The sequence below is a fragment of the Takifugu flavidus genome, chromosome 7 (genome assembly GCF_003711565.1).
Source record: "Takifugu flavidus isolate HTHZ2018 chromosome 7, ASM371156v2, whole genome shotgun sequence".
Taxonomy (NCBI): Eukaryota; Metazoa; Chordata; class Actinopteri; order Tetraodontiformes; family Tetraodontidae; genus Takifugu; species Takifugu flavidus.
Window position 1 is genome coordinate 5071380 of NC_079526.1, and position 62500 is coordinate 5133879.

At 44.7% G+C, this 62500-nt stretch overlaps 3 protein-coding genes and 3 long non-coding RNA genes across 7 annotated transcripts; 5 read left to right on the forward strand and 1 right to left on the reverse strand.

The window, feature by feature from the left end:
* Nucleotides 1-526: 526 nt before the first annotated feature.
* Nucleotides 527-1313, forward strand: LOC130529187 (uncharacterized). The gene is made up of 2 exons (XR_008951498.1): nt 527-645; nt 1064-1313. It is a non-coding gene; the product is annotated as an uncharacterized LOC130529187 (long non-coding RNA).
* Nucleotides 1314-11954: 10641 nt separating this feature from the next.
* Nucleotides 11955-14329, forward strand: LOC130529188 (uncharacterized). Its single transcript, XR_008951499.1, has 3 exons — nt 11955-12113; nt 12816-12900; nt 14080-14329. It is a non-coding gene; the product is annotated as an uncharacterized LOC130529188 (long non-coding RNA).
* Nucleotides 14330-36327: 21998 nt separating this feature from the next.
* Nucleotides 36328-38393, forward strand: jun (Jun proto-oncogene, AP-1 transcription factor subunit). Its single transcript, XM_057039130.1, has one exon. It carries the CDS (start codon nt 36692-36694, stop codon nt 37673-37675), a length of 984 nt encoding a protein of 327 aa, XP_056895110.1. The 5' UTR covers nt 36328-36691; the 3' UTR covers nt 37676-38393.
* Nucleotides 38394-40848: 2455 nt separating this feature from the next.
* On the forward strand, nt 40849-43075 carry si:dkey-86e18.1 (uncharacterized protein LOC557342 homolog). Its single transcript, XM_057039133.1, has 5 exons — nt 40849-41046; nt 41241-41281; nt 41364-41438; nt 41526-41715; nt 42478-43075. The coding sequence occupies exons 1-5, from the start codon at nt 40980-40982 to the stop codon at nt 42999-43001; spliced, it is 897 nt and encodes a 298-aa protein (XP_056895113.1). The 5' UTR covers nt 40849-40979; the 3' UTR covers nt 43002-43075.
* A 145-nt stretch (nt 43076-43220) lies between these two features.
* faslg (Fas ligand (TNF superfamily, member 6)) lies at nt 43221-46280 on the forward strand. 2 transcript variants are annotated; one of them, XM_057039139.1, is made up of 5 exons: nt 43221-44409; nt 44485-44718; nt 45227-45269; nt 45344-45406; nt 45577-46280. In XM_057039139.1, the coding sequence occupies exons 2-5, from the start codon at nt 44605-44607 to the stop codon at nt 45993-45995; spliced, it is 639 nt and encodes a 212-aa protein (XP_056895119.1). In that variant the 5' UTR covers nt 43221-44409; nt 44485-44604; the 3' UTR covers nt 45996-46280. The 2 variants fall into 2 exon arrangements, with proteins under 2 accessions (XP_056895119.1, XP_056895118.1); XM_057039138.1 differs by having other exon boundaries at nt 43221-44718.
* A 5244-nt stretch (nt 46281-51524) lies between these two features.
* Nucleotides 51525-52893, reverse strand: LOC130529190 (uncharacterized). The gene is made up of 3 exons (XR_008951501.1): nt 52500-52893; nt 52332-52396; nt 51525-51887 (listed from the first exon to the last, which is right to left on the reverse strand). It is a non-coding gene; the product is annotated as an uncharacterized LOC130529190 (long non-coding RNA).
* Between the last annotated feature and the right edge of the window lie 9607 nt (nt 52894-62500).

The following is a 62500-nucleotide window of genomic DNA, read 5'->3' on the forward strand; positions in this document are numbered from 1 at the left end:
TCTGTACAGGAAGAAGCACATGGAAGGCTTGCTGCAACTCAAAACTTTGGCGCAGGACCATCCCGCAATCCTGAAAGATAGACTTCAACAAGTGTGTGTCAAAATTTGCTCTGAGGTACTGAGTTATGCTTTCTTTCTCCCTCTCGCCATTTGCATCTTTGTTTACAGATGTTAAAGCTTATTCTTACTCTTCAGATTTCTTCCAACCGCTCTGCTGTCAGCTGCGAAGCCATGGAGACCATGGGTGTTCTCTATGAACACCTGCCGCCAGACATGAACAGACTTGTGGATCTAACAGGCGTTCCTCTGCTGGCACGGTTCGCCTCCCTACAGGGTTTACGGGAGAGAGCCACCATCACCCTAGGAAAAATGGTTGACCATTGCAACCCAAACAAAGTTCTAGATTTTCTACTGTCCAAAGGCATGAGGTAAGGTGGGCATCAGTTTAAAAGAATTTATGTAGAAGCTTGAAATTTAAACGTTACCTTTGCGTTTCCACAGCCACCGTTGCGGTGCCGTCCGGGATGGCACAGCTTATCTTCTTACTCTGCTGGCAAAAAAAATGGGCATAACAAAGATCCTGAAGTCAAAAAGCTTTATCATTGTCATCACCAAAATGTGTTTGGACAGTTCTCCTAAAACCAGGTGAGTTTCATTTTGTTGTCACCATCCACAGCAGGTACAGTTAAACAGAAACAACAACAAATTATTTTTCTGTCATGGTCACTGGATTAGGAGAGCTCTTATTTGCCTTTGTTGCGATTGCCTTGGTTTTCAAGTAACTAGTTATCACAGGTGCTCAAACTTTTTGTTTTAAGTCTAGTCAGTTTTTTAAAGCTACATTAAAGCCGATGTAAAATATTTAGACCAAGCATCTGTGGAAACAGCCAGCCATGCAGGGACAGATTATCAGCCGATCATGTCAAATAAAGAATGACACTTTAAAAAAATCCTAAAACCAAGTTTAGAAACAAACTTGTTGGTTAGATCATGATTGTGCCTCATCCACTTTGAACAGATAAAACACATTTGATACACATTTTCTTGATTGCTGTTTTTACAGGGCTCATGGATATGCCCTCCTTAATGACTTGGATGATGAAGCCGGCACAGAGAAAATTTTGGCTTTAATAGATGAAAAGAACCGTAACAGGATTAAGAGCAACCTCAGGAAGGCCAGAAAACAATAAGGAGGCTTTGGCTGACACTATGGCATTTACACCAATTAAAGCCACCTAAATACAAAAATGCTGCCTCTTGGGAGAAATTTAATCAAACCTGACCCCCAACAAATAAAATCTGTTGTTAGTTTACCCACTTGTCTCGCCCTCACCTATCCGCAACATTTCTCTGACAATGAAAATCTAAGCGACTGTAAACAGTAGTCACTCATATTTCATACTGAACAAACCTAAGCCAGTGGTATGGCAAAGACCCTGTCCAAATGATCATTGCAACATCCTACAAGGAATCAGAAGCACCACCATGAAGAAGTTGGAATAGTTTGGAGTGGTTAAAAGCAATCTGCCCAGGCAAGGTGTAGCGATTCAAGAAGAACTGTTTCAGGAGTTGTCGCCCAAACTGCCCCTATCATGACTAGAGAAGGTGTGCAAAGGCTGTGGCACACGCAAAACAAGGGCAGGGGATGGCATAGGAAGGAGTAGTATCGGGGCTGCCTTTAGTATCAGGGTTGCCTTTGATACTCCTCTAAAATCAATATCCTCCAAAGACAAATGAACCAATCTGTACCGCTAGCCTCACATCCAGCAGACTGTCCTGGGCACCTTATGTGACAAGAGCTCAAAGACGGACAGTAACATTCTAAACACATAGCGACACAGAAGGCAGAAATTGATCCAAGACTTGTTTTTTTTTCTGGTGTGAAACTCTGGCTCCTCATTACCCCTACATCATAGGTGTCAAACTTTGGCCCGTGGGCCAAATTTGGCCCGCAATGTAATTATATTTGGCCCGAGAAGCCATACCAATTGACTATTAGAGCTGGCCTGCCGGTATTATCGCTTAAAGCGCATGTGAATTTGTGAAAAATGTCAGTCTTATGTCAATGCAACTATATCACAGGAAGAAATCAGTGGCCCCCGAGAGTCAGTTGTCATTGCACTCCAGTCGTCACCCTTACAGATAAAATACAATGAAAACCAGCATCCGTTCAGAGGGACACGTGCTGCCACGTTTACAACAGCAGATTCTGCACCACAGAATTTTACAGAAACTTTTGTTGGCAACAAGCAGAAAGAGGAATCATGCAGCATTCAGAATCTCCCTCCGAAGTATTCAGAGAACTGTGAAGAGTTGATGAGTCTTTTATCTGTTAAAACAGTCCTGATTTCTGCTCTAGAGAATCTTTCATCAAAAGACTTCAGCAAAGCTCGAACCCTGACCAAGCTATTCAACTTCGCGGAGCTTCACTTTATCTACTTTGGTCCTATGCAAAAAAGTTTGGTCACCAATTTAAGGATCAAAGTACGGTTTTTGATCCTACTACATGAAAACAAATATGAAAGATCTAGGTTATAAAAGGTTAAGTCAAACCGTATATTTTACTAAACCTACATATATATATATATAAATAAAATCTGTACATTTTATCAAACCTTTTTATGTCAAAAACCTTACATATGTGTGTGTGTGTGTGTGTGTATATATACATATATACACACACATATATATAAGGTTTTTGATCCTACTACATGAAAACAAATATGAAAGAGCTAGGTTATAAAAGGTTAAGTCAAACTGTATATTGTACCAAACCTACATATATACTGTATATATATATAATCTGTACATTTTACCAAACCTACGTATATATATTTAGTCTGTATCTACTACAACCGAAGAAAATATTAATTTTGTTGCTAAAACCTGAAACTAACTATAACTTATCATGGATAACTTATTGCAAGCGATCAATAAAAGAATGGTAGGTCAAAACTGTTTTTTTTTACATTTTGAAGAACAGGTGAAGAGAAATCTGTACGTTTCTCCACATAATACCTATGTACATATACATATGTATATAGTTAGAACATTGATCATGTTTCGGTTATATTCTTTGTAATTACAGGCATTCAATGTCATCAGGAGTAAGTGCGGTAGCCTGGAAAAGCTTGAGCAAACAGAACTATCATTAATTAATACTCCTTGGCCTTCAGTACCACAACTTACCTCAAAACCTAAAGTGAAATTATCCTATTTACCTGTACTGCATTGTCACGGAAAGACAGGTCAGTTTTTTGACACACATCACAAAAGAGAAAGTTTTTTTATTCTATCCAAATTCCCCTTTCTCCAAATTTATTTTCATTTGATTTTTACTTAGGAAAGTGTTTTCCATAGTACAGAAAGAGTGCTTGTAAAAATAAAAATAGTAATGTTCTAATAATAGGTTGTTCCCTAGGTTAGCTTGACCAATCAGGATTTAGTCAATCACAACTCACACACATGACAGCACAAATCATATAGGTTAAAAAATGTTCTCTTTTTGCGCTTATAAGCTTTTTAAACAGCAGATTTGTCATCTTGAGTTTGGGTTTGAGTCCCAAAAATAAGTGGACCATATTTAGGTCATCAACAATGGTCTTTGATTAGTCATTTTGGCAATTAAAGTAATATTTGCATTCAATATTAAATGACAACCAAAAGTAACTGATTATTACTGATGTTTCTCCAGAAAAAAAGCGTGTGGCTGGTATCAGACTCCAGAACGTCACACCCACGTTTGAGAGAGTCTTTGGCAAGATTCAGTCTTACTTCAATGCAACTATGTCAGACGAAGAAATCACTGGCCCTCGAGAGACAGTTGTCGTTGCACCTCAGCCGCCACCTTTCCAGATGAAAGGCAATCAACAAAAGCATGTTGGAAAATCAATGGCTAAAGTGGCACCAAGGGCCTCTGCACCTCAACATGGGAGAGGGACACGTGCTGCTACGTTTACAACAGCAGATTCTGCACCACAGAATTTTACAGGAAGTCGTGTTGGCAACAAGCCGAAAGTGGATTCATGCAGGATTCAAAATCTCCCTCGGAAGTATTCAGAGAACTGTGAAGAGTTGATGACTCCTTCATCTGCTAAAACACTCCTGATATCTTCTCTAGAGAATTTTTCATCAAAAGATTGGTAAGTTTGACAGCACACCACAATATATCAATATTTTTCCCCTGTAAATTTTGTTGAATGCCAAGCTGAAAACTGATGCACTTTGGTTTATATATAAATCGTATAAATCTTTAACTGGATATGTATCAAGATGTTCAACACCTCTGTACAGGAAGAAGCACATGGAAGGCTTGCTGCAACTCAAAACTTTGGCGCAGGACCATCCCGCAATCCTGAAAGATAGACTTCAACAAGTGTGTGTCAAAATTTGCTCTGAGGTACTGAGTTATGCTTTCTTTCTCCCTCTCGCCATTTGCATCTTTGTTTACAGATGTTAAAGCTTATTCTTACTCTTCAGATTTCTTCCAACCGCTCTGCTGTCAGCTGCGAAGCCATGGAGACCATGGGTGTTCTCTATGAACACCTGCCGCCAGACATGAACAGACTTGTGGATCTAACAGGCGTTCCTCTGCTGGCACGGTTCGCCTCCCTACAGGGTTTACGGGAGAGAGCCACCATCACCCTAGAAAAAATGGTTGACCATTGCAACCCAAACAAAGTTCTAGATTTTCTACTGTCCAAAGGCATGAGGTAAGGTGGGCATCAGTTTAAAAGAATTTATGTAGAAGCTTGAAATTTAAACGTTACCTTTGCGTTTCCACAGCCACCGTTGCGGTGCCGTCCGGGATGGCACAGCTTATCTTCTTACTCTGCTGGCAAAAAAAATGGGCATAACAAAGATCTTGAAGTCAAAAAGCTTTATCATTGTCATCACCAAAATGTGTTTGGACAGTTCTCCTAAAACCAGGTGAGTTTCATTTTGTTGTCACCATCCACAGCAGGTACAGTTAAACAGAAACAACAACAAATTATTTTTCTGTCATGGTCACTGGATTAGGAGAGCTCTTATTTGCCTTTGTTGCGATTGCCTTGGTTTTCAAGTAACTAGTTATCACAGGTGCTCAAACTTTTTGTTTTAAGTCTAGTCAGTTTTTTAAAGCTACATTAAAGCCGATGTAAAATATTTAGACCAAGCATCTGTGGAAACAGCCAGCCATGCAGGGACAGATTATCAGCCGATCATGTCAAATAATGAATGACACTTTAAAAAAATCCTAAAACCAAGTTTAGAAACAAACTTGTTGGTTAGATCATGATTGTGCCTCATCCACTTTGAACAGATAAAACACATTTGATACACATTTTCTTGATTGCTGTTTTTACAGGGCTCATGGATATGCCCTCCTTAATGACTTGGATGATGAAGCCGGCACAGAGAAAATTTTGGCTTTAATAGATGAAAAGAACCGTAACAGGATTAAGAGCAACCTCAGGAAGGCCAGAAAACAATAAGGAGGCTTTGGCTGACACTATGGCATTTACACCAATTAAAGCCACCTAAATACAAAAATGCTGCCTCTTGGGAGAAATTTAATCAAACCTGACCCCCAACAAATAAAATCTGTTGTTAGTTTACCCACTTGTCTCGCCCTCACCTATCCGCAACATTTCTCTGACAATGAAAATCTAAGCGACTGTAAACAGTAGTCACTCATATTTCATACTGAACAAACCTAAGCCAGTGGTATGGCAAAGACCCTGTCCAAATGATCATTGCAACATCCTACAAGGAATCAGAAGCACCACCATGAAGAAGTTGGAATAGTTTGGAGTGGTTAAAAGCAATCTGCCCAGGCAAGGTGTAGCGATTCAAGAAGAACTGTTTCAGGAGTTGTCGCCCAAACTGCCCCTATCATGACTAGAGAAGGTGTGCAAAGGCTGTGGCACACGCAAAACAAGGGCAGGGGATGGCATAGGAAGGAGTAGTATCGGGGCTGCCTTTAGTATCAGGGTTGCCTTAGATTTGCTACATTCTCCTGCAAACCTAAACCCTGATGTTGGTCAGCTAGGCATGTGCCCTGGGAGGGTGCAGTGGAGAAGGCCTAGCTGCGGAAGAAAATGAGTGACGCTGAGCTTGCATCCAATGCACAAAAAGGTTGCAAAGTGAAGGAATGCCCAGGAAAAGAAGGATGAAAAGGAGTGCAGTGTAAGGCTCACTGCCAAGCAGTCAAAGACCTCTCGAGGGCTGCTGAAAAGAGGAGTCACTAGTTATGAATCAAGAGGTACGACTCCATCAGGGCTCTCAAATGGGTTAATGACACGTAAGGGGTGAAGCTGGGTGCCGGGCTTCACTGCTGTACCCTCTAGAGGAGTCATTGGCCTATCCGTGAAACATCTAAGGAGGGCAGCCACTTGCAGTAACAAAAACACACACTCAGCTGAGATTTATTGACGATGAGAATGTCTCATAGTGGAGCAGCAACATTCAAAACTGTAACAATGCCAAAAATGAAAGTGCATTGCGGTTTAGTGATTATTGTGTTTAATGTCAATTTTCTCGGACTGACCAAGAACAATTCAGGCTTACAGCTGACGAGATCACTGCTAATCCATGTTAAGTATGATAATGTCCTACAAAACGTCACAAGCTTTAGCCGACTTAAAATGCATGGCATTTTTGAGATATTTTGAAAGAATAATGTTTGTTCTATTTTTACTAACCATTTGGGACTGATCTTGTTTACGTCAGAGTATGTAATTCTATGAGGATTCTGGAGAACTTTCTTGTGGCTGGACCAATTTGATCAGAAATTTGCATCTAAAATTTTAAGACATTTTGATATTTACATCGAGCTGTGGATTGTCTTGTGCACAATTAGGAACAATTCTAGCAACTTTGTTCGGCTCTGAGCTGTTTAGCTCTTCACGTTCAAAGAATATAAATTACTTTGGATTTATGTGCTGCTATGTGCCTCTTTATGTTAAAAAAAACACCCACCTTATCACATATTCAGTTTTCTAAAGCTGTCAAGATGTTTGTGTTAAAAGCATCATATGTCTGGTTTTGAATCACAGGTGTTTGTCTTGGATCAAATTGTCAAGAAGCAAATTGCTTTCTAATAACATCACAAATGGAAAGTTCACATGATGGTGGCCAGAGCTCACCACGCTGCATCGCCACTGACTCAAAGTTCAGCCACATGAGCCTGCAGTCAGGCACTCCACATGCAAGCCTTAGCGCCAGACTGTTTTCATTGCAAAGGAAAACATGTCACTAAATTTGTGCTTCTTTGGCCCCTAATCATCACGACAGACAGGGGAAAGAGTGAGGCGGTGTGCAATGAATTAAATGGAAGTCACTAGAGTAACTAGTTTGCATCGAAAACACCTCGAAAAAAAGCATTCTGTAGTATTTGTACTGCAATTCTTCCACAGTGGGGTGAAAATACCCAACGGCCTTGATGTAAATCGGTGTTTTCCCGCTAAACATTGTTTCATAGATGGTGAAAGCATTCAGGGAAAAGGAAGGCAGTATTCAAACCAGCATCATGTGGCTGTGGCCCTTGAATTTCCAAAACAGGAAAGGTCAGTGTTGTGGCTCCAGGGGCTTTAACACAATCCTTTCTGGGAGCCCTCTGCTCTGCTCCTCTACCTGAGACTGCACTTGGTGCTCAGGTCTAGTATTACACTCCGTATTGTATATCATCACGCTAAGCCTGACTTAGTTTTTGCTATAATATATATAGTACCAGCTATTCTTCTGGGATTTTGTTCTTCCATTGCTTGTGTTCCAAAGTTGCTATAAGATATAACTTAGTGACCTATTTTATCCTAAGTGGTCATGTTATCTTCACAAATATGTTGCACCACATGCCAAAATCAACGCAGAAATTCACAGTATGTTTGCTTGTTATATGGTATTAGTATTTTTATTTTTGTTTTTATTTTTTTCCCCATGCAAAACAACAGTAAAAGAAGCCTAAACAGCCTTTGGTCTCTCTCTTGGACCAGACCTCAGGGCCTCACGGGGCCCAAAGGAATAAAACACTCCCCATATATCTCAACACCTGCAGCGCACAAAAAGCCCTCTGTGAGGGAAACAGCCAAAAGTCTGAAGCATTCATATTTGACAAGGAAAGAGTGACTATAGAGGCAAAATCACAGTTGCCATTTTATGCTAGAGTGAATTAAATCCCAATGACTAGTATATGCAGCAAACATATGGTGACTTTGACTGCAGGTGATTAACCTGGTACACACACATGCACACACACACACACACACACACACTCGACCCACAGCTGTGCTCTCAGAACAGAGAATAAAATAATATTGACATTGGAGGGGCTGAAAAAGACACAACATAGCTAATAATAGATATAATCATCAGACAATTATCTCCAGTAATAACAACAGATAATGCCCCTCTGTCTGAGTGTGTGTTTGTTGTTTTGTGTAAAGGGATCCTCCCTGGAAAGAGGGGCAGTGCCGCCTCTCCAGCCGCCAAACCCAACCAGGTCTCACCTCCTGTGGTTGTGGAAGCATTTTTGATTGCAGCCTGTCAGGTCTAGGTAAGCCTGAGCTCTATGGGCGCATTTTCTTCTGGGCCTGAGAGACCTAAACGAAAACAGCATCAACAGGGCAGGGACGCTTGCCTAAACCACTGCATGGCAAAATCTAATAACATTCAGTTCAGTGAGTTTATTTGAGATTATTGTCAGAACAATAATTTTTTTAACTGTCTCCTCCTGCAGACTTAGGTCCATTTACCTAATGAAAACAAACCAGCAGTCGCTTTGTCTCTGCTGGTTGATGGAGGACACAAAGCTGAGGACACAGCAGAAAACACCGGCTGACAGAAGCTGTAGGAAAAGACGGGTGGGAAATAAAATGATGTTCCGTTTTGCCTCTTAACTGAAAAAAATATGCACCCTGATTGTGGCTGCCCTGAGAAACTAGACTACAGAAGACTTTTTGTCAATAAACTACACCTGCTATTGTTTATTTTCCAAATTTTGATATCCTCACATTCCACACGGATGGAATAACAGTATTGGAGTGCACCGTGGGGAAAAGTGCTGAGGGCAGAGGGGAGAGGACACCCTGGCCATGATCAAGCACCGTAGATGAGGGCTGCAGGGGGAGATGATCTGATCTGTTCCAGTAAGAAGCCCACAGAACAGAGTGATGACTCACCTGCCGTCAGACTGCATCACCCACAGCGTGAGGTCACCAGGTTTGAGCTCACCCCCAACGGACTTGCACGCAGCAGCGCACACACGCCCACTTAGGAGAGGCATTACTGCCGAAACATTGCTGATCCATCTGGCGCATCCATCAACCTCATCGGGATCAATTATTCAAGATCAAAAATAACCGACAGCTTCTCATTTACATGTTTATATTTGTAATTGAAGTGAAACAGAAGTGGCGCCCTTGACCTCAAGAGAAACTCATACGCTATATGCGGTAATATCTTCGCCACACGTGCGAAAGCACCTGCACATGTTCTCCCACCTTTGTGAGGACTTTCATAGACACGATACATGCTCCAGCTCCTTAACACCTGTGTCTGTAGTCCCTAAACTGGAGTCGTCCTTAATTGTCCTTGAGCTCTGGTACGAATACTAAAGAGCTCTCATTTCATTTTGACCTCCAAATGGAGAGAGAGGTTGGACAGTTAAAAAAAAATCAGCTTAAATCTTTCAGCGGACACATGCTTTTGGCCACCATGTAGATTATAGAAGAAAAACTTCTTCGTGTGTCATTTATAACTGTCTTTTACTATAAACTCCATTTAAATCAATAAGATGAATTATTAATCGGGGTTTGTGCCCATCCGTTGGAGTTAGAACATAGCGCAGAGTGTTTCCACTACACAAGATGTGGCCCAAGTGGGACTCTAGTCCTGGGAGACAAGTATTGGGTTACACAGGAGAGAAGAACCTTCTGTCAATTTACAATAGGTGAGGAGAAGACGACAGCTGAACAAACACAGGATCTGCCAGATGTTTCTCAGAATTATTTATCTTTTAGAGATGGTAGAGAAGAGAAGACCGCTGCCTTTTGACAAATGTCAGAGAATTCCAGCTTGCTCCCATTTCTGGAGCTACTGGTGTGAACACACTGACCCAAAAATCTGCAGCACAAACCAGCCGGAACTAAGGCAAACAACAGATCCCCGACCGGGACATTTAACCTAACGTCTGAACGTTCTCCAGGGAGCGCAAACCAACATGTGCGCATGGAAAGTATTTAAAGTTCTTTCACACCGCTCACATTTTTCACTTGTCTGCCGTGATGCTTTAGGCCACTGTGCTCCGAGAAGGGTCATAAAGTCCACTAATGACCTGTGTCGTTATGGCTGCACGGTGATTGGTGAGTAAAACCCCCGAGACTAAACTGGGCTTTCAGTGCCACCACGTCCTGCCTCTGTGTTGGCTGCGTCAGCTGGGTGGGAGCAAGTTTTATACTGAGAAAACTGCGACGCTGTAAAGTTCACATCTGCACATCTGTCAGCCGTCACTCTTGGGCCAAAAGGAAAGGAAACATTTTTTATTTTATTGGTCATACGCACAGATTCTGTCAACATCCGTTACTTCATGCCCCTTTTTTCCCCCTCGAAAATAGCTCAGTTTGCTGGAGTAACTGGACTATTTCTGAGTAGGATACTGTATAAAATGCAAGAACATCACACTGTAGCATTACTGCTGTAACTTGTCACAGCAGGATCCACGGATTAGCTTCACGTGTCATTTCTGATTTTTACAAGGTTATAAATGTTAATCCAGAACAGCTATACCTGTTTTTGAATACCATGAGATGAGTTTGCCTGTGTCTTTCAGGGTTTAGTTATGAAAAAAAAACTGTTTACAGCTAATTCTTTCTATAGACTGTACCTTAGCTGTCTCTTCAGAAGGTCCTCCTCAGTTGGTATTGATGGAATTTGAAGCATCGGGAGAAGAGAAGGAATCTGAGACATTTCCAAGAGAATTTATATGTCCACAGTGTTGTAGAAAACAGTGATATTTCATATGCAGCTAGGCTGAGAGGGAATTATTCTTGGATAAAAGAAATGTAAGTTTGGATATGTTTATTCAGGTTATTTATTAAAATTATCAAAGAATTGTGTGACCAACAGTGCAAAAAATGCCATTTAATCCAAAACCTGGTCTTCTAAGAAAGACACCTCAACAAATCCCCCCTGACTGAGCTGTAAGTGACACTCTGGCTGGTTTCTTGGTGCAGACGGTGTATTTGTGGGTGAGTGGGTGTGAGACAGGTGGCCTAAAAGTCCAGCAGCGGGAGGAAGAGAATTACCCCGGTGTAACTGTCACACCATAGCTTTATTTTTTAAGTTTACAGAAATACGTGAGATGATGGGAAGTGCTGGGTTTGAGAACAGTAAGTGATTTCACACATCAATGTCATTTCTGGGGGGCAGCTGGGTTTCTTTCCAGGAAGTCACATGACCTGCTCAGCTCAGCGATCTCCCGACTGTCATGTGACCAGTGCCTGGTTGCTTGCTCATTCTCTTCCCGCTTCCTGCTTATTTTTGACAGCATCCCTTCTTCCCTCCCCGCTGATTTAATTCTGTTTTTCATTTAGACATTGAATTTCCCCTCAGCGCCTTTTGTCAGAGGGGGTTAACTCCTCTCCTCATCACTCAGGCTCCTCCTCCTCCTTCTTGGGGTCTTAATCCACAGTCTGTCCCCGCTGGCTCTTTGAATTATTCAGCAGAACGCTGCTGCTCTGCAGTGCGGCTCTGAAGTAAAGAGCAGCCTGACAGTACGATGGCAGCAGGGGAGCGAGCAGCAAGAGCGGCTGAGTGACGGCAGCAGATGTCTGTGTGGGAGCTTCCCAGGAAACCCCATACTCATCTTCCACAGCCTCCTCCACTTCCAGTTTGGCAGCCATAATCACATAACCCGGTTTATAACGAGCTGTCACAGCATGCCAACTGAAAATAGGCGTGATCCTCGGCAGCAGGAGGACGCATTCTGAGTCCGTCCTGGGTGGCCATCGTGACACGGCAGATCTGCACGAGGCCAATGGCTGGTTTAAACGCTACCCCGACTTGGCTAGAACGGAGCTACGCCCCCTCATAGCATTGTAACGGCGCTCTAACATGGAATGACAGATGCACAGATCGTAAGCCATATTCTTTATTTTTAATGTCAGATGTCCAAATACTCCCCCTTCCCCCACTTGACAGGCAGAAATAGGCAGATTTCTGACCTTTGGTGGAAGCCAGTCTCGGGGTTTCTCCTATTCACACTGCCTCAGCAGTATTGTTCTTCTCATGTAACTCTTGGCAAGAGGGCCAAAGCGCCTTTCCTTTTTCCCTTATTATTTTTAACAGCTGCCCATTGTTTCGGATCTCTCAACAATGAGTGTCTGTGATGATAAAGAAAAATAATCTCTTCTGCCATCTGACATCTACTGACAGGTACAGATGTAGCTACTTGATGTGAGAGTAGGACTGAACTGAAGCACTGGATCAAATATGATCCTTAACCAGGAACGAACTTCAGGAAATTCCAGCAGCTGTTTTACCGTCAGCCACCCCAACGCCATGTGGGATAGTCAATGCTTCATTACTTTTTACAGTAATGTTGTACTTTCTAGGTTCTCATACACGGCTTCAGGGGAAACCCTTTAGTGAGCGCAATGCAAATGTTGAGAGGGGAACCATTGAAGAAAGCCCCCTGACCCCTCAGTGGCTGATTAGCAAAGAGGAACCAAATCAGAGCAGTGGCAAGACAGAGTGTCAGAAACCAGAGGCTGAGGAACGCCTGACCTTTACTTTCATCTGCACTTTCTGGCAGTCCCACTTCTGACATCTGCTTTCAGGGAGCGTCTCACGCTGCCGATGTGATGACGATGACGATGGTGACGAAATAGCCGAGACAGCGATCGCAACAGGAAGACAGCGCAAGTGAGAAACAAAGAAAAGCCAAAATCATCACAATGGCACACCTAAATATGGTGATTTTATGGTCCCCCTGATTCAGCTTTAAAGATAGCGCGTATCATAACACCCCAGACTGTGACTATTTCTGTACTCCACCATGGGTTGAGTGAAAGTGTGCGTGTGTGTTTGTACGCGCTTGTGTGTGTGAGAGAGCAAGAGGGAGAGAGAGAGATGCAGAGTCACTCAGTCTGACATGGGTCTGGGGGGGATTCCTGTTCAGTCCTTTGTGAATTATTTCGGGGGGGCGGGGGGTGGGGGTCACTACAGGGTTGAAGGAACAATCAACTGCCCTTGATGATGTGTTCAATGTCTGTTGTTTATAGTTCATGACTGCACCAATTTTTCTTTCTTTTTTCCAAATGTCTTGTTAATTAAAGAAAACACACGTGGAGCTTTCAACCTGCAGATTTTAGTTTTCCCAAGTTGATTAAACCTGATGTGACTTCAGTCTCGATTCAACTATTGACTTCAGCCCAGATTAAAGTAATCAACGGTCCTCCCCAAGTCACAGGAACGCATCAAGTCTCAGCCCGGCAGCACGTAGTCTAAACTCTCTTCTAATTAATGTCTTGAGGCTACAGACTTTATCGGCCACTGTGGATATGAAACTGACTGTATAAGGAATGAGGAATAAAAGCATTTCACTCAACATACATTTGGTTTTACACTGACTTTTCAACTGAGACACTTATAGATCCAGTAAATTCTTTAATAACTGTGTGACCTTTGGATGTGACAGCTAGGTTTGTTCTTTTCATTCACAAACCATAAATTGAAATGTACTGTAATACAGTTCAGGTCCAAAGAATCCCATAATTTCTCAAACTGTCGTTAGACCCGAAGTAATGGTAATGTTCGACGTTTCCCTATTTGTAGTAAGGATGCCATATCTCCGATTCTCATAACAGATGATCCACAGTAATTTACACTCAGTGACTGAATTTCTAATGTGCTCATCTTCAGAAAGACCATAACATTTAGAACTGGATTTAGCCAAACTCAGTACAAATGATGTGGTAAACAGACTTTAGCCGCACCCAGCGCAACCTGTGCTATTCTCTGGCCACATCCTTTACCCTGCACTTTGTTTCTGTATCCAAACATCTGTTTTTCATCTGTATCTCCCCTTCATCTCCTCTGCAGATGCTTTGACCTCCGCCAGCGCTCCAACCTTTCCTACATTGATCTCTGTCTCCCTCCGTCTCAGCGCTGAAACCCCAGATACACATGTTGCATGTCCACAGTCCCCAGGACCTGGAGACACTGCAGGGAGGTGGGAGGCTGCTCTTCACAACCTGACACTCCTAGACCGTGACAGCTGAGACCACGGTTTGTGTGTGTGTGTGTGTGTGTGTGTGTGTGTGTGTGTGTGTGTGTGTGTGTGTGTGTGTGTGTGTGTCCAATTGTGCAATTTGACTTTGAATAAATAAACTGTATGTATGCTGAGTGGAGAAATTGTTTATTTAAAATGAAGGGTGAATGCTGGTGTGCGAGAAAGCATGTGTGTGTGTGTGTGTGTGTGTGTGTGTGTGCATGAGAGAGGGAGGAGAAGAGGACAAAAAGACCAGATAAATAAACATGGAAAAAATTGCCATTGTTGCCTGTGAAAATGGCAACCGTCCCCTCCCTCTTCCCACTCGCGTTGTACTGTGTTTCTGTCCATCTGTCAGGTTGACACGCGCAGAAACAGAAAAGTGCCACATACACACACATTAATACACACAAAGAAGCCCTGCTGTCAATCACTCTGCAGTAAGATGCAGGAAACACAGGCTATTTTGTCCACTGGCTCTCGTCCCTCAGACTGTGGCCTGGCTGGCGCAGAGAGAGCGCTGTGTGTCACACGCTACGGATACAGAATCCCCTCTGTCGCTCGCAAATAAATAACCTCTCTCTCTCCCGAGAGCCTCCATTTTGCCCCACCACAAACCCAGTGTGGATGTCTGCATGCGCAGCACATGGGAGCCCATATTTATACACATTTACCAGAAACAGAAGAAATCTTGGCAAACAGTGTCAAGGCTATATGGACTGATCCAGAAAATATTCTGACAGCCAGCTACGTAAAGAATATCCCCCAGAGATGCTGTTTTTAATGAATTTGCAATAATTATTAGATGTGTGTGTACAGATGTGTGTTTCAGCTGAGCCAATATCTATATCCCTCACAACAAAATAAGGTAAACACATTATATGGCTGTAGGCCGCCACAGAAATTCCCATTATGGAGTATAATCGGAACGCTGGGTTCCCTTTTATCTTTATTTTGAAGTTTTCTTGGGTGAATTTTAAATCGTTTCGCATGCCATTAAATCTGTCAATTTCAAGTTTAATTCTGAAGGAACGTCCAATGAAGTGGCCGAAGTGGTCAAACGTGGAACTGTAATGGAATTGGAGCCACCTGGGAGTGCGGGTGTGCTTCTTGGCGATGTCTCCGCCACTCGGCCGCCGCCTCGGTATCCTCTCTGTTCCTCACTTCTTCAACTGACCTTTTCTCTGAAGTGTGTGCCGTCTGAGGTCATTTATTTGGAACAGGGACAGTGAGAAAGAAAGGGGGCTCCTTCAGACATTACATCACAAATCAAAACAGGTTTATACACACAAACCAACAAACAGGCGTGTGCTTGTGCGGGAAGGCTGAAGTACAAACCTCATCGCGTTAATGTTGTTGTTGCGTTTACCTTCCAGACACACACAGGTAAAGATGCTGAAGATGATGGAGCAACACACCTACAGGCAGCGTCTTCATAACCTCTTTCTGTAATGTGAAATCACCAAAAAAATAAATATTCCCTGTGCGTAGTCACTCTACGGACCAGGAGACAAATTTTATTTATTTAGTCATCCCAAAACCAGCAAAGCGTTCTTTATCCTCCGTGAATCAATTATGAATCGTCTGCGTCATCTGTGGCATCACGTGGACCTGGCCGAGACGTTCACGTTGAGCAGCGTCCCTCCATCGGCCCACGCTGGGTTCTCTCCCTATCACCTCCGTAAGTCCGCCACGCAGAGGGGAACTACAGCGGTCAGGCTGGCACTGACCTTCGACTCAATGCTTCCAACTCAGGCCAAACCCATAATGAGGCTCTTCCTTCCAGAGGCTTCTCTGCAGTCTCCCCCCAAGTGACCGCAGGAAATGGAATTTTCTAAAAGGATCAAAACAAGTTGAGAGTTGTAAATGGTTTGACTTTCCAGTGAAGACAATGTGCCAGATTCCAGCGCCTTGAGGGACAGAACCGTATCACAATGAACCCTCTGTACGCCTAAAACGTGTGCAGACACACTCCCAGTTGTTCACATACACACACGCGCGCACACGCACACACACAAACACACACACGCACACACACAAACACACACACGCACACACACACACCAGCATTGTGGGTTAGTTCTTGGTAAAGAAAAAGACACAATGGATCTGTATTTTCTCAACACGTCTGAATGATAATAATATTCTGCTTCCCAACAATGACTACAGGAAGACAATCACCTGCTGACCACCATGTGGGTCTTCCTGTGCCCCCCCCCCCACACACACACACACACACACACACACATGAGCAGAACACCCTGTATTTAGGAGTCAATTTTATTTTGGAGATCAAGGAAAAGGCTCCGGTGATCGTTGCGGTTTTCCACTGGAATCTTTTTCATACCTGTGTGTCAGGGCTTAGTTCAGAGCATGCCTCTGCATATCCTGAGCCTGAAATACTCCAAGAGTGCACGTGTACGAGACGTGGACCTCTGAGCCTAAAGACAGCTGTAAATTAGCTAGCACTCTGGTTTGTGTGTGTGTGTGTGTGTGTGTGTGTGTGTGTGTGTGTTGCGGGGGGGTGGTCAGGCAGACCATTAGCAAGCCATCCTCAGCTCTAATTGCCTCCTTCCAGCACCTAGTTTGACAGCTCTGTAATCTACAATGACTCAAAGCACTCACCAAGGTAGGTGTGCTTCTGTATGGGTGGGGACAATTTTGCGCGCACGTGCACTTACGGCTAACTTGTGCACTTGTGTATGAGTGTGTGGGAGGAGTGAGTTTGTGTCGACATGGCAAGTTACGGATTAACCGTGAGCCTTCCCTGAACCATCAGTCTTTATTTAAAACGCACTCGCCCCTCGTGCGTTTAAACAGTACATAACTGTGATGACATGCGGCCATTTGCTGTAAGGTTTATAAAACTGTACTCAGATTTAAATGGGCACACAGTCTGTCTGTGTGTATGCAGATACAGCCAGTACAATGTTAGGGTTGATTGTTCCCACAGGCAGGCCCAGAATTGTCTTATCTCAGAGCCTTGGTCTGGATATCTAGAGTAAACCACTGCGTCTGCACAAAGAGCCAAAATTGATGGAGCAGTCCAAATTCTTCCTGTTAAACATTAGTCCCAGGAATCCCCCTGTGTGTGTGTGTGTGTGTGTGTGTGTGTGTGTGTGTGTGTGTGTGTGTGTGTGTGTGTGTGTGTGTGTGTGTGTGTGAGGAGATTTCCAAGAAAGAAGCACCTCTTCAAGGAAACAAAGGTCCCTACAGAGTTTCATTTTGAGGTGGATTATAGGATATGTACCAACGGTCAAGGAGGCAAAAGGATAAAGTCAAGTGACAGTGACAGTCTCCCGCACACATACACACACACACACAGACACACACACACACACATGCACACACAATCAGTCACAGATCAAGAACACCTTGTTTGAATCTTTCTACTCCAGTGTGAACTAACTCGAGCCGAACAGCAGATGCGAATCACAAGAAACCCAGTGCAGTTCAGTTTACGATGTCCACACACACTCTCGTCCTTCACTTTCCCAGGACTCTTTCAAAACATTGTTTTCCATTCTTGATGGTAAGTCGCGCCTGTGTGAAGCAAACCGCCTGTTTCGCCTAGAAAACTTCAGCCTTGCGGGTCTGTTTTATTTTCACTGCGTCCTAGCAACGGCACTGTTTCTGCTTACTTCTTTCTCCACCCTGTGGCCCTAAATGCTCCAAGCTTCTGCTCCACGTGAGTTACAGTGTGTGTGTGTGTGTGTGTGTGTGTGTGTGTGTGTGTGTGTGTGTGTGTGTGTGTGCGTGTGTGTGTGTGTGTGTCTGTGTGTGTGTGTGTGTGTGTGTATCACACATCTGTTTTGCATTGTGGAGGATCCTTCAGCACTGACTTTGCTACAGCGATGGGGCAGGACACACTGGAGGTTGTGGTGGGGAGAGTCAGGATGGAGAAAGAGGAAAGAGATACTTGGTGGGGGGGGGGTAGAAATGACAGTGCTGCAAAAGTGTTGGAACATCTGTGGCACATGCAGACAGAATGTGACTGCTTGGTCAGGGAAGGAAAAGTTAAGTGGGGGAAGAGTTTTAAATATTATGGAACTATAAAAGTTGTTCCAGTGTTCCAGGGCTTTGCCTCCTGCAGGGCTGGGAGAGCACTTGGGTGGGGTTGGCACTCACTGTTTTGCTAGGCTGGACAATAATGTGGTATGTTACAGTAGGTGAGGCTGAGAGAGAGAGAGAGAGAGAGAGAGAGAGAGAGAGAGAGAGAGAGAGAGAGAGGATGGCTGTAGCTTAGCAGGGATAAAGACGTCAGCAGGCCGTGCAGCGAGTTCACTGGGTTTGTTTGGCTACCGTGCCTGCACGACACCTTCATGTTCTTGTGTTTCGCTCTTCTCCGTCCATCCTTTATATTGTACACTCCCGTGGTCCCGTGCCCTCGCCGCCACAGCCCTCTCACAGATAATTATGGGCCTTCACTCTGTGGTTATTTATTGAAGGCAGAACCGGCGGAATCGGGGCTGAGAAGCAAGTGAGACGTGAGAGAAAAGGCTGCAGTCAGTTTTCCACTGCAGTGAAACATTTGGCGTGTGTGTGTGTGTGTGTGTGTGTGTGTGTGTGTGTGTGTGTGTGTGTGTGTGTGTGTGTGTGTGTGTGTGTGCCTGTGTGTGTGCGTGCCTGTGTGTGATATAGAGAGAGAACTGTAGGTCTGGTTTTAACCCAGAATATCAGCTATATCTACTTGAACGTTCAAGGTTCTGCCATAAAAACATTATGAAACAACTCTGTGCATGTGTGTGTGTGCGCACGTGCCCAGCATTCTCTGCCTGTGTATGATTTTCAACCCAAAAGGAGAAAAAAGCTGTCTTTCCGAGAGTCTTTTCAATCAAACTAAAGTGGAGAAGGAGCGCCAAGAGAGCACTTTAGCCTTCAGATGAAGAGTGATGAGAATAGACCCATAATTACTCGTGAATCCTCTCGGTCTGCAACCTTCAGCCAAAGACGCAGACTGTGTGTGCATGCGTTTGTGCTTCTGCGTCTCATTCATCTGTCTACCAACCTCTGAGTCACATCTAAAATCCCGTCACCCTGACAGATGTCACGTGTTATTTACGGGTAAACGCCTTCTCGTACATGTAGACAAGCTCAACGTCTCTAGGGTGGATGGCTTCAGCGCCACGAGAGGGAAGGGCGCCGCTCCTACTCAGAGTTTCCTGAAGTGGCTGCTTGTGTGAAACGCGAGCGGCTGCGTCGCCATTCTAGCCTCCGTCTCCGCCACATTAAAACAATGAAACCAGTGGAGGTGTGCTGTGCTTTTTGTAGCGATATTTGACTTTTTTTTGACGATATGTCACGAAATACCAAAGAGTGATGTTCTTTTGGGGGGTTAGCACGTTCAGGATCGTTGATGGGTTATCAAATGAATGTGATTATTTTGAGGCCATCAGGCTGTCCCAGCGAGATGATATAACTGTTGTTGTCTGTCTTGTTCATGTGTACCGAGATGATATTTTCACTAACAATAGTACTCCATTTTGTCTATATAGGAACACATTTTTGTTTATTTAATGTTTAAAGACATAATTCCTATTCCTAGTTGTTATAAAGACCACAACTTCACCATAAATCAGACCCCAAATCCTTCCCTGGTGGCCACAAGCGACTCAAAACCACGGAGAGCCTGTGTTCCACTGACTTCCCTTCTCCATCACCTGAACCGGCCGGCTCTGCATCCAACTGCTCCTGTCAGTCGCTTCAAGGCCGGATATACTCTGCTGTTGTTTTCAGACATCTTCAATGTACTTCTGCACAGCACACGCACATGGTTCCTGATCATTTCCAGGTGGAGGCCAAAACAACACTCTGGTGATTGTCCTTTTTTGAACCATACACACACACACACACCACACACACACACACCACACACACACACACACACACACACACGTATGCACGCTGTGGCCAGGAATATCAGAGACAGTTGGTGTTTTTTCAGCACTTAGCGAGGCCAGTACTCTCTTACCACAACAACATCCAATCACCTGCCAGCTCCTGACCTGTGACCTCTGCAGAGCTGGGGATCCAGGGGGATATAATGCATACCAGTGTGGGGCAGGGTGGTCCACAAGCCACAGAGTTGAAAGGCTTTGGTTTGCCCCCAGGCAGAGACATTAACAAAGCCTGTAACCTCTCTGGAAACTCAAGTGATTAGAGGAGGGTGCATATGAGTGTGTGTGTGTAGAGGCAGGTTTGTGTGTGTGTGTGTGTGTGGGTGGGTGGGTGTGCAGGGGGGGAGTGTCTTATAGTGACACTACATTAGCCAAGTACATGGATTTCTATATTACTATCTCCACATTACACATGTGGTCAGATGAAACTCTCTTAGGGATTTTCCCTCCCCTCATCTCTGCATCACCTTCCCCTTCTCATCATCCATTCTCAGCCCCCCCTCCAGCTTACATCCTTTTTCACTTTTCTGTCTCTCTTTCACGCCACTTTAATTATCCCAGCATTAGGACAAATCATATCTAAAAGCACCTGTTTTTGAGAGATTGGGAGAGTTCTGATGTGATTTCTACCACATCAGCATGAAACTGTAAAGCCCCACAATGTACCGAACTGTCTCCAATTTCAAGAAATTATTTATTCCTCTTCCCTGAATGTATCCATTTACCATCTTCTACCCTCCCCTCCCCTCCCCTCCCACCTCTCCTCTCCTCTCCTCTCCTCTCCTCTCCTCTCTCTCCTCTCCTCTCCTCTCCTCTCCTCCTCTCCTCTCCTCTCCTCTCTCTCTCTCCTCTCCTCTCTACTTTCTTCTATTTCCACTTCAGTCATTTAAGACAAAAGCTATGGAGGATAGCCAATTTATGAAATGGGACTTGGACTGTAAGCAATTACCATCAAATGAGCCTTTATATTTCATTATGGACAGAGCCAAGGACACACACACACACACACACACACACACACACACACACACACTCAAGCACTCAGGCTTTATGCTTTGTAAGAGTGGTAAAGTAGTACATCAGTTGACGAGCACGTAAATACATTAGTCGCTAAATAACTCTGATAACGTGTTGATGGGAAAACATAACGCGCATGTGTGTGTATATGCGCACGTGCGCTTGTGTGCATGAGCTCGTATTTGATGGGAATTAGGCTCAGAGACCCAGAGGGAAAACGATGATTAAATTTTGCAGCGCGCTCATGACTCAGTACTTTATGTGTTCTCCGAACCACTAAGTGGAATAAATAAGTGAGTCTCAAAGTGAGCCCGTGCACGTGTTGTGTATGCACCTTTGCAGATCGGCATTGGCACCATTCAATTTCATCTCTTGTTTCATTTTCTTTCAATAAACACAGTGAATAAACGTGATAAAGACGTTCCCAGCACAACCATAAATGTGTGAGATGGAAAGTCACTACTACTGTTTCCAGTCAGTCAAACAAAACCTTTTTTAAGGCAAATGAGTTCGACTGTTGGCACGGAGACGACATTTTCTTTGATGTGTGCGTGCGTTTTTAAGTACCAGTCTAGACTTTCTGTGCTCCTGCTGTGGATATTTAAATCAGGCTAAATGGAACAATTAATGCGAATGAAAACAGTCTAACCTCCTGAGACTGTTCAGAGATATATTCATATAAATCCTCTGTCCAGTCAAACCAGTAAAGTTTAGGGAGAGCCCGACTGTGTCAGTACGGTGCAGCAGCTGTCCGTCTGATGGACTCCACGCCCGGCTCCATGTCCTCGGCCCAGCGTGTCAGAGGACTAACAATGGATAACTGGATATAAGTGAAGGATTAAGCAGCTGGACATCACACAGCACGGCGTGTCTGGCAACATGAGATGGATGTCAGCACCTGGAGAAGTGATGCACCAAGAGAGGCACCACAAGTGGGGGAGAAACCACAGGGAGTAAAACACACTTCTGAGGGTCGGCTAGTTAAAGGAGGTCAGTCCATCTTTACTTTTGCGATACTGTTGAACCAAACTGTCAAGCCTGATCCATTCAACAGTCTTTGTCAACTTACAATGAAAGGAGGAAAAAGACCACACAGCTTTAGAAAGTGACTCAACACTGATGCCAGGAGAGGTAGAAAAGGCTGTAAGAGAAAAAGGCCAGAGGAGAAAGGGGAGAGAATGCTGCCTTTTCTGACAGCAGGATGTCAGGTCGTCAAACTCAAGGTCACACCTCTGTGTCATCGTCTGGGCTGGAGCGGTCAAGTTCAGCGCCCTGACATTCAGCAGTGTCACCCAGGAGGATAAACTGTGTCTAATTCTGGCTTTGTCCCCGCTGACCTGTCTGTGGGGCTCCTGTGGCGACGCACAGACAGGAATTACGGCGCTCTATAAAATAATCTATAAAATTCGAAATATCTATAAAATCTTGTGTTATTTTATCGACTTTCATGTTGAGATATCATGTATGGGAAAGATTTGTGGCCTTCTGGATTTCCTGGCTCAGTTAAAGTGGGAGCCTCCGCAGAAGGCCTTGTTTTGTAGATGGAACGCATGATAACCTGTATAAACTGCAAATGTGCATGCCCAGATATAGACAGAGATCATGTCGGGTGTTTGCATAGGCAATCTTCTGTGTGTCTATGTGCTGGTATGCGCACTTACCTCTCGACCTGTTCTGTCAACCACCAAGCCAGAACAAGTCAGATAAGTGCAAAAAGGAATTATTTACAGCCTTATTATTGACATGTGACTGCTGAGTTGCGCAACAGCAGAGACAGCTGATGGCTCCCTGCGCTCTGATGAGGGAACAGCGAGGACGGCGTTATTATGTCTGCCGAACCTGAAGCAAATCACAAAGGAGAAACAACTCCAAGTATCATTTCATCAGCAATATGAAACGAGAGATGCAGAAGGGGAAAACCTCTGCGCCGGCAGATGAGCTTGGCTGTAAACCGAAAACTGCAACCGTGTAAGCAGTAATGCTCTGGGCGCTGAGTGATTTCTGGAGTGTGTATTTAAGGCACATCTGAAGGCTTCCTTCTTGTTATGAGTTCTTTGGTTGCAGAGAACGTACACGTTGTTGTTGTTGTTGTTAAATAAACACTGTCAGAACAGACTCATCCCCTTGCATACTTGAGTCTACTTTTTGTAATGTGCATGTGTGTCGGCGAGTCCATTGGAAGTCTGTGTTACAGCAAAGAGCAGCTGTTACAGTCAGATTATGGACGCAGATGCTGCTTACGACATCTATACGTTCTTCGTGTTCCCTACGCTAGCGTGTTAGCCTCTCGGCATGTCTGTGGCAGCAGAAGAGAGGAGACACCTCTGTAAATGTTTGCTGTATGAGAATTTGGGAAAGACGTGATTGGAGAGCAGTAAACTCAAAACATCTGGACAGAGACGCAACATCTGCTGCCTTAAGGGAGACAGACGGAGCAAGCGGGGCCACGAGAGAAACACCGAAGCCAAAGGAAACGATCGAGAGGGATGAAAACCGCGCGGAAAAGCCGCTGCTACGTTTGAGAAGTAACTGATACGAATCGGTCGATCGTGACATAAAGCTCAGTCGTGCTGAAGTAAATTCAGAGCGTGTTTTTCTCACAGGCTTTGCTCAGTCTTTTTTCCCTTCAGGAGCTTAGCAGCTTGAAATTGATGACGAGGGTGGGCCACATAGAGGGCGGAAACAAAGCCAATGAGGAGCAGATGTTTAACGCACACATAGCATCAACATAATGCATTCACCAGCCCCTTTATATACCCCCTCCCGCACTACCCTAACCCTTACCCTTAAAAATGTATTCCACACATAAAAGCAACAAATGCAGTACAGATTATAAAGCAGTAATCAAAGTCATCTGTGAGACCAAGAAACACAAGGCTGGAGGAAGAACACATATGAGGAACTAAAGACAAATGTGTTTTCAGACTTTTGTGGTCCCTGCATCCCATATCCAGGATACAGGAACAAAAAATGCATCCACAGTGATGGACAAAAGAAAACCTTCTGTCTTGTACAGATGAATCAGTCACCAGTTTCCAACTTCTTTGGAAAAGTAGCATTTGAGTGTGCTTGAGTACTGACGAGGCAAAGCCATGAAAATCCTGGAGCAGTTTGGATCCAGATATGTGCAGAGTTGTAAAGTGAAAGGCCAAATTATATAGTGTAATGATCGGTCGGCACAAGAGTATGCGGAACAAAACAGGGTACCAGGCTAGAAAATACTGGCCTGTGATGATGACGACGCCGGACCCTGGAAGCAGCTTCACGCCTCCATGGCGGCTGGATCAGAGGACACACTGGCTAACTCCTTTAGAACATTTCCGTGTTCACCTGTAGAGGTAGATGTCAATGAAGCCTGGTCAGCGGGGGCATTGTTATCTTCTTAATGTCTCAGGTGACAAACCAGAGGATAAACTAGTTTCATAAACAGGAGGTTAAGCCGCTCCAATGCGTTGGAGACGTCGACCATTAAGACCTTATTGAATCAGTGAACCTTTTCAAGAACAAACATTTACCACTCCAGTTCAGAGAAGCATGGCCTCTTCAACCACCTGGTCTGATGGTGTAGGAACACCTCTGCAATGTGTTATAATGACCTTTAAAACTGGCCTATCTTAAACTTAAGACTACAATCTAATCAGAAGATCCCACATGTCCAGATGCGATTTCACATTATAGAGATCAGACGTCATGAAACCAAAAGGAAAGGTTACAGAAATGAAACTTCTTCAAGATGCTTTCTTCTCTCGCTTTCCTAAACATGTGCACCAGTGTGCTCGACCCAAAACTGCGTAACCTTCAGAGGAAACAGCTGCATGGACCTGTGTGGGTTGAAAGGGACAGAGTTTACAGATAACCTCTGACTTCTCTGACAGGAAGCTTGGAAAGAACCTCAGGAAGTTGCTCTCGGCTCCAGCACATGAAAAAAAGAAAAGAAGTAAAAACAAGTTTGCGCGTTCGGCGGCGAGCAAAATAAACACAGCTTTCAGGTGCACAAGCACAATAACTGGAGGGCACGCGTCGTTCTTTCTCCAAAGACGGAAAAGTGCGAAAGGGGGCCCGACAAGTTTGAGCGATGGGAACATGACAAAACAGCAAAATGGTTACGTGACACCAAGGTGCTTTTTTAATACGTGTTAATGCAGCTCTCGACAAACACAGCTATCAATCAATCATCCGGCAGCCTGTGGAACTATTCGCTCCATATGTTTCAAACTCTTCAGCAGCCTTCTATAAAATAAAACCACCTTGGGCTAGAGCAGCAGAAACTGGCACCATGCCTCACTTTTAGTGCCTCTACAACAGAACGGAAGCAGCGTGAGTAGTTACATTGTAAGTCCTTCCTGCTGGTTTTGAAAGGCATAACCCAAACTCCGCCGAGGCCTCTCCTTATGTCAGAGATGTATGTGCCTTAATTGTCACCTGCACAGGTCCCGCAGCTTCTAGTCTGAGGCCGTGAAACACTATTGTGAAAGATTTTTCTTACTTCGGCTGAAACTAGTTGACCTCCCGAGCAGCGGAGCATTCCCCGCTCATTGTTTTATTTCCGTTGCGTTTGAGAGTGTAACATCTGTGTGAGCGGGACTGTTGCAGCAACTAACAAGTATAATATTCTGTAGATGTCGTATCATGGCTGAGAGAGGGGACGCTGCTGTCTGCGAGGCTACGCTGGTTTCACTTCTCTGTTGTGCAAAGCCACATATATGAATACATTCCCCTCACAAAACCACACTGACACACTAAATGCACACACACCGAGGGTGGACGCGCATCAAAAATACAACAATGGAATCCTCCTCCCCAAAAACGTCACACGCCCACTCACTGGCAACACAGAACCCAAAAGGAGAAAGACAGAGAGACTGTGGGCAGTTGTGACGAGCAGAACGAATGCGTGTGCGAGTCTGACAGCTCCTACGTCCACCGACTGTGACGTCTGTCCCCTGGCTCCATCCCACACACTGAGGCAAAGAGCACAGCAACCAGAGGTGTGACTGGATTCAGAAACGTTTGGCTCAAAAAGCAGGAAAACAATAATAAACGTTTGGAATCGTTTGGCTCTGGGCTAATTGTTGCCAGAGCCGCGGCTGTGTTGTTGTAGGTGTCTCTGCCTGGCATGTCAAAGTCTCCCTTTCCGTCACACATGCAGGCACAATGGGTTATTAGTCCATCATTTATAGCCATTACTACAAAATGACTTCCTTCACTGCCTGTTAGAATGCACATCAGTTTGAAAATGTCATTTAGATGTGTGCTTTTGACAGACATGAGGTAATTTAGCAATTAAGGTCAATTTATCAATCAGGCCAATTTCTCTCGCTTCACATTGGAGCGGCAGTAATTTGTTCACAAATAAGAGTTGATAAGTCCTGACAAATGTAAATGCAGCATTTATTTAATGCACCTGCATCTGTAATTTAATCTGCACAGGGCAAGTTTAAGGCAACCCTTTTACTGGCCACTTGTTTTCGCATTTTAAACTATCTAAACTGTTCAAAATGATTAATCAAAAACCAAAAAAACACATTTATACAGCAATTTGTATCAATATACTGGGAATAAATCAATAATTTTATTTCCTCGACCTCTTACTTGAAGTGCTTGAATCTCTAACTAAATTAATTACTGTCTTTGTAAATTGTCTTGATGCGCCTTCACTGAACATTCAGATCGATGCTGAGAATCACTGGCAAGCTTTAGATAAAAGAAATGCTTGCCACAGATATTATCTGAGTTTCAGTATGAATTATATACTGCACTGTGTCTCCCTGGGAGACTTTAGCACCTCTCTGCTGCAGAAACAACGTTAGATTCAGCAGCGGATTTTGGATGGACACGTCTCTTTCTGCCACTATGAACTGACCAACAAGCTTGTGGCTGTCGGGCGCCTGCTTCCTGAGTTCACTTGACCGTAACTGAGACACCAAACACATCCAAATATTCCCTAATGTTGCCGTCATGCAATGTGTTTACGCATTTGCATGGGGAAATTCTACAGGTTACCAGAAGATGTGGGTCCAGGTTTGGTTGCTGCTGACCTGGATTCTCAGAGAGAGGACCAAAAACGAGACGGGCAGAGACGGCCAGACATTTATTATTAACGCAGTCTGCTAAAATACACGATAGTGCAGGAAGGGGAACTGAAGAAGAGAAGGAGGCTGTGTGAAGAGATAGTGGGTCAGCCATGTTGACCTGGAGTAACCTGGCACTGAGAGATCCTTCAGCCCACACTCCTCCTATCTGCTCCTGACTGACACTATTAGATAAGAATAATTGTCTGCATTCTTTTTTGCACAGAATCATCCATGTGGTTTGGAAAGATTTAATTTAATACGTAAGGAGCTGCCCAAAATATTTCATCCGTGAATTGTAGTGTGGTGAAAGTTCAGCCACAGATACTGGAAAAGTTAATCACTAATCCAAACATCTAAACCAGGAAAGATAGAGAGAAACCACATGAAGAGAATCCTGGCGGGGCTCCACAAAAGTGGAGACAGCTCTTTCTCCGTAAATGGTGACATATAGAGCATTCTGAACACTACAGCTGTTTAAATGTACAATTGCCACTATTGCCAAAATACATTCAATAATGCTGCCAATCTAAAATAATGATTAGCTGTAATTTCTGCTTGAAACCGCCTTGTTAAAACCCTGCTTCAATGGACTGTAACACAACTATGCTTCAATTACAAAGTCTGTGATAGATATAGAGTAGTAGTGATTCTTCTCTTCGCGCCACTGTTACGTGTCATGTGGATGTTTGAAAAGTTACATTTACACACTTGCAATGTAGAACTGAGTCAGTCTGTATTGTGACCATTTGCAGCCAGGTTGGGGGGGTAAAGTCCTATAAGCATTCTTTATTACAGTGTAGGGGATCGTACGTCGTGACCTTCAGGTTGGCCTGTCTCTGATATTGTTGTGATGGCAAAGGACTTGACAATCGCAGGAACCCTTTTAGGAAGAAAGGAAGTAAGCATTAAACTTCCTACATCCCTAATTCAAACACACACATGTAACTGGGCCTTCTGGTCGGGCTGCCTGACCTTGGACGCCACAGTAATGGTCTCCCTGACAGAGTCAAAACGCCCAGCTTGAGGAGTTCCACAGGCCGATCTGGGTTTCCTCAAACACGCACACACACATGTATGTGTACTGTTGGGGGGGTTGTACAAACATGCATGTTAATGGGTGCCCGCTCACGCAGTATCAGCATGTGATAAGACCCATAGCTCACCTTCTGAGGCAGATTTAAGTGCAGAAAGAATTCCAGCGGCACACTCAATCCCTCCCGTGTGTTTGCATGTGAAACACGGGCAGCATGCACGCGTGCACGAGGAGTTTCGACTGAGATGTTTTGGGTTTTTTTTATTCCTCCCTGACAAACCAGTCCGACTGCACATGCATCCACCCAGACACCTCCAGAGCAGTACATGCATGCGAGTGTTCGAGAGTACAGAGGCGATCCTGCTAACATTTTTCATGGCCACTTTGCCTCGGGCTACACTGAGCAAATACAGATTAATGATTGTTCGAAAGGACGGAAGTGCATTCCAGTGAGCCGGCGATGGGAGTCACCTCCAACTAAAGCACAAGCACTGTGAGATCACTACATCTTCCAAAGAAATGCGTGGTGAGAGATTAAGTGCTCCGGTACTCTACGCAGTGCACATTTTTAGTTCATACACCACTGACGCAGCCGTACGCTCACACATTACACTTTAAACTTTGCAGACAAATTGGAGAAGACAGACCAGAAGAGCTGGATGCTTCAGCAGAACTCCTGGTTTCTATCAGACAGCACAGGTAGCCAGCCTCAGCTGCAGGTCTCAGAGCGTGTGGAGCTTCATGTAAAGCCCGAGGACACGTTCTCTGCAAAAGGATTATATATCAACCAAGTTTCAGATTTCACGCTAAAAGAATTGATCGCCTTTCAGCGGCGCAGCGATAACTCAGCCGAGTCATAACATAATCGAATGATGTGCTGAGGCTTCACAGGCCCACTGTTTCAGACCTGCAGGGACCCAACAGAGGGAAAACTTTAAATGATGCATATTAATTATGCTAATTATGCTAATTATGTTCAGCTATCATTTATATCAGGGACAGAGAAGTTATTACATAATTTACTATAGATATAGCACATCATATAGATTTATGCAATAAATCTGTGATATGATCAGCAAAGTTGGATTTCAGAAGCCAAATCCTCTGTCCAGACATTTTTATTATTGGGTGACGAATTCAACAACAAAGCAGCGTCAACATCCTTAGAAAGTCAGTATTAGTAAGTCTCATACAAGTTGTACCATGATGTGAATTGAAATGAAGCCATTTTGGCATTTTAACAGCATCTGGTGTCTCAAAACAACAATTTAAATGTGTGGTTTGGTGATGTTGTGAAGTGGAGCTAAAAGCAAATATACCTAAAAAAATGCTTGTGAGCCTTTTTCTTTTTTTTTTGTCTTACATTTACCAAAAATAATTAGCATCCTTTGTGAGTGAGTTTATTATCCATATGTCCTCACTCAGACTTAAAGTAAGACAAACAGCAATGTGCATTAAAACAAAAGTGTTTCTCTGACATGCAGACAAGGCAAAAAAGATGAAAAAAGCCCACTGTGCTGTAACTAAATTACACTTGAGCATGAATAAACAGTATACTAGTTCAATAAGGAGTTAAGCACTTAAGACTAGAAAAGTGATATTTCTATTTAGATATAAGTAGCTATATTAATTATGCTTATAATAATACTCGGGAGGAGTAATATGTTTGTGCCAGATCGGGAACGTCAAAACTCTATTTGGCCACTTACAAGACAACAGTTACTATTCCTGATCTGGACTAGCGTCCAGTGATTGTGTGTGTTCGTGCTGTGAGAGACAAGGACTTGTTCTGCTGTTGTCAAGTTCATTTCAGCAGGAGACAAAGAATCCATTTATGAAGAAGGAGACAGAAAAGAGGAGGGAGGAGACGTGGGGCAAGGGGGGGGGGGGGGGGTGGGGCGGCAAAGCGAACGTTGGACGAACAAATGAGGAAGGTGGCGCGAGTGATTTTCCAAAACAGAAGAACCAGGAGTGACAGTGGAAGGTGCCACATAGCTTCTAATCTGCAAGCGCTTGTTGCTCTGTTGGCACAGCAACAGGACAAGCAACATAGCCAATCCCTACCAGAGAAAACACCCAGGAAACCAGATCGAAGATGGTATCAACAGAGAAAACAACAGTGGGACATTGCTGAACACCTAAACAGTGAAATCAGTGTCGGATGACAGATTGACATATTTTGAGTTTCAGTGTTGACATTGTTATAGTGCAAGAAAAACACACATTTCCTCTCTTTCACATGTGTTACTGGAGCTTAATGTTTACCTTTATTGAATAATTGCTACTTGTTTGCCTTGACTGTGCTGTACAAATGCAAAACTGGTGATTATAGTGTTGCCTGAAGACGACGCGTGACGCTCATCGCACCGAGGACGACGCAGTGAAATCGTAACGATGTCGCCGTTTGAACACCTACATATACTACTACACTACACTACATCCCCTACAACCAGCAGCATCGATCTGTCTGTGATCAGGTTTCACAGCAGTCTGTGTGTGTGTGTGTGTGTGTGTGTGTGTGTGTGTGTGTGTGTGTGTGTGTGATAGAGAGAGGAAGAGAAAGAGAAAGGGAGAGGGGGAAGATGTGGTTTTTCTACAGTTGCGTGTCTCCTGTTCCATAAATTTGGATTATTGAAGATGAAATTCATCTCTGCTTATCATGTGTCTTGCGATGAAAAAAGCAACACACTTCCCGAGCAGTTCTTCTCTCCACTACTGACTGAAAACACAGCTGAAACAATGGTTGAGTTCTTCGGTTCCCTCCCTCCTTCCCTCTCTTTATAGCTCAGAATTTATTTTTTATTGCTTCTGAAAGTCAGGCTAGAAGAACCAGCAAGCCCAAACACACTTGACAGCCTCCTGGACACACTTGCACACACAAGAACACAAACAACCAAGAGGCCAAGACATTTTTCAAGCAAACACACACGTACACACACCTAGCAGGGTTGGTAAAGTCTCTGGTTTGTAGTGGTAAATGGGGCGGAACAGGTTAGCAATCCTGCTGTATAGTGTCCCACCTGTAAAAACAACAGCACACATGCACGTGCACACACACACACACACACACACACACACACAATCCTCCATCTGGTGGGTTTTAATAGCTATCGATCATTCTCCCTGGTGACACACACATTTTTTTTCTGCCTGTTCTGAGCAGCTCACTGTGCCTCTCTTTAGACGAGGTTATTTCATTTACATAATGAGGTCCAGACCCACTCACATAGATTAAATTACGCTGAGACAACAAATAAAAGTGTGCACAGACACACGCTCCCACAAACATACTAATATCACTGCAGTCTTGCCTCGGCATCAGATAAAATAAAGAAAATGTCTTCAAATCCCGGGTAAAAGAACCTGCAGCATGCCCATCTTTGCCCAATGATGTCACAGTACACATGCCTGCATGACTTACGGTGAGCTGAAAGGGTCAAAACGAGGGAGAGCCAATCGATATCCCATATGATTCTTACCTATAAATCTCAGATGTGATTAGCCTGGGTAGTTAGCGACGATTAATTGTCAAAGCTAATAAAGACTTTATTGGCCGAAGGTGCCAGAAAGGCTGTTGGGAATCACGGTTTATTTGATGGGCAAATTAATTAAAGCCACACCTAAGGAAAAAAAACCGAAACCCTGTCAGAGACGGGTATCAAACGCTCATCCCACACTCGGTGAAGGGTGTAAGAGTGAGACATCACTCAGACAGACAGGTTTGTGGTGGTTTCTGTGCCTGTGCACGATCCAACGCAATCATCGTTCCTTTCCATCAAATCATAAATCCAGGCAAGAAACAAGAGGCACTTTTCATTTAACTGCATCATTCCTTATTCTCGTTTCAAAACAGATACGATTCAATTGTTTTAATGGCGACTGCAGTTGTTTGTAGGCCTTAATGTAACTCAGCTGGTGTTTTTATCCTCGTGTCATCATTCATCACCACTAACAGCATCAATCATTTCTGTTTTTGCCTTTTTTTATGTAAGCAAAGACCTTTTCTGTCACTTTTCCAACACTGACTCTGCACCACAGTGCTGCTCAGATGGTTTGTTTTTTCCCTGCCTAAATAAAGCACCTTCAGCACTGATAGATGCTAAAGGAATGTTGCAGGAAACTGATTAAGCACCAAAAATCCTGTGGTCACAAATGGTCCCAATCACCCTGAATGTGGATTTTCTTTTTTTTAAACAGTGGATACCCTTTTTCGCCTTTTTTGAACATTTCCAAATTTTCCATTTATGCTGTATATATTAAACAGCTGACTAAATAATTGTTCTCATGAAACACGGGTTTCAGCGCCTCTGACGTGCATTCATTTACTCAGGCTGCAAACCTCAAAGGGTGACCAAATATTTTCAAACATTTCAGCTTCTTTTCTTTTGGCGCTTATCTTCCGTGCGACGCGACCTGGTTTAACTTTAAACGATAGCAACCCCGGTCCAGAGAGCACTCTGAGATTTCACTGAAATAATACAACTGTGCCACGTCCACAAGGGAAATCCTGCTGTCTGCCGGAGCGCTGATAGCAGTCAGATGAGAGGAGAAAGAGGGAAAAGAAAGATAGGAGACAAGCAGAGTGTGTGGGTGGATGGGTGGATGGGTGTGTGGGTGTGTGGGTGGGGTTTATGAAGGGGGAGAATCCAGTCCAGAGGGTAAAAACAGTCCAGGGTCAGGAGAGCAGAGGCGGCAATGATGAATCACTTCAGCGAAAAGCAACAGTTTATGGGAAGGACAGCTTAAATCTGCGCACCAGATCCAGATGCAGCTAAAGAGAAATGCTCAGAAAAAGTGGGAATTTGGGAGTCAATGTTTTTTATTCATCTTGACACAAAGGCGCATATATAAAGAAAGGACAGAGACCTGAAAGGCATTTTGTCACTACTCACGTGATTGTGTGAGGAATAACAATTTCATACATTATCATTAAAGGGTTGAGCTATGCTGAGTGTGGGTCTGTTCTGCAAGAGTGTTTTTTCCACAAAAGTGAAACCTCACTTCCCACAGTCATGAGAGCCTGCAGTTACCCAAGCTCTAAACCCAGAAATCGCTTAATCAAGCCACGGATCAGATGTTTTCATAAGACTGCTTCAGCTGGAAGCAAGGCATTTAATGATCTGTTATTGGAATGGCAGTCGGTATAGTGTGTCTTTTTGTGCAAATAAAAATTCAAAAATAAGCCACGCAAGCAAACAAAACACGGTATAGGATCCTATGAGGGACAAATCATGGGGGCAAAGACTGCTGCACTCAACTTGCACCAAATTGTACTAAATGAAAGTAGTTTTGCAGTTTGCAGTTTTTGACAGAGTGAAAGAGGCTTTTTCCATTGGTTTAAAGCAGCCACTGAGGATGCTTGGCCACCTTTTTAAACCCGGATTGGGGATCACCCAGAGAGCAACATCAGGATTGCTGTCCTCTGTGCCAGTGCTTCTCCTGTATCTGAGGTTTGGACCATGCTTTATGGTCATAAAATCTTCAAAGTAACAATAAAATCAACAGTAAGTACAAGTGGAGTCAGGCCAAGAAATAGAGGTGTTGCAGGTGAAATGTAATGAAGGTGCAAATAAGTGTCTCAATACCCCTCAGGGGCAGGTAGAATTTCAGATTAGCCAACAATTTTTCACTGACATGAGCTGACTTTGACCCCCAAACTGGTCAAACTTGGTTTATTGATGCACATTCTTGCTGTACAGCTGATATTTATTTTAAATAAGTAAATAATGGAACACATGTTAAAACATATCAGTGCTCCAGGCAACCACAGATGACCACATGTCCAGTCCTAAAAACACATCACTTTAACAGTAGGGGTCCTGCCTGTTAACTCTCCCATACATCCCTTTGAATAGCTCTGGCAAAACACCATACTGTGGTTACCCTTTTATACCATCACGCATGGCAACTGGCAGAGAAAAGGAGGCCTACCCACTCCTGAGATCCAACCATGTTGAAACATTTAAGGGGTCTGCGTTAAACACAATTTGAAAGTGTATAAAACTGAATTTACCATGGTCTGGCTTTCACCGTGGGATCGGTCTCTCAGAAAAGCTTTCATTTAAATGAGATAATGACTTTAAGTGACATCATATGTTTAACCCTTGCTTAATTCGTCTATTTGGGACAATGGGTGAAGCCACATATAGGTGCCTGCCATCAGGCGGTGGGCACTGGACCACCTACTTATGATTCTTTCATGCTCTGAATAGATGAATAAGACAAAGCAGATAAACATTTTACTGACTGTAAACATGTGACAGAAGAGTTTCACTTTTATTCTGCTCCATTTAACGACATCAGCACCATGACCATTATGAAATTAAGTATCACAAGCTAATGAAATGGCTAGAAATTTACAGCAATGTGAGTTACAGCCATGGAAATCTTAATTTAATGAATCCTGGCTTCTTTTTTTCTTTTTTAAAAAGGGAATCTGCTGGATAAAACATATATGACCTTGGTATTGCATGAATACTGTGCTCGTGAAAGAATCTTAAAAAGAAAGAAATAAGTTAATTGAGGGCTAGGTCCTACCACTCTTTATTAATTGCAATGCTTTGACGTATGGAATAGTACATAAAGGCAAGATTAGCAGCCATAAAGTGTCAGACTGCGTTGGTGTTTTATGATCGGGTTCATCCTCCTCGAAGTGCCTTTCTGAGCCAGCCAGCGCCAGGTCCTGATTTACTTGTCACACAGGGGGGACATATTTAGACATGGTGCTCTGGAGTTAGTAGGCAGTAAAGCTGGCAGGGCAGAAGATGACCCAGACAGTGGGGAGTGAGGAAGACTGTGGGGAACACGTAAGACGCTCCAGCTGACCTCCTGTCATTAAAACAGCTGTGATTTCTGACCAGAGGCCAGAGGACAATGGAGTGCACTACACTAATTACACTCCCTGACATGGACAATAGGAAATGTACTCATTCTTGTATGAATGAACATCTGCACGTCTGTCTTTGAAGGATGTAGGCGTGGAAGAAATGAAAGGTATAAAATATAAATTTACTTCTAAAAAACATGCAAAAAAACCCACCAATATTTCTCTGCCAAGTATAAAGGTAATACAAAAAACTCCTTACCGACGAAAATGGGCTTGGCTCCACGTTGCAGGTTTATAAATGTGGTTGAAAACACAAACATAAGTATGTGTCTAATTAGGCTGAGGAGTCAGATTTTGAATCTCTCAATGTGGTGTGTAATAAAAATTCTGTGGAAAAATGTATTGTGTATGTATGTTATATGATAATAGAGGACCACCAACCACAGACCACCAGGATATTCCAGACTGAGACCAAAAACACTCCAAGCAAGAAATCTTTCCATTATGGGTTCAGACACACATGGAAGAATGTTGGTATAAATAGATTTAAAACATCTTGCTTTTTAATGTTTTGAATTGCACTCTTCTCATCAATGCTGAGAAAATCCTCTGAGAATTGAAAAGAAAACAGATTAATTGCTTAAATATTTACAACATAAAGCCTCACTTGCATTTTGCTGGTAAATAGCATATGAAAAAACATTTGAGCTTTTATGAGGGTCTTCAGTTATTATTGTGAAACGTCAAGTAGTTAATCAGATGTACATTTATTCTGTTGTTGCGGGGCATCTCAGGCTAACTTTGTACAATTTAGTGGAGATTATATTCCTAGAGCAAAAGGGGATTTATTTGGGGGTTTTTGATCAGTACAAAAATTGCTGAAATATAATGAAAATAAGACAGAAATTCGTTTATATAGCTAATAAATCAGTAGTAAGAAAGCGGACCAGCATAAGATGACCGTCCCGCCACTGACAGTAAAGCGGGTAACCAGATATTCAAAAACAATACGTCATCCCACAATGCACCGCGCTTACGTTCGCGGCGCTGCATTACCTCATCCCACAATCCACCGCGAGATTCAGAATCTTCTGGGTGGTGGTCGTCCTGGCAACGCGCGTTATCGATGGGCGGGGCGTGGCCGCGCGACACGCCCTCCAGCCAATGGGAGAGCCCTTTCATGACGTCATGGTTATTTTTTAGAGCGACAGCGGCAGCAGATAAGGTAGCCTCCACGCTGTAGCCCTGAGTATATACACAACCAGGCGGAGGACGCACCACAGTCGGTGCCACGACTGCCTGACAGGGAAAGTTAGAGCCGCTCACGGTCAAGTGTGGATACTCTGACAAAAGCGTTGAGAACGGTAACAACTCGGCACTGAAACAGACCGCCGTCCTCTAAAAGAAGTAAGTCTTGATTCCTGTGTCAAGAAAGTTCTCACGCTGAGTTGTGGAAGTTTTGACGCACAGAGCGGACCTTTCGGAAAACCAGCGCTTTTTTTCCCTCGCCACGACTGATAAACCAGGAAGACGAGAGAGGAGACGAACTGCTTTTTTGTACAAGACTCTGTAGACATTGCTTTTGGTTTGTCTTCTATGTATACCAAGATGGAAACTACTTTTTATGACGACTCACTGAACGCTTTCTCCCAGCACGACACCGCCGGCTACGGGTACAGCAACCCCAAAGCGCTGAAACACAACATGACACTGAACCTCTCCGACCCGACGGGCACTCTGAAACCTCACCTCCGGGCAAAAGCCGGTGAGCTCCTCACATCTCCCGACGTGGGCTTGTTGAAACTGGCCTCCCCGGAGTTGGAACGACTTATCATCCAGTCCAGCAACGGACTCATCACCACAACGCCGACTCCGACCCAGTTTATTAGCCCCAAGAACGTCACGGAAGAGCAGGAGGGCTTCGCGGAGGGGTTTGTCCGCGCCCTGGCGGAGCTCCACCACCAGCACATGCCGGGCACGCCGAACGTGAGCGTCACCTCGTCCCCCCAGACCGGCGGCACCAGCGCGCTGCCTCCGGTGTCCTCTGTTGCCGGTGCCGCCGTTTACAGCAACAACGGCACCATGCGCTCCGACTCGCCGGTTTATGAGGACTTGAACACTTACAATCCGGCCATCAGCACCGTCTCGGCGCCGAACTACACCACTTCGGCGCCGACTATGTCCTTTTCCGCTGCCCCGCCTCAGCTCCCCATTTACGGGCAAACGTCCTCCGCCCAAATCCCACGGCTCACGGCGCTCAAAGAGGAGCCCCAGACCGTGCCGGAGATGCCGGGGGAGACCCCTCCTCTGTCCCCTATCGACATGGAGAGCCAAGAGAGGATCAAGGCCGAGAGAAAGCGAATGAGAAACCGCATCGCTGCCTCCAAATGCCGGAAAAGGAAGCTGGAGCGAATCTCTCGGCTGGAGGATAAAGTGAAGACCCTCAAGTCTCAGAACTCGGAGCTGGCGTCCACCGCCAACATGCTGCGCGAACAGGTGGCCCAGCTGAAGCAGAAGGTGATGAACCACGTCAACAGCGGCTGCCAGCTGATGTTAACGCAGCAGCTCCAGACTTTCTGAGGCGGCGGCGGCGGCGAGAGAAGAGACTCATGAACGAGACGGACGCTTCCTGGTAAAGTGGTTGGTCGTATCTACCGAACTCGTGACGGAATCTGGGACGATGTGGCGCGACGCTGGCAGGACCGGGACTGAACGCACGCTCCTGGGTGCCAGTGCGCGCCCCCTCCTTGGCGCGTCCCGGAGAGGGGCTCAGGACAGCCACGGTAGCCATGAAGCAGAGGGGCATGTTGACAGGCGGGAAGCTATCGGGGTCTCTGTTTTCCAGAACTGGATCGGACTAAAGTTTTCTTGATTTCCTGCGAGCTCTGCATGGACCCTCTCATGACCATCAAAGGAGAAATTTCAGTATTAGAACTTTTCTTCTTCCAGACTTTTCTTGCTGTAGTCCTAAAGGCCCAAACGTGGGCGTGTTGGCCAACTCTCCATGGCTGAAAAGTTAACAAAAGCTGCCTGACTTCTGAGTTACAGTACAATGTACTTTTTTTTTCTTAATTGTAAGAAGTTATGTTAGAAAAGCTTCAAGATTTCCTTGTTTTTTTTCTAAAGTTGTTTAATGGGGTTTCACTCATTGTTATATGTATATAAGATCAACACGAGTACTTATGTTTACCATTTGTAATAAGAATACTTTAATTTTTTTATGTGTTTCTTGGGGGTTTTCTGAGCAATTCAGAAACTAATCAATATTTAAGAAAATAAAGTGGACAAAATGAAGCAATGCTGTCTGAGTTCTTCTGAGTGACAGGGGAAAAAAGTGGGTGTGCCATGTGAGGAGCACAAACAATAAAACATGTTGTAACATGTTGCAAGAGCTTCTCGTTCCCAGTAACTTAAGGTAAATTCCATTAGGGCTGGTATTGATCCAAGTTAAGTGATTGTTGCAGCTGACAGCCAGCTCACTGCATACAATAAGGCCCAAATTGCAAACTATGATGGCAGACTTTGTGATCTCTCTTTAGCAGACATCTCCAATATAGTGCTGCTCACACTATTCTTCATATTAAACTTAATGTTATAATCAGTGAAGGGTTCATATTACCACAGAGAAAATTGAGTAATACAGCTCATCTGAGGACATCTGAGTGATTCCTATCTTGACAGCTAAATTACAGAATATCTGTAATATCAAAATGCTTTGTTAAAAGATCAAACATCGTACATGTATCTTATCTGATTACACTGACCTTATCTGGTTTCCTTACAAGTAGCACACTGGGTTTTACCCAGTCCTTACAACTGGGTTTTACTCAACAATGATCTACTAAAAAAAAAAGACAGAGGTTAATGACTCAGGGGTTAAAAAATGCACATATGTAACAATAAATAATTGCAATACTTGAAACCCCATTCTCCCTTAAGTCCCCGGCAGTTATGTGGAAATGGCTGATATCAAAGTTGTGTTCAAGCCTTTAAATAATTTAGTTTGCTTATAAAACATATCAAATATGAAAACTGAGGCGATGCCACGTGTGCTCTACTCATGATGAACACTAGAGGGCGACAGAGGTGAACTTATTGACACGACAGCCCGCGCTTCCACTTAACATACAAACATTAAAAGCCAAGAGCTCATTCAGCTTTGTAACTTTAGCCTCGCTGTTATATCACTAATAAATAAGTCCTCTAACATGGTTAGTATTGGTTACGGTTTCCGTCACTTTGATATTGTGTTTTTATAGGTACCCGCATATTTTTTTTCCACTCTTTTTTGGAGGGGGGTGTATATAGATAAGCCTTTTAAGATTTCCCTGTCATTATTATTTTAAAGTGTTTATTATGAAGAACAACCTCGCGCCGTGAAATCAGCACAAAAGAGTTGGCAAGTTGTCAGCAGAGCTTTTCGTCTGTGAGTTTGTCTTCACTCTGATTAAGAACGACCATTTTACGCCATATCTGCTTATTTTATAAAATTTACTGCCACATGACATCATTCCGGAAAACGGTGTCCTGCCTACCATATAAGGACAGGGGCCACTCGGAAGATCTACGTCACGCAGGAGGCGTGTATTACGGGAAGTGAGTCCGCTCTAATCTCTGCGTAATAATAATGCGGCTCCGAGAAGTTGGCAAGGGCGAATCAATCAAGAGATTAACGCGCTGCAGAGCAGCAGCTTCACAATTGAAAAATAAATATCTAGAAATTCAGATTCAAACCCCCCAAATCCGAAACCAAATCAGTATTTTTTTTTTGTAGAATGCCCAAGATAGAATTCTACACATTAAAATAAACCCAAACACGATTTCATTAATTAACGCCAACCTTAAAAACTAACTATACAACCAATATAATGTGGTTAATATCTGTTTTTCACGCAATTGTATAATCGGGTCATGAGTATGTGTGTGAGTGTGTTTAGGTACATCTTTTATCAAATTCCTAATTTCAACTTTTTATATATGTAACTATTGAAAACACTGGGGGGCGTTTCAATATACCACCACCAGGAGGTACTAGTGTTGAATGTCGTTGAAGATTACACACACTACCTACAAAAGCACACAAGCACGCAATATAATACATTTAAACATTCCCTTGGTGGAGAGAATATTCCAAATAACGTAAGGAATAACACTTTTAGAGTACTAAGAAACGTTTAAGGTGAAAATGATTTGATTATTATCAAAGAAATATAGGCAGTTGCGCCGATTTATTGGAAGAAAAATCCAACTGGTGAGGGAAAAGGCTATTCAAACATCGAGAGTAAAACTGAGGAGTTGCAACTAATGGTCTCTTAGGTGAGTCGTTTCCAAGGTTGTCCTCGGGAAATATATATGCAACTAATATTGGCTACTATGGATATCGCTATACATGATAAAACCAAGAATTTCATTGTAAAATTAATAAATTAGCATACAAATTTGATTTGAACTTGGTAGAGTACTGTTCCCCAGAGGTACTTCCGGTGCCCATTGTAAATTGGGTTAAAAAAAACTGTTATGACTATTATTAGATTATTAGAAATTCTCAGTTATCAATTATAGGCAAGTATTCACTGAGAAAAAATGGTAAAAGAAACATTGAAAGCGTTGATAGCAGCAAAGGTGGGACAGATTCAGAAGGAAAGGACATGTTTAATGTTTAAAAGACACACACTAGACATAAATAATGTGTTCCTTTAATGAATAAATATAGGATACATTTATATTTGACAAGTGTGACAATACCCAAACAGGTTCAGCGGTGGCGGTACGCACCTGTGCGAACTAGGCCTCGAAGAGGAAGTATTGTCGCGTGAGTGGCCACGTGGGCGTGACATCATGAGCGCGCCTCACGTGACATTGTTTGGTCTGGCCCGCGGTCAAGATGGCGAGGAATGAGGAAAAACAACAGGGTCGTTTGAACAGACTGTGGCTGCAGAAGGAGAGGGAAGGTGAGGAGCCGTGAAACCTGTAGGAGCGATCTTCATTTCTGGGATTTAAGACAGCGATGCGGCCATCTACCTTTAGCCCACAGCTAACAGGACAGCTAGTCCTCCCATAAAAATACACATGTGTTATTGTTAGCCGGCAAAATGACTTTCCATGCACTGTTTTTACATTAAATTGCGTTTTCCTTTGCGTGCAGAGGGGCGACTCAAAAATGTACACGAGCGGAGACCCAAGCTGGTAAAAAGAGTCAGCAACTTGATGTTTTAGCATTTTTAGCTGTCATCGGTTAGCTTGTTACAGCTAACATCTGTCTTTACAGTCCACTCTCAATTCAGCTACATCTGTGAAAAAATGGATCCCAAGTATCAAGAGCGAAATCGAGTATTATTTACGGGTGAGTGAAAACACTAGTAACGTGCAGTTGGTAGCGATTGTTGCTATGATCATTCTGTCTCTGCTTAATTCCTTTTTTTCCTCTCAGCAATCCCAACTGTCTCATTACCCAGAGAGGAAGATAACAGAGTTCCAGCAGAACATTGATGCTTTGGAAAAAGAGTACAAAAAGTTCATTGCTAAACTTCGAGTGCTTGATCCTTCCTGCAAACATAAGCCCTGGACTCCTCGACCCTACTGCAAAAGAAGAGGAGCCAGTCAAGAATCTGCAGCTGCTGGTCAGTCGGTGAAGGAGTTAATGCTGAAGCTTTTTGCTCATTATAAAGATTTGCCCTCTTCCATGTCATATATAATGTGTTTAAAGTAACGCTCAGGAAAGGATTTAGTGTTATTCTGCAATTACTAGATATGCACTGAATGTCTATGAATAAAAGAGCAATAAAACTGCAAAACCATGAACTTGCATATTGTGCAGTTTTACAGTGTTTACCCTTTAATTCATTAAGTAAAAAGTTATCATATAGGAAATTAGGGTCAATTTCAGCCCTCAAGGGTACCACAGTGGTGTTTCGAAGGTGTCCCCCCTACTACCAGTACATCTTTGAACTGAGAACCCACCACTTCTTAGCCCAGTCCCCCAATGACTGAGCTACCGCTAACCACAGGTACCCTTGAGCAAGGTAATGATAGACTGAGCACTGCATTCAGGGGTACCCTGCCTTTGCCCATATGCAGCTGGGAGAGGCTCCTGCACCCCCCCCCCCCCCCCCCCCGGACCCCAAAAGGGAATAGTGGTCAAGGTAAAGAAGAAGTTCAAGCCTAATTTTCTGGGAGAAGTCGCCAGCTGATCGCAGGGCTGACAATATCAATTTAATTCAGACTGATTCCCTTATTCTTGCTTTTCTCTGTTCTTGTCTTGCCTTTATAAGACTACAAAAGTTACTGTATTCTTCCTGATGACTCCACTTTGGTGAACTCCTCCTTTAACACAACAATCAGTGACCTTTGATCCCTCTGTGCATCTTTTCTCTTGTTTTCAGCAATAGTCCCTCCTTTCTGTGATGCGCACGCCAGTAGCAGCGGGTGGACTGGAAATGAGGGAGACTGTTCTGGTGAGCGGACGGGGTATCACAGCACCTTAGACGGGCCCCATCCTTCCAGCCCTCCACGGAGCCTGTGTCAAGACCAAACACCTCCCCCTGTCTGTGAGGATCAGGACCAGCCCCTCTCCTTTGATTGCACAAGGCTGGCAGTGGCCACCGCAGCGTTCCGTGGACCTTTGAACCAGCTGGGCTCCTCACAAACACAGAGCATGGTCAAGGTGCTCCAGTCTAGCCTGCCAAACCTCGGTTCATCATCAAGGCAGTCAAGTGTGTCTCAGAGCAGAGGCTCGGTCAGCGCCAATGGGAAGACAGTGGCGCCCACCGTCTGTTGTAAATTACAATATGAAAGAAAGGAGAGGACACCTGGAAAACCATCTACTACTGGGACAACACGGGAGAGGACAGCTCATGTCCTGGGATTGGACTGTTATTCTTCCTCAGATGAAGCCTGTGACACATGATGCTTTTGTTTCTCTGACCTACAATTGAAATTAATGCAGCTTCGTTGCCTATTCACATTAAATATTACCCTAAACGATGTTTTATATGTTCCACTCACTGCCAGACGGAAATTCTCGTTTACAAGAAGATTGTGATGCCAGACAGACTGCGACGCTCTTTGTCATTTGCAGGCAATACCTCTGATTGAGAAATCAGTCACCACGACCACAGCTCCCTCCATTATACAACAGAAAGAGCACAGGCGGTGAGAAACAGGCAACAATTCATCCACATTCTTGCTGATTCAGTGAATGACGTACATCCTCCAGTGTCATCAAATTAACTGGAGCACCTACTCAGAATAAAGCTCGGTTAGACCCCAAAACCAGACCCTCCCACCTTAAGCAGTCACAGCGACTGCTCCGCTTGAAGAGGACCGCTTTCAGCCTGACGTTACTGGGAAACACACTCGAAACACTTAATTGTGCGAATCCTCTGCGCACATTATGGTAACAGTCGGAGATGGGGGTCATCCTTTGTTCAGGGGCTGGAGAAACGAAACCTAACATCTGAGAGGAAGAAGCTTGGGGGGGTCGCCTCCTCTGGAAGTGACCAAAGTCAAATGATAAAGTTAAATGACTTTCCACACATACTTGGCTCACAGGTCTTGTGAATAATGGTTTGTTGTGGTTGATATTTCAGGTGTGGGATGAATTGAGACCTGCTGCAGTAATATTTGTAATGTTTACTCAGATTATCTAAAGGTGTTGCAGAAAGTTGCTACCACATTGAAGGAACAGCTTAATTGTGCTGCGCCCTTGGAGCCTCACCCCGAAAGCGGCAACGGCTGTGGCATGCGCAAGTGCACATGTGGTGAGGCTGTGTTGAGCTTTCCGGTAATTGTAACTGTGAGGTCTTTGTCGGGTTTAGATTCTCACCTCTAAAGCACCGTCTGTCTACCAGCGAGCAATAAAGAAGACGTGCATCCTTTTCATGTGGCAGCAGCATCTATCCCACTGAGAATAACCTACAGAAGCTGCTGCGTCACTGTTTTCTAACAATACACACTGAATTATTGCTATTGGACAAATATTCTCTGGCAGCGTTGGAACACGGTCGCCTTAAAGAGTCAGGGCAGGTGGCTGTGGTCAGTGGTCGGTCAGCCCTTTGACTCCATCAGTGGCGTCTGCGATGTGGTTTGGGAGCTGAGGATCACTTCAAAGCCAAAGTGGCAACATGGAAGATCTCCACTTGGGCTGTATTTTGCAATGCAGAGTTGAATGACTTGATTGTCAGGTGATCGTCCTTCATGCGCGCACTCATCTATAGTCTGGTTTGTGTGGGAGGGCTTTGTGGGAGGTGAATAATTTGACATATGTGGTGTCAGAGATGCTCAGATGAAGAAGTCCACACCTCCTCTGTGCAGAGGTAACAGACGCACGCAGCTGGCTTTACAGCAGGACCTTCGCCATGAGCTGTGACCAGACGTACCCTTTCCCACAGGTGTTCCTGGTGGACGCAGGGGGCTCGCAACATCCCGACCAACCACCGGGCCTCGTGCCCTGCTGGTCTCACCCCCCCAGCCTGGAGAGCGCGGGCAGGCGCCAGAAGAGCCGGGGCAGCATGGGGGTGAGCCCCTGCACGGCCCTGGTGGTCCTGATGCTGTTCCTGCTGGTTTTCGCAGGCCTGGGGTTCGAGGCGTACGAGATTTATCAAATGAAGAAAGAGCTGAGACAGGTAAGATGGTGCTGACTGGCCTGTCTGAGGAGTTTGTTCTTAATTAATTAATTAATTGATTCATTATTTATTTATTGTGAACGTGGCTGCAGCAGCGTGGACGTACACGGGTTAAAAACCTGAATGTTCACAGTAAGAAGTGTTCATGATCGGCGTTCATCACTGGGCAGATTTGTAGTGCAGTTTTCATGAGAAAAGTCTAAAAGGTGTGAGTTTCTGTGGCTTTGATGGGTGTGTGTGTGTGTGGGGGGGGGGGGGCGTAAGGTGGCAGGGTGGAAAACCAAGCTGGAAAGTTAACGCACATCTGCAATGTTTAATAATTAACGATTTCGGCTCACGTCTTGACATTTAAGCCTGCAGACCTCAGTTTTACATGTTCCATCTGTGGACACCCGTCCAGAGACAGGAAATCCTCTGCAGCGCTCTGAGAGAGCGCAGACAGCCGAGCGCTGGTGTGATGTGGTAATGAGATTCCTCTTTTTTTGTTTTTCTTTTGTTCTCACTGAAGGTGAAACCCGTGAGTGAGTTTAATGTGGCTCAGAAGCAGATCGGTGAGTATAAACACACTCAGATAAATAACTTCCCTAAAGAGACAGAGGAGGTGATGCTCATCTGTCTTTTTCAGGTCTCTATGAACCTCTTCTGAAGGATGAGGATGATAGAGAGAGACCTGCTGCCCACGTTATAGGTAGGATGAAACAGAAACTGCTCCTGTTACCACTTTAATCATGTGATGTTTTCCTAAATTTACTAAATGGAAAACTCATCGCCAACACTAGATTCATTCAACCAGCCAGTCTTTTCATCGGTCTCACTGCGTTTTTGGGAGCGACTGACAGGATTTCTCGTGTGTTTCAGGGCGTATTGAAAAGGAGAAGTTCTCCAAGACTTTGAGGTGGGAGTCACGAGTCGGCCGAGCGTTCACCTCAGGGGGGGTCTCTTACCAGTTCCAGGACGGAGCTCTGCAGGTCAACGAGACGGGAATCTACCACATTTACTCGCGGGTGGAGCTGGTCTTCAGAGACTGCTCCCCCGCCTCCTCCTTCCACCACTTGGTGTTTGTGAGGAGAGGAGGACGGCCTTCGCCTCTGACCCTGATGGAGGCCCACAGAGCGGGTTTCTGCCGTCAGCAGTCCGCGCACCCCTGGACCGCTGAGAGCTACCTCGCCTCCGCCCTGCAGCTGCAGACCCACGACAGAGTTTATGTCAACGTGTCGCACCCCACCTTTCTCAGTCACACGCATTACGCCAACTTCTTTGGTCTCTATAAGATCTGACTGTCAGAAGCAGCGGATGATGGTGTTTCTATAGAATGTAAACAGGCGACAGCATCTCTTCAGTCTCCACTTTTTAGTGTTTTAATATGAAAACGACCCGTGAGGCGTTCACTGACAGCTCAAAGCGATTTGTTTGTAGACCACCATCTCTTAACACTAATGTGCTGATGAAGTTGTATCTTATATGAAATATTTATTTTTAATATATCTGACTAAATGTGTGCTCATGTAAACCCAAAGATCCAAATCTGTGATTGATTTAAAGTAATAAATAATTTAATCTGACACCAGATCAGTACGGTTGATGTCTGCGCTTTGCCAACACCCACATGAGTTCTGTCTGTAACCATTGGAAAGTATTTAAATCATCAGAGGGATAAAGGTGTCGATAAAGGTTCCACTGAGCTGCAGTGGAACCTGGTGCTGCTCAGTTGAGGTTCCTGAATGTCGACCAGGTCGGGGATTTCAAACGCTGACCGTACTTCTGTGTGCTTGCATTTTTGCAACAGTTTCTTTTTCTGCAACTCGACACCCTCATTTGCAGCCCACCACAAGCACTCACATCAGCCAACAATCAGGAGATAGCGTCAAATCTGGGGGGCAGCCGTGGCACGCTTGACATGCATTTCCTTCCTGTGTGAAAAAGACAAGGGTCTAAACTTGCGTGCAGATTGATGCTTGTAGAAGAGGTTGTGTTTCGTTTAATTCGTGCGGTAAAGTTAGAACGCATCGTCCCTTTCCTGTGAAGCCGCTGCTGTTTCTCAGAAATCCGATGAATCCTCTTATTAAACGTGATTAATTTGAGCCAGATCACAAGCCTAACAGCTTCTGTCTGTGCTGTTATTGTACTGACATAAATGAGTGAATCGGTTTGCTTTTCCTGTTGGGTTGTGAGACAGTGAAGCGTCTGTGCACAAGGAACATCTCGAGGAAGCCATTTTAATGACCTACTTTAATAACAGTTCCTGTGCTGATGCTTCGTCTCCACACTCCAAATGTCTGTCAGCTCACTGATAGAAGCCGATCCTTTTCTGTTCTACTTCCTTTGTAACAGATGGATTTAATCTGCCAGGTATGTGCTCAAATGATCAAACCATTAAAAAAACAACCACCAGGGATCTGCAGGTATTGTCTGGGGTCCTCATTTTAAATGTTCTCCCCTGTCTGGGTTCTGTCCTGGTACTCTTGGCTTCCAACAGTCCATGGCGTGCGTGTGGTGTGTGTGTGTGGGGGGGGGGGCTGTTCTGTGCTTCGTATTACCTGACATCAGCTGAACATCAAAGCAGGACAGTTGTGGTTGTTATGGCAACCTATCAGCTGGCCCTCTTTCATATTGAGCTGGTCATCGGTAGCTTTTGACTAATGAGTGGAAAATGAAACCAGAATATGGTTTTACAAATAGTCTTGGCGAAATCTGTTGAACTCTGCTGAACTGCATCAATATGCTGCGTTTTAACCATTTGCAATATACCCATTGTACCAGTGACGTGCGGTGAGGTTCATGGCTGCTGAGGCACTGACTCCTCAAGAGTCAGATTTACGATTGTAAGAACTGGAAAAAAGCATCTTATTTCACCATTTTCCCAACAGCATACAACTACTGCTAATGCTTCATATCCCATCAGCATTCCTCTTTCAATTACACTCACAAACCAACACAAACATATACACAGGAACATATTTGTCCTATAAAGAACTTTCTTTTGTAGCTATGGATAGAGCACCCATCTTGTGACATATATACTGCAAACAAATTAAAGTGCAGAGATGTGTGCAGCACAAATTTAATTTTGACCAACAGTAAAAATTTCTGTTATTTTTCAAACTTTCAAAATTCTGGTGCTTCAATAAATTTTAATAAAGTTTGCCTATTAAAATGAGCCAGCACTGAAGCGAGAAAGCACCTGCCAGCTTGCGTACGCCCCCTTGAGTTGAGGCAGAGTACTGCCTCACTTGCTGACTTTTCTCTGCACTTTATTGTGCGATCAGCAGGAATAGTTCTCTCACACATGCATAAAGACATTACATAGACTGCAGAAAGTCATGGTGTATAACGACTATTTCTGTAAAGTTCATATTAGCGATATGCTGAGGAACAAAAACTGGCACACGTCATGCAACCCAGTTTGTATTGGATCATGCAGTCAGACGTGAGGCACAATTCGCCCCTGCCTCTCGCGGGGTTTTTGCCCTGGATTTGATCGGAAAAACTGAAATTTGTCAAATTTTACTTAATAAAATGGCAGAAATCCATCCATCCATCCATCCTCTACCGCTTATCCGGGGTCGGGTCGCGGGGGCAGCAGCCTAAGGAGAGAAGCCCAGACTTCCCTCTCCCCAGCTACCTCCTCCAGCTCATCCGGAGGGATCCCCAGGCGTTCCCAGGCCAGTCGAGAGACATAGTCTCTCCAACGTGTCCTGGGTCTCCCCGGGGGTCTCCTACCGGAGGGACATGCCCTGAACACCTCACAGGGAGGCGTCCAGGGGGCATCCTGACTAGATGCCCAAGCCCCCCATCTGGCTCCTCTCGACGCGGAGGAGCAGCGACTCTACTCCGAGCTCCTCCCCGGATGGCAGAGCTTCTCACCCTGTCTCTAAGGGAGAGCCCAGCCACCCTACGGAGGAGGCTCATTTCAGCCGCTTGTACCCGTGATCTTGTTCTTTCGGTCATTACCCAAAGCTCATGACCATAGGTGAGGGTAGGAACGAAGATCGACCGGTAAATCTCTCTTCACCACTACGGACCGGTCAGATCCGCCTGTCGATCTCCCGCTCCATTCTTCCCTCACTCGTGAACAAGACCCCGAGGTAGTTGAACTCCTCCACTTGAGGCAGGATCTCCTCCTTGACCCGGTGAAGGCACTTCACACTTTTCCGGTTGAGAACCATGGCCTCGGATTTGGAGGTGCTGATTTTCATCCCAGCCGCTTCACATGCGGCGGCGAACCGATCCAGTGATCGTTGGAGGTCACGGGCCGATGACGCCTCACCGGAAACGAGTTTGACTTACTGCCAGCAATTCGGACCAAACTCTGGCACCGATCGTACAGGGAGCGGACGGCCCGTATCAGCGGGCCCGACACTCCATACTCTCGGAGAACCCCCCACAGGACCCCCCGAGGGACACGGTCGAATGCCTTCTCCAAGTCCACAAAACACATGTGGACTGGTTGGGCAAACTCCCATGCACCCTGGAAGACCCCGCTGAGGGTGTAGAGCTGGTCCTCTGTTCCACATCCAGGACGAAAACCACATTGCTCCTCCTGAATCCGAGGTTCGACTATCCGGCGGACCCTCCTCTCCAGTACCCCTGAATAGACCTTACCAGGGAGGCTGAGGAGTGTGATCCCCCTATAGTTGGAACATTTTTTCATATTAAAAAGAGGGACTACCACCCCGGTCTGCCAATCCAGGGGCACCGCCCCCAATGTCCACACGAGGTTGCAGAGTCGAGTCAGCCACGACAGCCCTACAACATCCAGAGCCTTAAGGAACTCTGGGCGGATCTCATCCACCCCCGGGGTTTTTTGACTACCTCGGCAACTTCAGCCCCGGAGATATGAGAGCCTATCCCCAGGTCCCCAGGCCCTACTTCCTCACTGGAAGGCGTGTTGGTGGGGTTGAGGAGGTCCTCGAAGTATTCCTTCCACTGATCCACAACATCCCGAGTTGAGGTCAGCAGCAGAAAATGGCAGAAATGTGTAGTCAGACTCCAAACTTCATCCCATCACATGATTATCAACATTTATCGTCGTCATCATACATCATTATTGACCCTTATGTCAACATCCACTGCAAATAAAATCACATTAGTAGAGATAAAGCAGTAAAACGAAATTAATTTTAAGGCAAGTATTGAAGTTACTGGAAGAAGAAAAAAAAACATTTCAAATTGGAACGCTGAATCTGTTCGCATTAGCGCCGCTAGAGGGTGTAAATGTTTCACCCAACGATAGAATTTCCTCTGCTGAACCGAGAACTCGGGAATATACACTGTATATATACGTAGATACAAATATCAACCAAAATATTTTTATTTCTCTATAATTGTGTAGTAGTGCGCATCATTCTACTTTGTTGAGACAAATTTTTAAATGAGTTCCAACTTTCAATTGCTTAAAAGGAAAGAGAGATGTATAATTATTAATATCCCATGTATAATATGTCATGTACAATAAAAGGGTTTTCCCCCATTTCACACCAGTGAGGTCATACACTGAATGACAATGACAATCTAACACACATATTTCCAAAGACAAAGTTAGTGAAGCTTAGATATGATTTGATCACAAAGCAATGCTCTGTGAGAATGATGATTTATTTAGCGGTTGCATTATTGGTGTGAAAATGTTTTATGATCATTTCCCTGATGTGACCACAGTGTTGGGTGGTCAAAATAATTTAACGATTAACTGCTGCAACCTTTAAATTGCCTTTGATGTCTAATCTGTCCAGAGACCAGAAATCCCCATGAGTGTTTTGTGGTCAAAAAGAAACAACTAGCCACACACACACACATACGTGTGGTTGCTCAGTCTGTTGGGGGGCTGGGCTGAGAAGTGGAGGGTTCTCGGGTAGAATCCCCAGTGCAGACAAAACATTGATGGTGTTCTGGTAGTATGGAGAGCTGCAGAGGTACTCTTGAGCAAGGTAATGAACCCAGAAATGCCCATATAGGGCCCTACAATGAACTGGCAACTCATCCAGGGGTGGACCCTGCCTTCGCTCATTGTGTACCCTCCCCGTGACCCCAAAAGGGATAAAGTGGTGAAGAAGATGAGACAAGACGAGATAGTCCTCCACTTTTTACCCGTATTTGTGAGACACACACTAGTGCATGTACATTAATCACATACAAGTAGCAGGAGGCAGCCATTCTACAGCACCCAGGGAGCAACATCAGCAGCTTGGCTGAGAAGGTGAACTGGCACGTTGACAGTGCATCCTTACTAATATGTTGTGGCAGGGACTTGAACCATTTGAGAACCACTACACCCCAGCTGAGGTGATGAACACGTCGATCCCTTCTTTAAGTTTGGAATTACTTGGTTCTTGGTTACTTGGTTCTAAATAAATGGATGTTAGAAATCTGGGAGGGTGGGAGAAATAAACAAAGGAAATGGAAACTTCTCAACATCCAGCTGTGGTAATATTGTGTGTGTACAACAAACTAAAACAAGCTGATATCAAATAATAACAGGAAGATCGGTTTTAGGCTCAAACCAAGAAGGGGTCCATTTCTTCAGGCAGATGAACTCGAGAAAAACATGGTTAGGGTTGATCAAACGGGAGGAGGTGGTTTGGGTCAGATTAAGAAGGTGATTAACAGTGGAGAAGAACAATGTGCAACGGTCTGGAGCTAATTCAATGAAGAAGAAGAGCCAATGAGTGAGCAGTCTACAGGATGTGGTCAGCAAAAGAGTTTTGACTTACTGTGAATGGAACTGCTCAGGACAATCTATCCCAGCACAGAAACCCTAAAGTTAAACTCGGAACCCTGCACCTTCGCAGAATCTCCTGTTGCACGAAGGGAACATTATTACAAAATTAAATCTGCACGTGTTCAAATGTGCCACCAAGAACCTCCACCCCGAGCCTCAAGGGCTAACACATGAAGGCAACACTCACTCTGCTCCCAAATAAAAGGTGTCAGGCTGTAGACGGGAATGCACCTTTTCTGACAGCAGGCAGGGGGGTCCACCAGCATGCTTTCTTTTAGTCAGCACTACTCTTCCTGGCACTGTACCTCATGCATTCACCATCTCTAAATTTCTCATATTTGTATCATGCCTGGATGGTTTCATGTAGCTGGAGAAGCGGACAGATACTGGCAGAGCTGGGCAGTGGGGGGGGGGGGGGGGGGGGATTTCCCGTCCCATCTTGGCTGTGAGGCTGTTAAGGAAAAGGAGATGATAAATGCCATCAAGCGGTAAACAAGCAGTTTGACTGTAGCCCACTCATGATGCGAGATAAAGCTTATCGGCCAGCCTGGAGGTGGGATGAAAGTGCCCTGGGGGACTCCCCGTCCATGTTTTGGGAAATCTTCTCTAGTGTACGTGTGCATGTAAGAGAATAATTGTGTGCTTGTATCTCATTCACTTTTGATGCCTGTCACTTTCTCTCTAATTCACTAGCACACACACACACACACACACACACACACACACACACACACACACACACACGCACACACACGCACACTTTCTGTATTTCCACACATGTGATGTTTATCTAGGTCTGCCTTGTTCTCCTGACAGCTGTCCTGTTTGATGCTCATACGAGTTCACAATGACTCACCCGGCCTCGCAGAGCTGTTGCGCTTAGCATCACACTTACTCTCTTAGGAGCACGGCACCGAAAACGTGTAGGTGGATTGTCCAAGAAATGTGCCCATGGTCTCCCTGTGTGAATGAAATGGAAAGACTGAATTTACCAGAAACGTAGGTTGTAGATTATAACTTTATATAATCTGGCTGTCAATCCTTTCTGCATATAACTAAGCACCTTTCCTGTTACCGTCAGCTGGCATGTGCCACATGTGTTTTTCTCCGCATGTTAAAGTCCCGCATCGTGGGAAATTGTGCTCGAGACATTGGTGCTGTGTCACCGCCGGAGTTGTCGCCGTCCATGGCGTCGTCTTCTTCTTGAACGTCCAGATCTGTTACAACTCAGGCACCTGCAGCTAACTTCCATAAACTTCATAAACTTGACCACGTCCATATCAACAGGGCTGGACTTTGAACCCACGGAGGTACATCCTAGAGAGGCCATGGCTGTGGGGGCATCTCAAGCTCAGCACCTCAATCAGAACAGAAGAGACGGGTGAACATGTTCTCAAATGTGGTGCAAGAGAACTACAGAAGTCAGAAGAGAATACATGGGTCCATTATTTGGTTTGGCATCTGTGTCCTGCATAATGATGTGTGAGGAGGAGGTCGAGCTGGAGGAGAGGAGAGGAGGGGAGGGGAGGAGGGGAAGGGAGGAGAGGAGGGGAGGAGAGGAGGGGAGGAGAGGAGAGGAAGGAAAGGAAAGGAAAGGAAAGGAAAGGAAAGGAAAGGAAAGGAAAGGAGAGGAGAGGAGAGAGAGGAGAGGAGAGGAGAGGAGAGGAGAGGAGAGGAGAGGAGAGGAGAGGAGAGGAGAGGAGAGGAGAGGAGGGGAGGGGCTGCAGTAATGAATGGGTGACCTACCATACATAGATAGATGGCTGTGCTGTGAATGGCTTCCAGTTGAACAGTTTCCTCCCTTTAGACAAGTAAATGTTTCAAGCTCACGGTGGAAAATACTGACACAGACTTTTCACAGACTGAATCATCCATATTCTCTTGAAACATTTGTGGGTGTAAACTGGACCCCACAGAGGAGGGATGTGGGACTCTCCCCCACTGATCTTTTTCCTATGGAAACATGAAATCTTCACATAACTGAAAGCTCAAATTTTCAAAAGTGGTGATCACACAATTTTAGCGGCTCTAAAAGTATCGGATATACAGAAAAATCTCTTTGTTGCTGTTTTAACAAGTCAACAGAGTGGAGGTGTTTGTTGAGGTGTTTTGAGGATGCTTTTGAGGTGGATCGCTGATCAGAGGTAGCAGTCAGCATGTTCAGACATGTTCCCACAAAGACAGGAAACTCTACCAGGAAGTCACCACAGCAGCACTTGAAATTTTGCCTCTCACAGGATAGACAATGAACCATCGGTCCTTGTGTTTTCCATGTAGCCTTCCATATTAAAAACGCTAACGTGACTTCAGATCATCATTCGCTGCTCATCCACAAAGGTCCTCATTCATCCAGCTCACGGTAATCCATTGAGGTTGAGTTGAGTAGACCGTTAAAATGAACTGGTAGATGCTTTTCAGAAAAAAAGAGAATCCTCATTCTGTCCAAATGACTCTGTGCTGGACACAGTGCTTCTATACTTTACTAGTCCACTTTACTAGTAATTCGACCCAAGATGTGACCTGGGGCCTCCAAACAAAATGAGACCACCCCCATTGGCCGGGGAGAAGAATACATTGCTGGTTATGGACGCCGAGCTTGGTGAAGGCCAGATGACGGCAGTAAAAGGGGGAGATGGGGGAGGATTGCGAGAAAGCGTGGTGAATGGATAACATCTTTACCTACAGTCAACAGTCACACAGGAAGTCAGTCTGGCCAGTGTGGTGGGAAACGAGCAGTTGTGAAGGGGATGTTTCTGTGTCACAGTGGAAACTAAACTGGCAATATAGGCAGAGATGGTTTCCAGCGCCACCTCCCCCAGCAGGTCACCAGCAAAGTAATGGGATGAAGGTTGAGTAAGAGTGAGCGAAGCAGGGGGATTTATAAAGCCCACCAGTCAGGCAGTGGTGGAAAAAGGAAGCTTGCTGACGTATGGCAGCACAGCACAGCACACATCTGGTGTCCAAACAGACACGCCAGACACCAGCGTCTCCCGCCCACATGCATCTAAAATTTAAAATATGTGAGGAATGATGTGAATTCGTATGTCAGTCTCCCTAACCTGGAATGTAGTCGGGTTTTGGCGAACCGCTCAGACATGTTTTAGACTGTCTGAAAAGTCAGTCGGACGCAGGATGTTTTCTTCACCACCATCACTGGGAACAATCAGACTGAAAACAGATGCTCTCTACATTCTTGTTGAGCTTGTTTTATTCAATACCAAGTAAACCAAGCAACTCCCGCTGGACCTGTCCTCTAAAAAAAAAGTGATTTAGAAGAGTTTACAGTTAATGGAGGTGAGAAAAATGTCTGGATTGTTGATAACAACCCACCCAGTCAAGCCTATGCACTCGCACATTTTAATGCCTTCTGGATAGAAGCTGGTCCTCAGCCAAGAGGTCCTGAACTGGACCTGTAGGTAGGTCAGTCGGTAGCAGGCAGGCAGGCAGGCGGGTAGGCGGGCAGGCAGGCAGCAGGCAGGCAGGCAGGCAGGCGGGTAGGCGGGCAGGCAGGCAGGCAGGCGGGCAGGCAGGCAGGCGGGTAGGCGGGCAGGCAGGCAGGCGGGCAGGCGGGCGGGCAGGCGGGCAGGCGGGCGGGCGGGCAGGCGGGCAGGCGGGCGGGCAGGCGGGCAGGCAGGCAGGCAGGCAGGCAGCAGGCAGGCAGGCGGGCGGGCAGGCAGGCAGGCAGGCGGGCTGGCGGGCAGGCAGCCAGGCAGGCAGGCAGGCAGGCAGGCAGCAGGCAGGCAGGCGGGCGGGCAGGCGGGCAGGCAGGCAGGCAGGCGGGCTGGCGGGCAGGCAGGCAGGCAGGCGGGCGGGCAGGCAGGCAGGCAGGCAGGCAGGCAGGCGTTGGTGTGGGTGCTGCTTAGGGTGGCGTTGCGGTTTCTGAGAAACAGAAGCTCTTTTGTCATCCAAGGTTGCTGGAGGGGAAACTGCTGGATCTGCTACTCCCCAGCAATGATGTTGATGTATGCACTGTTATCCTGTTCAAAAATGTCCCTGAAGCAGTCCCGCAGTTTAGCCAGTGTGCCTTAAATGGTTCAGGTAGCCTCTACTCACCTTCTGAGGGGTACATGAGCAGCGAGAAATGGTCAGAGAGCTCTAGATGACAAAGAGGCACAGCGATATAAACACGCTTTACAAAGAAATAACCACAGTCTAGTTTCAGTCAGCCTATCGTCCACTTTACATGCTGCTCCAAATTGGGGAAGCAGATCAGGACAAAATTCCTAAATCCAAAGCACCTCAGGCGTCTGAGGAAAGCGGTCTTCTATTTCTCCCTCTTCTTCGTTGACCAGAGCTTGCTATTTCTGCAGCAGCGCTCCAAGTGTTCACGTCCTCTTTATTCTCAGTATTCTTTCAGAATCATCATGTCTTAGGCAGAGGTTTACACAAACTGTTTAGTCTGGCCGACCTAATGAGGATTGATATCTGTAAAATGTCCTGCTGGCCTTTGGAATGCACTGGTGAAACTCATCTGATACTGCTACATTTGTGCTTATTGTTGAATCAAATTTTGAAAATCCATTGGAATGCGCTCCCCTCTCTCTGTCTCTGATTTGCTGTCTCAGGAAGTCCTCTTTCGATTATGTAAACAGCGGCAGAATATGGGGGTGGAGGGGGATGGAGTTTAATTACACATTTACCGAAACTGCACGATTAATCTTTCATCCCTTTCTTCCCTTAAAGCTCCAAGGAGCGCGTTTTTGGCAGAAGAAAGAAGAATTCCTAAGAAGTATATAATATTTTGACTAGACGCATTTTGTGACGTCCTTGGCTAGTAACACCACATGATTTTCATCCAAGTGACCTTACATTGCGTCACCGCCATATAATGGGAAAACAAATCACTTCCTCCAAGCCAATAATAACAGGATGAAATTAAAAGGCGTGTGGGTGGAGGACGTTTCACACTACAAAACAAGTGGGAGCACAACTTTCCTGATTGGGTTGTGGCACAAATCCACCACTTGCATCATAGCCGTGCTCTGATGCAGACACTAACACTAATGACACTGTAGTTGCTCAAATGTTTTTGAAGCTTGTGAACATTTGGGGTGTTTCTGCCATTTTCTCACAATTTTCTTCTTTTATCATTACCTTATCATTATCTTTTATCACATGACATTCATGTTCCCAGTTTTATGTACTTGTTTCTTCTGGGTGATTAATCATAGAAGATGAGGGACGTCTTTGGGGACGGGTTTGACCAGCGGTAATAAAAAGAGAGAGGTCCTCCCGTCCTCCAGTAAGGAGACCATCTTTAGTAGATTCTACCTCCACCTGTCATTCACAAATAGATGACATCAAAACTGCACCAGAAGCACAAATGTGGGATCAGGTGAAGGCCAGCCCACACGTCCCCTCCAGAGAGTTTTGACTGGTAGCACACTGGCCACAGCTGCAGGTGTCTTCCATCAGAGGAAACGTGAACAGCTGTGATGTTGATGGGAGCGTCGCTGAACGGACGTTTTTCTCAGTGTGAAACCTTTGAAACGTCCTTTGGAACAAGCTCCCTGTGAGGCAACAGCACTAACCTCTGTATCATCCCCAGTCAGACCGGAAAAGCTATAAATGGATGATGCAACAGCATCTTGTTGATATTCTTGTGTATGTGTGCGTGTTCGAGAGTGACCTGACCGAATGATTGTCGGAGGATTATCGACTATGATTCTGATGAGAGAATCTAGTGAGAAAGAAGCATTATCAAAGGACAGTTATACGTCAAGGACCAAAGTCCACGCTCATCAGGTTACCTTTCATCCTATTGCCACTGACTGGAGGGTTAATTGGGTTGGCCGGCCTTCAGGTGCTTCAACCTACCAGGGAACAGGTCCCATCAAGCCTGAGCCCAGACTAACCCTGCCAAGATGGAGGCGGCTGCATGCAATGTCTTGATAGAAATGCACAACAAACACCCTCACATTAGTACAAGGATAAGTGAGTGTGTGCATGTGTGTCTGTGCATGCTGCGTGGGTGTGTTTGTTGGGGGAAAAAAAGTGTATGCAACTTTCACACAAGTGCCCTGTCAGCAGAATTTTCTAAAAAACAACGCTTTCCTTTGAAGGTCCCGTTAAATGTCTTTCATCCTCATTTTTCTTTCTGGTTAGCGCGTCGGCGTTGATGTAAACTGTTAGTGTCCTTGATATAAAGAGGAACTCATAAATATAAAAATAGGAAACTTGAGACCCACACTTGAAAACCACAATGACTTATTTATTGGCTGCTCATATGAGAAAATAATAATTACAGTTTGTAAAAGTAAATAAAACATACATCACTGTGCACCAAATGAATTTAGACGATACAGGTTTGTCTACACACACACACACACACACACACACATACGCACACACACACACACACACACACACAACCTTGTACTTCTGTCTTCGTGAGGACATTCTTTGTTGCAATGCTTCACACAGCTCCTAACCCTCTAAACTCAACCTTTATACCAAGCCTTAACCCTCAACCAGTCCCCTGAAGTTGTGAGGACCAGCCTCTGTTTCCAAAATTATAGAGTTAGTAGTAGACGTTTGTTATTGACCAAGTACAACACACACACACACACACACACCACACACACACACACACATACGCACACACACACACACACACACACACAACCTTGTACTTCTGTCTTCGTGAGGACATTCTTTGTTGCAATGCTTCACACAGCTCCTAACCCTCTAAACTCAACCTTTATACCAAGCCTTAACCCTCAACCAGTCCCCTGAAGTTGTGAGGACCAGCCTCTGTTTCCAAAATTATAGAGTTAGTAGTAGACGTTTGTTATTGACCAAGTACAACACACACACACATGCACACACACACACACACACACACACACACAGACACACACAACAATGAATTATCTGTTTCTCCACATCCAGAGAACAGATTCCCTCTCACCCACTCAGACTTCATGGATGTGGAACAAACTGTCATTGCAGGCAAACTGGAGGGTGATGTAAATTGTGACCCCTTTAGCCAGTTTGGCTTGAACATGAAAGGAGATCTCCTTCTTGTTTGCATTCTGGATGCTGATGATTCTTTGTTGTTCACTGAAGGTTTGAAAGAGGGTAAAGTTTTTACCAGGGACTTCCAGGAACTTCAACCATCCGTAGATGGAATAGTCTGCAGATTTATATGCAGTGAAGATTTCGTATGTTTTCTGGGGGCCGCTTCCTGTGGAGGTAGAGCATATTGAGATTTCACTACTAGATAGACAAGTTAGGATCCAAAAGATGGAAATATCTAAGAAAGAATGCTACTAACTAGGTAACTTTATCACAATTTCTGGGCGTGGAGATGATGGAGCATCCTGCAAATGGACAGAAAGATTAGCACACAGACACATCAGAGACAATAACCATTGATAGAAGACGCTGGAGGTGCAGTGACGTGTTGCTCACCCGGTTGCACGACGGTGCCAAGATGACGAAATACACCACAAGGCCTACCAGGAGAACAATGACCAATAATAGCAGGGACGCTAACGTGACCAAACACTTGAAGTAGCTGCGGCGTTGCCTGGGTCGAGCTCTGGATTGGTGACTGACCTCCACACCATTCATCTCCATGGTGACCTCAATCAGTTTCTCTTCTTGTCCTGTATGGTGATGCTCCATGATGCAGACTGATACTCAAAGTGGAAGGCATTGCTTAAATAGCCTAGGTCTTCCCACACACAAAAAAGAGAAAGTAGCAATCTTGAGCTCAGCCAAGTTCCGCCCCATTCCATAAAATGTTGCACAAAACTGGTTTAATTATTAACACTGATTTCCTGGTGCAATTCACTACTTGGACATATAAAAACATAAAATAAGTTTGTACAGTGTTGTAGGAGATTAATTTAGGCACGATAACTGCAAATAAGGAATATAGTGCGTGTGTGTGTGTGTGTGTGTGTGTGTGTGTGTGTGTGTGCGTGTGTATTTGTGTGTGAGTGTACTTGCTCACTAGCACATTTTTGTCAGGGCATTTTTGGCTCACAACTTGGAATTGGGTTTGGCTAGAGTAGGGAGCTACATTATATCTAGATTGATACTTTATTTGTCTCAATTCACAATGTTTGAAGTACAAGGGTGAGAGCGCTTGTGCGTATGTGCATGTGTGTGTGTGCATGCCAGGCATGTAGGTACTATATTTTGACAGCGATAGCCAGCTGAAGCAACATCCTGATATTGGCATTTTCCACTGAAAATCAGATCAGGCGGCAGGTAGGCCAATGACAACATTGATATCAAAGTAAACATCTACAGTTTACTGTAAGTGTGGCGGGATATGTCATGTATATAAAGTTTTCCTCAGCACTGAAGCGAGCCGGAAAACTGTCTGCCTAAACAGATGCTTTGATTGCGCTGTCGAGACTCGCCCATTTTCACCTTCTTTCATTCATTGTGTCACAAAATGAATTAGCAGACGATGACGGCATCAGCCTCTAGACACATCTGAAAGCTCAAAGTTCTTCAGATCTGACAGGGATTTGGAGCTCCTCTCCTCATGTTTTCACGGGCCCTGTTCTACAAGAAAACAGGACAGGTTTAACAGAAGGTTAGGTTAAACAGAAACTGCAAAGAAAAGAAAAACAACCATGAAGGTGGAATCCTACAGAAGCTTTCCCTCTTTCAGTCTCTTTATTTACCATTAAGCGGGAAGTTACTCCCAGTAGAAACTGATGAATGTTCTGCCCACACTGGCTGGCTGCTTGCATCACTGTTGTTTTACGATACTGTCTCAATTTCAATACCTGATCACATGTACAGTAGTAGACTTGAAAACACACGCACACACACACACACACACACACACAGGTTGCTCCATCAGATAAGATGGCACAGTGAGACAGATAAGGAGTTTTTAATCTGTGTGTGGGTGTGGACTTTCATTGCCTTGTGAGGACCTCTGCTATTGTAAACGCCTACCTTGGGAAGACATTTGATTCTTTTTATTGTTGTCATTATAAAGACTCCAGCTGTTAAACTGTCTCGGTTATAACACTTTGCCATTAACCAGGTTAACATCTTTTTACTAGAGCCACCGCTCCAAGAAAACAACAGCATACATCATAAGTGGTCATTGTGATGAAGAAACTGATAAAGTTACATCACCGAAAAAGAATATGTTTTAAAAAAATAGAGCAAAAACCTTTGAAAAGAAAAAAGATTGTACAGTATCAAGTCCTGTGAAACTGCCTGTTGGGGAGCTAAACCAAGACAAACAGAAGTCATATAAATACTGAAAGATTTTAAACCGAAGCTGCAGCGATAGGCTCACAGCAGCCTCACACAAAGAAAACTGGCCCTGCTGGTCATTCCTGCAGATGTTCGTCCTACGTTGCCAACCTTGACATTAGAAATTGAGCCATCACTGTTGTCTATGTCAGGGAATGTCCCTCCTTTCTCTGATATTAAAATGAAGTAAAGAGTGAAACTGCAAGACAGAATGGAAGAGCCGGTTCTGCAAAAGGGTCTACTGAGATCCTACTGACTCGGCGAGTCCTGCAGTCCTTTGTGTCTGTCCAACGGTCATGAGAGCTCTACATGCAAAGGCGTTCCCTAGACATGTGTTCTGTACTGCTGTGAGGTGTGACATCACGATGAAGCTATTTTTAGCCTTGAACAACAATGGAGTTACAACTGTAATTCAGGGATTTTCCCTGAACGATTCTATTTTAAAACTCACCATGGAAAAAAGGGGAATAAAGAATGACAACAAGTTGCTTGGATTAAGCTGTAACCTGCTACTGGTGGTTTCTATGTGAAGGTTTCATGTGAACGCTCAAGGATCAAGCTGAAGGAAAATACTTGAGTTTGTTACAAGAAATGAGAAAGAAATGCTGTTGGTATTTGCAGATCATGTCATGATGATACATCCAACTGTGAAAATTGTCTATTCTCACACACAGAGAGATGAATAAAGTATCAATCTAGATATAATGTAGCTCCCCACTCTAACCAGCACAGCTGACCCAACCCAGCCCAAATCTAAACTCAATTCCAAGTTGTGAGCCAAAAATGCCTTCACAAAAATGTGGTAGTGAGCAAGTACACTCACACACACATACACACACACACACACACACACACACACACAGGTTGCTCCATCAGATAAGATGGCACAGTGAGACAGATAAGGAGTTTTTAATCTGTGTGTGGGTGTGGACTTTCATTGCCTTGTGAGGACCTCTGCTATTGTAAACGCCTACCTTGGGAAGACATTTGATTCTTTTTATTGTTGTCATTATAAAGACTCCAGCTGTTAAACTGTCTCGGTTATAACACTTTGCCATTAACCAGGTTAACATCTTTTTACTAGAGCCACCGCTCCAAGAAAACAACAGCATACATCATAAGTGGTCATTGTGATGAAGAAACTGATAAAGTTACATCACCGAAAAAGAATATGTTTTAAAAAAATAGAGCAAAAACCTTTGAAAAGAAAAAAGATTGTACAGTATCAAGTCCTGTGAAACTGCCTGTTGGGGAGCTAAACCAAGACAAACAGAAGTCATATAAATACTGAAAGATTTTAAACCGAAGCTGCAGCGATAGGCTCACAGCAGCCTCACACAAAGAAAACTGGCCCTGCTGGTCATTCCTGCAGATGTTCGTCCTACGTTGCCAACCTTGACATTAGAAATTGAGCCATCACTGTTGTCTATGTCAGGGAATGTCCCTCCTTTCTCTGATATTAAAATGAAGTAAAGAGTGAAACTGCAAGACAGAATGGAAGAGCCGGTTCTGCAAAAGGGTCTACTGAGATCCTACTGACTCGGCGAGTCCTGCAGTCCTTTGTGTCTGTCCAACGGTCATGAGAGCTCTACATGCAAAGGCGTTCCCTAGACATGTGTTCTGTACTGCTGTGAGGTGTGACATCACGATGAAGCTATTTTTAGCCTTGAACAACAATGGAGTTACAACTGTAATTCAGGGATTTTCCCTGAACGATTCTATTTTAAAACTCACCATGGAAAAAAGGGGAATAAAGAATGACAACAAGTTGCTTGGATTAAGCTGTAACCTGCTACTGGTGGTTTCTATGTGAAGGTTTCATGTGAACGC

Excerpts from the sequence above, each read along its gene's own strand:
- jun (XM_057039130.1), top strand. The coding sequence starts at position 36,692 with ATGTATACCAAGATGGAAACTACTTTTTATGACGACTCACTGAACGCT.
- si:dkey-86e18.1 (XM_057039133.1), top strand. The coding sequence starts at position 40,980 with ATGGCGAGGAATGAGGAAAAACAACAGGGTCGTTTGAACAGACTGTGG. Across the intron at positions 41,047-41,240 it reads GCTGCAGAAGGAGAGGGAAG|AGGGGCGACTCAAAAATGTA; the intron begins GTGAGGAGCCGT and ends CTTTGCGTGCAG. Across the intron at positions 41,439-41,525 it reads AAATCGAGTATTATTTACGG|CAATCCCAACTGTCTCATTA; the intron begins GTGAGTGAAAAC and ends TTTTCCTCTCAG.
- faslg (XM_057039138.1), top strand. The coding sequence starts at position 44,452 with ATGAGCTGTGACCAGACGTACCCTTTCCCACAGGTGTTCCTGGTGGAC. Across the intron at positions 44,719-45,226 it reads TGAAGAAAGAGCTGAGACAG|GTGAAACCCGTGAGTGAGTT; the intron begins GTAAGATGGTGC and ends TTCTCACTGAAG. Across the intron at positions 45,270-45,343 it reads TGTGGCTCAGAAGCAGATCG|GTCTCTATGAACCTCTTCTG; the intron begins GTGAGTATAAAC and ends TGTCTTTTTCAG.